The sequence below is a fragment of the Corella eumyota genome, chromosome 3 (genome assembly GCF_963082875.1).
Source record: "Corella eumyota chromosome 3, kaCorEumy4.1, whole genome shotgun sequence".
Lineage (NCBI taxonomy): Eukaryota > Metazoa > Chordata > Ascidiacea > Phlebobranchia > Corellidae > Corella > Corella eumyota.
Window position 1 is genome coordinate 9,318,885 of NC_137492.1, and position 57,974 is coordinate 9,376,858.

General features: G+C 27.6%; 6 protein-coding genes across 6 annotated transcripts; 4 read left to right on the forward strand and 2 right to left on the reverse strand.

Annotated features, from left to right (window-relative positions):
- Window positions 1-1,940: 1,940 nt before the first annotated feature.
- LOC145745938 (uncharacterized) lies at window positions 1,941-4,973 on the reverse strand. Its single transcript, XM_082564118.1, has 8 exons — window positions 4,923-4,973; window positions 4,297-4,551; window positions 4,109-4,219; window positions 3,858-4,040; window positions 3,066-3,765; window positions 2,772-3,004; window positions 2,491-2,681; window positions 1,941-2,379 (listed from the first exon to the last, which is right to left on the reverse strand). The coding sequence occupies exons 1-8, from the start codon at window positions 4,971-4,973 to the stop codon at window positions 1,941-1,943; spliced, it is 2,163 nt and encodes a 720-aa protein (XP_082420244.1).
- A 6,355-nt stretch (window positions 4,974-11,328) lies between these two features.
- On the forward strand, window positions 11,329-18,671 carry LOC145744775 (cilia- and flagella-associated protein 58-like). Its single transcript, XM_082562717.1, has 17 exons — window positions 11,329-11,471; window positions 12,645-12,798; window positions 13,035-13,207; window positions 13,508-13,664; window positions 13,806-14,000; window positions 14,255-14,392; window positions 14,521-14,680; window positions 14,891-14,985; window positions 15,145-15,324; window positions 15,549-15,710; window positions 15,921-16,067; window positions 16,195-16,335; window positions 16,647-16,870; window positions 17,090-17,243; window positions 17,538-17,720; window positions 17,848-17,981; window positions 18,431-18,671. The coding sequence occupies exons 1-17, from the start codon at window positions 11,368-11,370 to the stop codon at window positions 18,549-18,551; spliced, it is 2,622 nt and encodes an 873-aa protein (XP_082418843.1). The 5' UTR covers window positions 11,329-11,367; the 3' UTR covers window positions 18,552-18,671.
- Window positions 18,672-21,540: 2,869 nt separating this feature from the next.
- Window positions 21,541-23,007, forward strand: LOC145745779 (spastin-like). The gene has a single exon (XM_082563939.1). It carries the CDS (start codon window positions 21,586-21,588, stop codon window positions 23,005-23,007), a length of 1,422 nt encoding a protein of 473 aa, XP_082420065.1. The 5' UTR covers window positions 21,541-21,585.
- A 401-nt stretch (window positions 23,008-23,408) lies between these two features.
- On the forward strand, window positions 23,409-25,089 carry LOC145745780 (corepressor of RBPJ and splicing regulator-like). Its single transcript, XM_082563940.1, has one exon. It carries the CDS (start codon window positions 23,487-23,489, stop codon window positions 24,525-24,527), a length of 1,041 nt encoding a protein of 346 aa, XP_082420066.1. The 5' UTR covers window positions 23,409-23,486; the 3' UTR covers window positions 24,528-25,089.
- Window positions 25,052-33,998, forward strand: LOC145745778 (kelch-like protein 13). Its single transcript, XM_082563938.1, has 13 exons — window positions 25,052-25,324; window positions 25,452-25,642; window positions 28,780-28,968; window positions 29,405-29,548; window positions 29,679-29,823; window positions 30,503-30,602; window positions 30,882-31,055; window positions 31,308-31,444; window positions 31,602-31,707; window positions 31,821-31,906; window positions 32,438-32,575; window positions 32,933-33,151; window positions 33,266-33,998. The coding sequence occupies exons 1-13, from the start codon at window positions 25,153-25,155 to the stop codon at window positions 33,349-33,351; spliced, it is 1,887 nt and encodes a 628-aa protein (XP_082420064.1). The 5' UTR covers window positions 25,052-25,152; the 3' UTR covers window positions 33,352-33,998.
- An 11,792-nt stretch (window positions 33,999-45,790) lies between these two features.
- Window positions 45,791-47,428, reverse strand: LOC145744565 (histone chaperone ASF1A-like). The gene is made up of 4 exons (XM_082562441.1): window positions 47,201-47,428; window positions 46,999-47,114; window positions 46,718-46,894; window positions 45,791-46,539 (listed from the first exon to the last, which is right to left on the reverse strand). The coding sequence occupies exons 1-4, from the start codon at window positions 47,307-47,309 to the stop codon at window positions 46,180-46,182; spliced, it is 762 nt and encodes a 253-aa protein (XP_082418567.1). The 5' UTR covers window positions 47,310-47,428; the 3' UTR covers window positions 45,791-46,179.
- Between the last annotated feature and the right edge of the window lie 10,546 nt (window positions 47,429-57,974).

A 57,974-nucleotide genomic window follows, 5' to 3' on the forward strand; every position in this document is an offset into this window, starting at 1 on the left:
GTTCTCTGTAAAATATCTATATTAGACTTTTTTGTTTTTTTTAAAATATACAAATTACTTGCATTAGATTTTATTGGTAAAGCAAAAAAATGCTCATGATTATCTTTATTCATAGTTGTTTATTTAATATTGCCTAAAATATACTTTGCGGCAGAGATAATGCTGCGGGCATCCACTTTTTGGGCGCGCCTTCTTATTTTCGCCCCATTTCCCTTTCGGACACCACCTTTAATTATTTTTTTGTTGTTGCTGTTGTTGTTGTTTTTTTGGGAGGGGTTTGTGTTTCTGCTTAAATTGTATTTAATTTAAAGTAAATAAATTAACAAAATATTGTACATACGTTAAATACTAACATTGTTAATAAAACTTAGCAAGCAATTTTACATCTCAGTAAATATGAATGTTTACTTACCCGCTGTAGTAACTATTTGTGATTCCACCCCCACCTGTGTTGATTGTTATGTTGTTGCAATTCATTTTTTTTTTTTTTATATTATAATAAATAAATCTGCAAAACAAAAAATCAAAGTTAACAATAAACTTTTGACTTTATGAACAAAAAAAGGCATAGTTTACATCTTTTAACACTAAAAAAGTATGTGAAGAATGATGGTATAAATATCAAAACAGATAGACAATCAAAAAAAACATGATAAAACACAGCCAATAATATCAACATTTTAAAAACATTTTTGTGCCCAAAATAAAAAGTAAGTTATAATAACTTTAAAGGAAATACTTGACTAAGGCGAGTCACAATAACTTTAAGAAAAACTCGACTAAGGCGAGTCACAATAACTTTAAGAAAAACTCGACTAGGGCGAGTCATAATAACTTTAAGAAAAACTCGACTAAGGCGAGTCACAATAACTTTAAGAAAAACTCGACTAAGGCGAGTCACAATAACTTTAAGAAAAACTCAACTAAGGCGAGTCACAATAACTTTAAGAAAAACTCGACTAAGGCGAGTCACAATAACTTTAAGAAAAACTCGACTAGGGCGAGTCACAATAACTTTAAGAAAAACTCGACTAGGGCGAGTCACAATAACTTTAAGAAAAACTCGACTAAGGCGAGTCACAATAACTTTAAGAAAAACTCGACTAGGGCGAGTCACAATAACTTTAAGAAAAACTCGACTAGGGCGAGTCACAATAACTTTAAGAAAAACTCGACTAAGGCGAGTCACAATAACTTTAAGAAAAACTCGACTAGAGCGAGTCACAATAACTTTAAGAAAAACTCGACTAGGGCGAGTCACAATAACTTTAAGAAAAACTCGACTAAGGCGAGTCACAATAACTTTAAGAAAAACTCAGTTAAATAATTTATCATGTTTAAAGCAGTGTTCAGTTAAATAATTTATCATGTTTTGTTCAGTTAAATAATTTATCATGTTTAAAGCAGTGGTAACCTCCATTGTTGTTTTCTGCATAGGATCAAGGTAATATAAAACTCTTTATTCGATGTTTACAGCAAGCAACACCCAGTAAGCTCCAGATCTATTCCAGGGAACAAAAATGTATTTTTTACCAACCAAAGGGATGTCGGTTCACAGCCTTTTTATAGATGGCCTTTTCCCCAAGGTCATAGCTACTGAGGAGTCAACAAACAATACGTGACTATACTCTTTGCTTAACCACCAACGGTAACTATTTATTATTTCATCATACAGCCAACCTTCGGTAAAGCCCAAGTCATAATTCTTTAAAACATGTAATTCTTCTGTAGAAAGAAGGGGTTCTAAAGACTTAATATTTACTAGTGAAATATTATGAGGACCATTTTTTAAAGTGTTTTTTAACAAGCCATATTTTTTCAGTGTTTTGATTGAAGGAGTAATTTTATTCTCTTTATCTACTGACTTGCTTATATGACATTTTATTATTTTGTTTTTAAAACAAGGTTTTTTAGGAGGCGGAATTTGAAAATCAGTTCCATCATCGTGAAACTGGGATCCTTTCGGTAACAACGAAGTTACTCGGTACAGATTGCGCATTGAATCTGCATGTTTGCCATGTCTTGACAGAAATTTGTGAATTCAAATACCACGAAGGAAGACTGTCCCAGGACACTGTTGTGTATTTTTTTAACACAGCAAACATATGTTTGCATGGTAAAAAGTGTTTTTTAAAGTCCATACAAGTACATCTAGGAACAGAATGAAATATTATTTCATAGACAGTATTTGGAGACATGCTTTTAACAAAATAATTGTCTCCTATGTTAGTAACTGATTCCTTTACAACATCTGCAGCTGAGGTTATGTTACGCATACATTGTTTGATAATTTTGTGTGGTCTGTTTCGCAAATAGTTTGGAACAAAATCATTGTACTGTCTATAACTATTTGAAGCTGTGAGATTTTCATGTCTGTACCTAAACAAAAAATTTTTTGTGACCAATAGGACAACAAAACTCTTTGCAATCTTATCAACTAACAAGGTTAAGTAGACATGTAAAAAACATCAACACAAAACAGTAACCAACCTTTCATAGTTTGCCGGCAAAAATGATTGATGCAAAATTGTAATAACGCCAGATAAAGACTTATCTGTGCGAAATCGTACATAGCCATCTTTCAAGGTTCTATTTTGCCTTTCAACACCATTGTTCGTGTTAAGAGGAATATACAACTTTCCTACCCGGTATAGCTTTACCCACCGCTTTTTTAATTTTAAAATATATAATTGAAAAAATACATTGCTGTCAAAATTTTGTTACCAGGAGAAATTTAATAAACAATAAAAAAAAAACTCTTTAGCCGGCTCCCAAGTATTGTTGAAGTAATTTTGAAGCCTTTGATTTTTCTCCCATACTTCACTACAATGTAAATTGTTTATGGCAGCAATAAGCATAATTTCTGTATCTGCTGAAGCAATTGAGCGTAAGAGAGTCAATATAGCTTGTTGACCTTCTTTATCACCAACGCTGTTTTCATGTTTTTTAACCCACCGTCCCCAGGCTTGTTCTCGATGAAAGTCACAAATAAGGACGCGGCAATCTTATTGTTAGTTGTAAATATTGTTAATTTATTCAATAATCGCAATGCTTACATTACATACCTTTAAAGACATTTTCTATTGCATTGATTTCAGCATCACACTTGTCTGTCATAAAAAATGAAGGCCGCCAATTGGGACACCATTTTTGCAAAACCTTTAAAGCTTCTTCGATGTCATCCGCTGCTTCGTTTTGAATTATAAATGACCCAACAACCTGATAGTTGACGTTAGTCTTCACACAAAGAAAAAATAAAGGAAGGGCATATTTTGATGTTTTATAGGTAGCATCTAGAAGGCAGATTTCCTGACCATATCGTTCAAGCAATCGCTTTTGCCACGAAAATTGATGCACAAACAAAAGAGATTTCCTACACCTGATAGAAGGCGTGGTTTTGTCACAGTTGGTATCCTGCACTTTAGGACATTTCTTTTCACAGGCAACATACGGTCGATAAAATATATTGTCATTGGTCTTATAAGATTTTTTCCACTTATCAATTAAACACTGCACATTAGTTTGGTCAAATTTTGAAAGTTTTCTGTTAACAAAAGCATTATAAAAATGATTTGTTAAATCTTTAGTTGTTGGGAAAAACCTTCGATTTGTTAAATCTGGCAATTCTACGCCTGCATGAAGGTCATGCTTTACATACAATTGAATTGCTCTTTTAAGCTCTTTTATGTTACTGACACCGTCATCAACAAGATTGCCAATTTTAGCAACAATTCGTTTATCTACCATTTGCTGATGTCCAGATTCCTTGAAAACAATCAAAAATATAGTATTTATATAAAATAAAATCCTTAAAATTATTTTAATTATCTAAACCTAAACATAGCCAAAAAAACTACCTTCCCAACAAGATGCCCAACGTGCTCATCATTTGAGGGAAACTCTATTTTAAAAAGCACTATGCTTTTAATTTGTAATTGTGAGTTTAATTTTTTTTTTATTTCTGTGCTAGCAAGTCTTCTTTTATATTCAAGTTGGTCCGTTGAAAGTTTTAGGTCATTTTCCTTTTCATCTGGACCAATCTAAATGTATTTAAAATTAGTAAAAACCTAATGTATGTAAAAATATTTTTAACGTTATGTCTGTTAACCTTAAACTCTGGAAAGTGCATAACTTTACTTATGTAGAGTTTAGCAGGACAGTTAGTTTTTTTGGTTCCCTGCAAGCACATGTAGGTTTTTTTCACAAAGTGATCAGCCAACTGAAAAATGATCAGATTTAAAAAATATTAATTTGCAATGCACAAAGCCCTAAAATATATATACTTTTTTTTAGTACCTGGGGATTGATAAAGTATCTTTTTTGATTTTTGGCTTTATTTCGATCTTTTGCATGCTGACACTCCATTACAATATTATGCAAATATATAAACGGCATGTCGTTATGGTTCCAGTAAATCCTAACTTTTTTCCATTTACTTTCATGTTGTACGCTTGCAGCACATTTACGATCACTTAGTTTAAACAATTTTGAGGTGGTAGAAATTTCAAAGTGTGAAACTTCGTTATTTGCCTCCTCTAAAGTTTCTACAAACTGTTGAAATAAAATAAATATATATATAACTTTAACAAAACTTAAGAAATTTAAGTTGTTTGTAAATAAGTAAACAGCATCTAACACTAGGAACACAATCATAAAAACCTGATGTTAGGAATAAGGATTTTTAACGTTTAATTTCTAAAAAATTACAAAACTAAATTTTGGTGTAATAACACAGCAAAGTTAAAAAATTTTAGGTCTAAAACTGTTAAAAAATAACATCGTTTTTAAATAACTAAACAAAGGTATTGTTTATATGTTGTTAACATTAAGTTTGTTTTAACAAAATAAAATTTTAGTGAACCATGTTGACATTATGTTAAAGATTAAGTTTTAAAAAAACTATAATAAAAGTCTAAACTTACGATTGTAGGTACCCCAATAGTTGGTTTTACATCACAGGCAATCGCAGACATCCTCGTAGTAGCTTCTGTATTCTCTTCAAAATTTAAAAAAATAACTTTATGAAGTAATAATAAAATTTTAAAATAACGACAAAACAGTTCTAATTCAACCTTTTCAAACTTTTAAAATACAGTAAAAAGCCTAATTTTTTAAATTTTAAACCAAACTCTACAGATTATTAGCTTAGATTTATAAAAATAAAACGGTACAACCAAATAAAATTAATGGAACTTAAATAATAGGAGTTTTATTCGTATTTATAGGCTAAAACTGCAGATTAGTAAAAAAACGTAAATTTAGTCCTAAAAAGGACTGTTTGATAAAACAAGTTTTAAAACAAAATGCAAGAATGGTGGTTTCTCGTTTCTATTAACTAAATAAAGATTAAACAATCTGCAAAACAAGATACCAAATAATTTAATTTGCCCATAGTTTTAATTTTAAATATAACAATCAAGCCTACATTACTTTTTAAATTTTTTGATACATAACAATAAAGCCTACATTAACCAGCTTTCTTATGCCAAAAGACAAAGACGACTTTTTTAAATTTTTTGATACATAACAATAAAGCCTACATTAACCAGCTTTCTTATGCCAAAAGACAAAGACGATTTTTTGAAATTTTTTGAAAAATTATTGGCGGTAAAAATTATCACGTGAGAAATAGGTGCTGTTACGTAACACTACTGCTTATCGCATAACAGTAACCACCATTGTTGACGTAATTCCAATCAGACCCACGACATTCAGAGTATAGGTCAAAGTATTTACCCGAAAAATGTAAATAAATATAGTCGTCAGATCTAGTTTGGGGCTAAAATAGTTACAATTGTAACCCAAATTATGTATTTTTTAAACTTTACACAAAATTTAACGCTTTAAGAATTTAATTTCAAAACAAATGGTATGTGTTTAATAATTATTATTCGGAAATTAATTAAATTAGGCCGGTTCACGCGATTTAGGCTAAATATTGGCCCGTGCCCTAGCCTACAAAAAAAGATGTAAAAGTTAGTTAACAAACTAACTAGACTGCTCGACAGGTATACAATTTTGTTTGTTTAATATGAAAATAAAATTTTTAAAGGCTTTTTAATTAAATATTTTAAAGATCTTACTAACGATTATTTAAATATGCCCGCGCATCATTGTTGTATCCCCGGCTGTTCTTGGAACTACCGAAAAACTTATCCTTCGAGAAGTTTATTTTCAATCAAACGCCCTGATTTTGGGAAAAACCGTGAGGAAATCGAGCACAGACAACTTTTAACTAAAGTTGTTTTGTCAATGCGGGATGCCGAGAAAGGCGACAACATAAAAGATATGCTAAAGAGAAAAATAAATATCGTGATCAATTTTTTTTTTAATTTTATTTAAAATCATAAGATTTTCCAACAAAATATTGTTTACTAGAGCTTCGATTTGTGAAACACATTTTAAAACCGAAGACGTTATTGTTTTCAAAAACTGTAAAAAGCTAAAGGTTGGTGCAATACCATGCAAAGAATTGCCAAAATTAACTTCGTTAAATACAACTTCATCACTAAGAAACCCAGCTGAAAGGGTTTACAAAAATGCCATACGACACAAAACAGTTAATGATTTGAAAAAGGCGGCGAAATCTTTATCAAAAAAGCGTAAGTATGAAATAACGTCACTATAAGTTTACATTTTGAATCCAAGACTTCAAATTTATAAAAAAATGGATTTTTTGCATTTCTGAAAACGAATTTATATCAGAATATCATGAAAAAAACGTACTGGTGTCAAAAATTAGGTACTTTTTTCAATACATTTTTCTTAAAAAAATTAAGGCAAATAGAAATATTTTTTTAACTTTTAATCCAATTGACTAGGGTTGTGTTTTCTTGCTGTCCCGAAATTACTATATCTCAAGTGTTTTATTGGGGCTGGGTTTTATAAAGACGTGATTTGCCCAATCCAGCGATAGATACATTTTGCAGTATTCTAAGTGAGTTTATCATTACTTTAGTTAATTTGTTGTTTTCTTGATTAAATAAAATATTATTTTAGATTACTTCCAAAAATTTGAAATTTTGCGAAGGAATTGGAAAATGGTATCTATGTACCCCAATAAAAACAATTTAAAAGAACACCCAATACCCAAGTGGAGTGGAAATAAAATCATTTTAAAAAATATATTTCGAACGAAAGAATGCAATATTGTTGATATAGTTTTTATCACATTCATTAAAATTAACTTTAAAAATGTTTACCACTAGGAACTAATTAATTTTTATATTTGTTTTAATTTTTATATATTTATTAAGATGAAGGTGAATACAATAAGGAGGGGGAGTTTGTATGCGATAATTGCAATTCATATTTAGAACAAAATGAAAATATAGTTATTAACGACAATTCTCAAGAAGACCAAGTAAGTTTTTGCAAATAAAACTTTATTTTTTTGCAACATCAAATAAATTACGTAGTTTTAAAATTTAGCAAATAATTGCGCCTACTTTGAATATATTTAAATGCATTACTTTTTAACTGACCAAATATTTTTTTTAAGAATCATCGTGAAGAAAATCCTTGGCTTGGTATGTTTAAGTCAGCTCAATCGGACAATATTAAACGTTGTCCGCAAGGTAGACGATATCCACCGGATTTATAAGATGGGCAATAGAATTGTATTGTAGATCACCTCGTGCTTACGACCATGTAGGAGATAGTCAAGCTATTCTTTTGCAATCGCCGAGCATTCTTCGGGATTACAGGTACAGATTTAATTCTTTTAACATGTTTAGCGTTTACAACTTCTAAATTTATTTTTTTAAGAATTTGCATATCACCTTCGCCTGGGATTAACATTAACGTAATAAAAGAGATTGAACGGGTTATGGCTACCTATGCTACCTTACCAGCATACATCACCCTTGATGAAATGAAAAGTAAATTATTTTTTTTTGATTTTACACAGAATTTTGTCTTATGATATACAATATATATATTTTAGTAAGAGAGAATTTGATTTTACGAGTAGGAAAATTAATCGGTTTTGTAGATTTTGGAACTATTGACAAAAGTCAATGTGAACTAACGACTCACATTTTAGGTAATATGTTTTTAATGTATATTTTTGTTGTTGTCTTGATTTATTAAATTATTATCTAATTTTTTTAGTTGTATATTTGAAATCGGTAAAAAAAGAGGTTTCGTTGCCTATAGCATGGTATCCAACCAAAACAACCCCGCCATATAAATTGGCGTTTGTATTCTGGAGAAACGTTAAAAATTCACGCTGTGGTTGCTGATGGTTTTCCTGCATTCACCATTTGTTGCGAAAAATCCGTTTCGACTAAATCGACCTATCTATTTACTTTCTGATACTTCTCGTTTATTAAAGGTTAAAAAGGCGCTTTAGCTTTATGTATGGACATTTTCTTTAATATTAACTAAATACACTTTTTAGACAGCCAGAAATGCGCTTTACGCTTCTAAGCCCACAGGAAGTCTTTTTTTAAATAGAAATGGAAAAACAATATTCTGGACTGACATTTTAAATTTATACAACCAAGAAAAAGCTATGGCAATACTTCACCGAACACCACTTAGAGCAGCTCACATTCAGCTTAATCCTTTTTTAAAAGTATAAAAAAATTTTAAAATATTTTAGATTTTTTTAAAAATTATTTCTTATATTAGATGAAAGTTAATTTGGCAAGGAAAACGTTGAGTTGGAAGGTTGGACAGTGTTTAACAGAAAATAAAAGTGCAGAGGGAACTGCTTTGTATGTATTACTTTTTGCAAAGTACGTAAATTTCTTCAAAATTTTGTTTATTGTCCTTAGGCCATAGCAATTTATTTGGTTAAATTAAAATTAAGGTGGTTTGATATTGTAAATTGCGGACCAAGATCTCCCATAAGATCAATTACTGATTACCGTATCACTTGGTTAAAAGACGAGTTTCTAGAAGAGTTATTAAAATGGAAGGTAAAAAAATATCTTGTTATTAGTAAAATTTTTATTCATATGCCTTTGACTTTGCTATATTTGCTTTAACAATTTTTTAGAATGACACAGAACAAAACCATAGAAATGAAAAAAAAGATTGTTACCCCGACCTACTTTGGAAGGTCTAATTTTTACGTCCAGGAATCTTATTGAACTATGTAAAAGAATGCTTTCCGAATTCGATTTCGTTTGTTTAAATACATTTTCACAAGATGTTCTCGAAGCTTTTTTTGGAAATTTGGTCAGTTTACACGTTTGCATGTTGTTTATTTGTAAAATCGCAAAAAATAGTTAATTAACAAACAATATATATAAACATTTAGAGGGGATTGGGAAGAAGATCGACAAATCCAGATGTGGGGCAAGTGGCCTATGGAATAAATCACGTTATACAAAGAAAAATTATTAAAAAAATTAAAGGATCCAATACAATCTTTGGCAATAAAAACTCCTGGATCAAACTTTGTAATGAACCAATCATTAAAAGAAAAAAAAGCATTTAATTAGAAAAAATTTTGGGTAAAATTGATTTAATAAATTTATATGCATTTTTCTTTAAGCTTACAGTTTGTCGAGTTGATCAACAGTTTGTCGAGTTGATTTTTCGAATTTTATTTCGAAAAGTTTTTTTGGAAAACCAAAGGGTAAAACTTTCATGTACGTAATTATTTAATAATTTAAAATTTCTCTTATATTTTTTTTATTTTTAAAATTATTTTTTGCCACTAATTCATCCAAGAACGTGAAAAAATACGGATCCGATAAGATTTTTTGCGTTGGAAGAGAAAAATCAATTTCTTTGGGTTTTTTACTTGCTTCTTCAAGTATTTAAAAATACCGGGGTTGCAAAAGTACAATAAATTCTTGCAATGGATACTGTAGGACACCTATTTTAACTTCCATTATTTTTATTACAGTCGAACTGGTTGATGACGTAAAAAGGCATATGCCAGGTTCCAGTTTTGTAAATTTTTTAAGTGCCTTTTTTATCACATAACCCCCTATATATGTTATGATTTCTTTTTCTAACTTGTTAATAGTTATATTTTGTTGATTTTGGTCGATTTTAGTCGGCTGAGATATATATTCCAAAACATCTAACAATTTAATACAGGCATCACTTTTTTGTAAACTTTTAATGAACAATTCTGTTGCGAATTCACTATAACTTGGAAACTGTTTTATCACGATTTCTGGGTTACAGCCGTTTGTTTGAAAATCTTCAACCAGTTTATTTACTATCTTTTCACCCTTTTTACTTAACTTAAAGTCATCTAGTTTTAAATTGCGATCAGCGACAGACAAAAAACTAGTGGCTTCCTCATCGAAATCTGTAAAAAGAAGTTTCACACACAACTCTTCTGAAATATTTTCCATCTACCTGCTGTCTCTAGGTGCGCTAATCTAGCATCTAGGGAAATAACAAGGCGCACTAACATGTAATTTCATTAATTTCCAAATAATAATTATTAAACACATACCATTTGTTTTGAAATTAAATTCTTAAAGCGTTAAATTTTGTGTAAAGTTTAAAAAATACATAATTTGGGTTACAATTGTAACTATTTTAGCCCCAAACTAGATCTGACGACTATATTTATTTACATTTTTCGCCTAGGCGATAGTCATGTGATGCAGATCCATTGAGGCGTAGCGGAGACAATGGAATGAAAGAGTCGGCAATTATTAGTTTATCTATGTATAAACATTATTACTTTTGGCATGTTTTAAATCATTAAATTGATTTTGTCATTTTTGCCGTCGCATTGTTGTAATATTAGTTGTATATCATATTTATTATTAACTTTTATTGATGCGCGAAAAAACCAAAAAAAAAAAAATATTACACAAGAATAAAGGCCTGTTCACACGACAAGCTTGCGTTGCGTTGCGCTGCGTTGCGTTACGTAACTTTACGAGTTCTAGGGATTAACAAATACAAAATATCTAGTAAAAGTATACCGCTTACGAAATCTTGCGTAAATTTCGCTTCGGCTACAAAACTTTACGAAATCTCACGTAACCTACGCAAACTTTCGTACGTGTGAACTACTCTGTTCATTTTAAATGGTTGCGAAATCTTACACTACGTTACGTTGCGTTGCGTATGCCGTGTGAACGGGCCTTTAAAGCAAACGACCGAGGGTACGTCACGTCACGCCGAGGGTACGTCACGTCTTTTTGAATTTATGTAGTTTTTAGTTCGAAGTGATATTTTTTAAAACTATTTTTACATTTTTTAAATTTATTAATTATGAGAAAATGGTATATTTTTATGCCGCAGGCGCTCCAAGAATAAATAATTTTAATAATAAAATTTAGTTGGAATCATTGTTGCTATAGCAACATTTATAAAATCATATTTGTCAATTTAGATTTTTGAACTGAAGGTAAAAAATTATTTTGTATTTAAAGTTTAAAAATGTCGTTGGATAAACCTGCTTTTGAGGAGGATGCTTTTCAAGCATTAGAAAAAGATTTTCAAGATGTTGTTGGGGAACTTATGGGCGACAAAACGTTGGAAAGGTAATACATAACAATAGTTACAATGAATTGTGATATCACGTATTTTGCGAAATGGTCTTTCTAAACGATATTTAAAGAAAATAGATCATTAATTAATCATTTTTTACACTGAGGAATGTGCATAAATATGTCTTTAGTTATTGCCCGTGTTAATGTATATAAATTTATATACTAAAACACAAAGAATAAAACGTTTATAGAGTTGCCAGAAGATTTGTCCTGCAAAAAAACGGCGGGGAGTCGGCGATGAAATTCCCGTGTATAAAGTCAGCTTAAGACCATATTTTACCGATATTCAAAATAAAATTTGACAAAAAGTAAAATACATAAAAAAAAGTTATAAGTTGTTAAGATAAATATATGTTAGTTTTTAGAATATTAATTTTTTTTAAATTGTTATCTTAAAAATGTATTTTTAAAACGTATTGTACTTTTTTATTTTAAATATCGGAAAAATATGGTCTTACGCTGACACTAAACCCGGGCTTTACATTGCAGACTCCTCGCAGTTAAGTAAAAAATTTCGCAGGCCGAAAGCGATTAGTCGTAAAATTCTAAAGGCTAAAAGCACTTGTCTTTAATCCGTTTTAAAAAAAGGTTTTTGAAACAAAAATTTAAAAAAAAATAAATATTACAAAAACCAACATATGTCATTAACGTAACAACCAATAAAAACTTTTATATATACGGTACTTTATGCAAAATTTTATTTTGAATATCGGTAAAATATGGTCGTACGCTGACTTTATACACGGGAATTTTACCGCCGACTCCCCGCCGTTTTTTTTTCGACTTCCCGCATTTTTTTGCAGGCCGAACCTTCTGGCCGAAGCTTCTCACGGCCGAAGCTTCTAGCAACCTATTACATCATTAGTATATTTCTATAATTTCCAATGTTACTTATTTGCACTCTAAATTTTGTGCAAAACAACTTTAAAGCCAATTTTACTTTTTTATTCCAATTTTACTTTCTGGTTTGAAAAAACATGTCTGGATAGTTTCTTTTTAATTTATTTCTTTAGTGTTGGGTTTAAATTGTGATCACCACTCCTGTATGTAAAATGTAAATAAAAAACAACTAAATTTTTACCTATTTTAACTGAGCGTGTAACTCTAGCAATTATATAAAAAAAAAATGAATTTTTAGATATGTTTGTCAATATCTGTTTTTAGATTCCGAATTGAATATGAAAAACTTCACAAAGCATTAAAAAAGTCTCATGAAAGTGAAAAAAGGTTAATGAGCAAATGCCGAGAACTTAATTCGGAAATTGTAACGAATTCTTCCAAAGTTTCCCAAGCTCTAAAACTTTCCCAAGATGACCAGGTTTTAATTAAATTTTTTATTTTTTATGTCTAGTTTAATTTATTTGTTCTCTAAAGCTCTTAAAACCCATTCAAACTATCTTCTAATAAATTTACCAGCTTTATAGTAGCGTTTAAATACTTTTAATTAATCTTGACAAAAGCTTACAATATTAAACAAAGCAAGTCAAATTTAAAGTTTAGTATTTTCCAAAGTTTCTTTTAACACGTGCAAAAATTGTTTTTTTTTGTTATCAGGCCACTATTCTCCAACTTAAACAAGAACTGGAAAAGGCTTGGAAGATGGTGGATGCTGCAACAGAGAGAGAAACGCGAGCTCGTGAAACAATTCAGAGTTTAAAACTTGAGATTGCTAACCTTACTAAGCTTGTTGAACAAGGGGCTGGTCTGTCAATGGGGCAAGAGCACAGGTTTATTTTTTTAAATTTTTATTTTGGATTTTAGTTAGTTTACAATTTTGAATGACTTTGTCTTTTTTTAATTATTTAAAATTTTTGACATTATTTTATAAAATATTTGGAATAATATGTAATTTCACTAAAAAATTTTATGTAAGGTAAATGTATAAATAAAATTGTAAATGTATAAATAAAATTGTTTCGTTTTTTAAGTTTAAAAAATTGCTAAGTAATATCAATATTAAATTACAAAATAAGTATTTAAAGAGTTTAATCATAACTATTTTGTATTTTCTTAAATATTGTCCGTAGCGTGAATGAGTTGTTAAGGATTAAGGAAGATGTAACGAAAGAAAGAGATGAGCTTCTTACTGAAATTGTCTCCATGCGGGAAAAGCACACTGCTGCCACTGCTGCTCAGCAAAAGGCTGAGTCCGATCGAGAACAAGCAGAAGTTAAAATTGTTGAGGTAGAATTTCATTACTACAACTTATATGCCCAATGTTAAAGTGAAAAAATTAAAAAAATACATAATTTTTTTAATGTTAGATAATTATAGATGTAACAAGTAATTTTTTTTTATTTGCAATACTAAAATTTTTTTTATAAGCTTCAACAAGACATTCAGATGAAACAAAATGAAGTTCAGAGAGAAACAAGAAAAAAAGAAAAGATGGAAAGAGAGCTTTCATCTGAAAAAAAAGAGCTGGAGAGCAGAGCTGGAGAAATTAAGGGACTTCAGAGTCAACTTCAAAGATCAAAAGATGATAACGCTAGATTGGAGCAACAGCTAAAGGAACAACGAGTAGGATCATTTTTTAAATACAAAAAATTTAAATTTTTTACTTCATTTCTATTGCCACCTTGTTTTTTTTTGCCAAAAACAAAGCATGGGGTAGACTTTAAGATTATATTGTCATTTCAAAATAAACATTCATTTTTTAAGAACTTTATCATTATGTGTGTATTTACTTTAATATAAGTGTTTGTAGAGCAGAAAAGTTTTATTTATGATATAGATTTAAATTTGAACTTCTAAGAACTGGATTAAATTATTAGATTTTGCATGAAAAAGCAGTGAGAGATATGGATTTGTTGAATGCTCGGCTTACAAAACTTCAACAAGATTACCAGAACCAAATTGATGCAGCAGACAACCTTGCTAATGATAATCAAAGCAAGAATGCCGACCTCAAGGTTAACGTATTTTATTTGTCGTTTTTTATATGTCTTTTATATAACTATTACATATTAATTATTTTGGGTCATTTTTAAAATTTTGCATTTTTTTTTACAAAACTAAAATAAAAGTTAATTTTATTTAGGCTCGAGAGGATGAGATTAATCAGATGAAACAGGACACAACTCGTCTTACCAAGATGCGGGAAGCAATCCAGAGAAGGTTGCAACTTGTAGAGGAGAGCAAAGCCGAGGTGGAAGCTCAAAAAGAGACTTTAAGGGGACAAATAAGTGGATTAGAAAGAGGTAAAATTCAAAACCTTTTTTTTATAGAAGATCATTAACTTTTTTGTAATGTTATTTTATTAAAAAGTAAAAAATATTGTATTTGGAAAATATTTAAAGGGTTCAAAACAGAATTTATTCATAATAAGCTATAAAATTAATTTGCAAACACTCTTTTGTAAGTTTTCATGATACATTTGAACTGTGAAATTATTTACATTATTTTCATAGAGGTTGACGCAATGAGAAAACAAGCAGAAGTTGATCGCAAAACAATGGATGAACTTGTCCGTGAACGAGACATACTCAACAAAAATTGTCTTAAGGTAAACTTAGATACTTGTTTAAATTTTTTATTTAAATAAGGTTAACATAACAGAAGGTGTTAAAAAATATTTTTTCTAGTTTGTTTTATAAATAATGGATGAAATTGCATCTTTGGAAGATTAATGGTTAATTTAACTTTATTAATATATTTTTTCAAGGCTGCAAATGCAACTCAAAAACAATTTAACTTGGTTCGTCTTCATGAACAATCAAAGAAAAACTTAGAGCAAGAGATCCAAAACTATAAGGACGAGGCAACAAAACAGAGAAAAATTATTTATCAGCTCGAGAAGGAGAGAGATCGATACATAAATGAGGCATCTGACCTCACTCAAAAGGTAGGAAGTTTTTAGGTAAAATATAGACGTCATGGGGTAATAAAAACAGTAGGCATAAATGAACAATTACCAACAAAAATGGCATAAGTGAACTTCAAAGTAATCATAAGTCAAATGAAAGCTAAAATGTAATCAAATTACTTAGTAGGTGCAAAAACTAGAAAAATTTACTAATAAAACCAAACAATGTGTTACAAAATATAATTGTAATAATAATTTTTTAGGTCCTGCAACACATGGAAGAGGTCAAAGTAAGAGAGATGCAGATCTTCGACTATAAAAAAAAGATTGCTGAGTCAGAAACTAAGCTAAAACAACAACAAAATTTGTATGAAGCTGTCAGATCTGATCGCAACTTGTACAGCAAAAACTTGATTGAAGCACAAGTATAAACTTAATTTACTGTTTTTTTAGCTGAAGTTAATGTTAATTCGTGATAAGATAATTGGTTTTTACTTAAGTTATTAAGATTTATTTAGAAATAAAAAAATTCTAGAAAGTTGTTCTCAAAAAATTCAAGTTACAAAATAAGTTAAAATTTTGTTATATGTTACTATTCAAAAACAAATATATATAAAATTTAAATTTCATATTAGGATGAGATCACAGAGATGAAGAGAAAGTTGAAGATAATGAATCATCAGATTGATCAACTTAAGGAAGAGATTACAACTAAGGAGGCAGCTCTTGTTAAAGTTAACCTTGACCACACAAGGGTTGAAAAAGAAAAGGAGGCACTTAAGGTAATGATACTGGTCATGGAAATTTAGTTCATGAAAGTTATCTTATGATAAGCCTTTGAATTTAGCCAAATATATTCAAAATAAATAATCAAAACTTTAATGCACGTTAATACTTTTATTTGTTTAGACCGAGCTTCAAAGAATGAAGCAGCAAGCATCCGAAAGTAAAACTCAGTTAGAGCAAATGGAAAAGGAGGTTGCAAAACTTCAACAAGTAATAAGGGAATCAGATGCTGAAAGAAAGAGACAAATGAAAGAGTTGGACCAGGTTTGTAAACCAAAATATTTGACATCTAATAAAAAACTGTGTTGTTATATTAAATTTTTTAAAATAAAGATTTGCAGCGATACTACCTTAGGTGAGCACCAAACTGTTAGTCTTTTATTTGGTATTTAACGCAGTTAACTTTTGCATTAAAATTTAACTTTTAAATCAATATCGATTCTATTAACTTTTGTTATATTGGGATTTTGTTAATTCAAGTTCGTTGATTTTATTTTTTTATAAATAAACTGAAGTATTGAACGTTTTGTCCTACCACCAGTGTTTTTTTAGGTTTAGATGTTGTTTTTTTGTAGGTTATCAGTGAGAGAGACATTCTTGGTACTCAGTTGGTCAGGCGTAATGATGAATTAGCTCTACTTTACGAAAAGATCAAAATTCAACAATCCACACTGAACAAAGGTGAAATTCAATATCGACAAAGATTGGAAGATATTAGAATTTTAAAGTTGGAGATTAAAAAGTTAAGGAGGGAGAAAACCACCTTAACTAAAAGTGTGGCAAGTGTGGAAGACCTAAGGTAAGTTGGAAAAACCTTTTTAACTCAGGCTAATTTTTAATTTACTGGCAGATAATAATGTTATGCATTCCAAATTGGTAAATATATTACGACAATTCTTTTTAACTAGTTTGTATAGTATAAAAAATAATGATACTAAAAAGCAATGTCAAAATGTTATTTTTTATTGGGTATACGCCTTTTTTAAAATTTAATATTGATTTTATATATTTTTTACAGGAGAGAAGTGTACCATACTCAGCGAGAGCTTCTTCGTGAGCGTACAAGATGTAAGGCTTTAGAGGAAGAGCTTGAAAATCCAATGAACATTCATCGTTGGAGAAAATTAGAGGGATCAGATCCGAGTGCTTATGAGATGATTCAGAAAGTTCAGGTTAAATTAAATTTTCGATTTTAAATCAAAGCTAAATCATGTGAACGTAAAATGCACGTTTGCAATGTTTTTTGTTCTAGATTTAATTTTTTGCTGACAACAACCTCTTTTATTTTTAGGGCGGTTAGGTAAACTACATAACTTTAAGTGTACATGTTAGTAAGAAGTAGTTAGGTTAAAACCTATTTAGTAGAAAGCTCATTCTACTACTACGATAAATACTTTATTACTAAGATAAACTAAACCAGAACTGTATTAAGGACATAATAATATTTTACTTTTTAATTGTTTTAGGCTCTCCAAAAAAGGTTAATCCAGAAAACCGAGGAAGTTGTGGACAAGGAGCTCCTTATCCAAGAAAAAGAAAAGCTGTACATGGAACTAAAACACATTCTTGCAAGACAACCTGGTCCAGAAGTTGCAGAACAATTAAGAATATATCAGGAAACATTGAGAGGAAAAACTAAACAAATGAAGGTAGTGTTAAATAATTGCTTAAAAATGATTGAATTTGAAATATTCAGTACACAAATGTTTTATATGTTATCGTAATATGCATTGTAAACATTTACAATTAATACCTCATTAAAAAAATTTTAAACAGAGACTTGCATCAGAGCTAAATATGTATGAATCCCAATCTGCAGAGTACAAATATGAAATTGAAAGATTAGCTCGCGAGCTTCAAGATGTAAAGAAAAAATATTTCTTACACAAGAAAAAAGAACAACAACAAAAGTAAAATGATTTTGTTTTAGAATGTCTTCATAATTTATTTGGGATAAGCCTCTAAAGCAATTTTCAAAAATATTTTAGCTAGGGATTTTATTCGGTTGGGTCAGACAATTAAGTAAGGCTGGTTTCTATAGAAAAAGTGTTGTTTTTTTTTATATATGTTTATTTTAAATTTTTTTTATTTTTGTTTTATGCATAAATAATAGTAACCACTTTGGTAAAAACACCAAACTTTGGGCTGGATCTGGTATGTTAATCTAGTGTGAAGGTACCTTGAGTTAACTTTTCGACTTGTATGATTATTTGAAAAATCTTAGTTAAAACTTCCTTAGTTAAAATATTTGGTATTTTATTGTCGTAATTAAAAATTTGTGTTTTGCGTTGGTTAAGGGATAAAATTAAGCTTTAGGACCATCTAACAAAAAAATTCAGTTGTGTTTATTTCAAAACAGGGAACGTGAACGGGCAATAGCACAAGCCGGGGCTCCTACTATTCAGCCGCAACGAACAGATGGACCGCGTTTTACAGGAGGGGGATTCAATTTGAAATCACCACAAAAAGCTGTTGCATAATTATTAAAATTTTCAAGTATTCAAAGTAAACTTTGTACTAAAGTAAAACACTAGAAAAAAAATTAAATTAGCATTATATTTTATATTTGTATGTTTTTATGCATTTTTATGCACAATAAACCTATTAAGTAAAGACTGTGTTACCAAGAAGTTTAAAGTGAAATATAAGTGGCAGTCAATCCTAATTAAATGACAAACATTAGTAACTTTCCTTTAGTTTTATTGTATTTTTAGATATTAAAATTTTAAACAAATTTGCGCACAATAGTATGACAATATTTGTATATTGCAAAATTTATTGGTTTAAAATTGTGGTATTTTTTATTGGCTACTAGTAATGTAATCAGGATTTATTTTAATATCGCAAAAAATGGTTTTGTATGGTAATACCAATGTACTCCCAACTAATTATATATATTTTTTTATATATCTTTATCCTCGATGTGGGAAGGTCTAATGGACGACCTAAACATAGAGTAACAACTGTTACCCCAACCCAGTCTCCAGTAGCCTGTGACAGTTTGGAATATTATAGATTATAATTGCCCGATATAGTTATGATGCTGATTAAGTGCTGGCCTTTATATCGTCATACCTGAGAGCAAAAAAAATTCCACAGATTATTTATTATGCAAATATTATAATTATTATCTTAAACAGTAAAAGTTAACTCTTAAATCGAAGTAACGCTATTAAAACCGTGAAGTCTCCTATTCCGTATTGAGGATAAAAAAATACGAAAAAGTTTAAACAATTTGCTTTTCACAATCCGTTTTTTAACATATTTAAAGGCCAATGGCTTTTTGCAGCTCTATGTAACTAATTTGGGGACGCGGAATTTGAGGGAATGAAAAATGAAGGAACGGAAAATGAAGGAACCGGAAAATGAAGGAACGGAAAATGAAGGAACCGGAAAATGAAGGAACGGAAAATGAAGGAACCAGAAAATAAAGGAACGGAAATTGGAGGAAAGTGAAAAAGGGAGAGGCGGAATCTTAAAAAAATAAAACGCGGAAATTCCGTTGACTATTTATTTGTATTTAAGTCAATATTATTTTAGAAATAAACGGGCATTTTATAGAAGAGGGTTAGGGTATGCTGGGGTAATAAAAATTAACTCATTATCGCTCATCAGTTCTTGAATAAATAACAGTAATCCTAAATAAACACTCAATGGTATTTCCGTGTTTTAGTATTTAAGATTCCGCCCTCTCCTTTTTTGCTTTCCTTCATTTTCCGGTTCCTTCATTTTCCGTTTCCTTCATTTTCCGTTCCTTCATTTTCCGGTTCCTTCATTTTCCGTTCCTTCAACTTTCATTCCCTCATTTTCAGTCGACCCACCAATTTAATATAAAGCTGTATGCTAATGAGGTTATGACGTACGTATTGTGTTTCTCATCACGTGATCATAAGACATCTTAAGACAGGAGGAGGAATGTCCGTATGTTATGAAATGTAGTTATTAAAACGCTTTCAAACACTTAAATGTACGACGCCTGTTTATACCAGGCGGACGATGCTAATAGAGCTCTAAAAAAGCAACTAATGTAAAAGCCTTTTAAGTTAGGTCGTTCAAAGTTTATCAAGTATAGTCGAGCTGTTGGTAACCAGACACTTCGGTCCCCGGACACCTCGGCCAAGACACTTCGGCCAAAAAATTCTTTCGCATTTTAATTTCCGCGAAAAATTTTATTTTCGCGTATTTATATACAGTTTTTTAGACGGCATTTGAATTAAAATAAGCAGTAAATTAATAATTTCTTTAAAGAATAATGTGCAAGAACATGTCATCTTTCTTTTCCCGTGTCAATTTTTTAATTTTACAAACTAAAACCTATAAAAAAATAATTTTGAAAGCGCTCGCTTTTAGGTGACACAAGATAAAGCATTATGATATCAAGCACTTGTCTTTAATTCATTTTAAAATTAGTTTTTAAAACAAAAATCTTAAAAAAAAAATATTCTAAAAACTAACATATATGTCATTAATGTAACAACCAATTAAAACTTTTAATATACTCTACTTTTTGCAAAATTTTATTTTAAATATCGGTATAATATGGTCTTACATTGACTTTATACACAGGAATTTCGTGGCCGACTCCCCGCCGTTTTTTTGCTGGCCGAACCTTCTCACAGCTGAATCTTCTGGCCCCCCTACATTTAAACCCTTCAAGCGATCATATTAAGTTTATGTACTTTACTGCAGTATGAATGAAGTATTTACCCAATGGGCTGGGGGATGATGCTGAATTGACTTTAAAGGCCAAGAGATGATGCGAAATCAACTATAAAGCGCAAGAGAAGATTAGGGAAGGATAAAAAAAATTAGCTCTTTTCGCATTAAGCAATTTTTTGTTAACATTTATATACGGCCTTGGTATTTCTCGCACCCAGCAACTTCCCGCATCCCATATTTTAGTACTACCTCAATATGCTGATATGGTACATAATTTGTAAAACCACAAAATAAGTAATATGTATATAACTTTCATTAGAAAAATATTCAGTAAAAAAATTATTAATATGTAATTTTCTTAAAATATTGTTTTAAAAAAACGACTGAAAAAATTATTCATTTATTTATAGTTTTTTTTATTTTTTAATACTATCTGATAAACTGTCCATGAACACTCGGTAATGAAATTTCTTGCAGTAATTAAAATGCGAAAGCCCCACTGTTTAAAAAAAGTCTTGCGCAACTCTATATTACCATAGCTTGTCCTAATACAATCTATAGTAAAAATTTAGGCAATACAGTTTAATTGCCTAATGAAATAGGCGCTAAACTAAGGCATTTGCATTTTTAAATCCCTGTGTTTTTTTTTGAATGAATTGTGTTCATAAAATGTATCTTTTTAGGTATTATAATTTATATTTTTTGCAATAAAAATTGGTTAATTTTCCACACTTAATAGAAAGTAATCATGTTGAATAAAAATATACTAATTTTTTTATTGCATAATATTTTCATCTTTTTTAGTAAATATTTTGTTGATTTTATAATGTAGACTGATTTAAACTAAACACGAAAATGTCTGTATCGGAACCTCAAGAAACCTTGTATCAACAAGTTAAAGGTTATCATAAGTCTTCGTTTGAGTTTATATCAAAAGCTTTGTTAGCAGATGAAAACTCAGATGGCAATAAAGATGAAGCTGTGCTCTATTACACTAAAGGAATATCAGTTCTGGAGCGGGGCATTGGGATTAAGACTCTGGGAGCATCAACAGAAGATAAAGAGAAAATGATTCGACTTCAAACAAAAATGAAAGCAAATTTAAAAATGTCAAAAGAGCGGCTTCAAGTTTTAGCTAAAAATGATGTCTTCACAAGGGTATCAAGCCCGATTCTGAAACCTAAAGTGAAAAATGAAGTCAAAAGAAAACCATGGAACTCAAGCACAAATGGACACTTAAACCATAGTCCTGCTAGAAATACTTCATCTTCATCCTCTGGATTAAACTCCAATATTTTTCCAAAGAAAGCAATTAGCGCCGATAAATATCATAACAATACAGATGGAAAAAGAGTTTTAAATAAAGCAATAAAATCAATTCCTAAGGAACTTGCGACTCGAATAATGGATACTGCATTAGATCCTAGCACAAACTCTGTAACATTTCAAGATATAGCTGGACAACAAGCAGCAAAACAAGCACTTAAAGAAATTGTTATTTTACCAGCTCTTCGTCCTGATTTGTTTTCAGGATTGCGTTCACCAGCAAAAGGCCTTTTACTTTTTGGCCCTCCTGGCAATGGTAAAACTTTGCTTGCAAAGGCAGTGGCGACAGAAGCGAAATCTGTATTTTTTAACATCAGTGCAGCAGCCCTGACATCCAAATGGGTCGGTGAAAGTGAAAAAATGGTTAAAGCATTGTTTGCTGTTGCAAGAGAAGTACAGCCCAGCATTATCTTTATTGATGAGATTGATTCTTTGTTAAGGGAACGGCAAGAAAATGAAAGTGACTCAACAAGAAAATTACAGACCGAATTTCTACTTCAGTTCGACGGTGTGGGAACAAATTCAAATGATAAGATTTTGGTCATGGGTGCAACTAATCGACCTCATGAGTTAGATGATGCTGCACTGCGAAGGTTTCCAAAGAGAATTTACATAAAATTACCAGATGAAAACACAAGGGCTGAACTTTTAAACATGCTGCTTTCTAAACATAATTGTCCCTTAAAAGGCAATGAAATACAACGACTAGCAAAAATGTGCAATGATTATTCATTTAGTGACTTAACTGATTTAGCCAAGGACGCCGCTCTTGGGCCAATAAGAGATATACCAACCGATCAGTTTCAGACAATTGATGCTACTAAAATGCGTAAAATAAAGCTACAGGATTTTGTAAAATCAATAAAACGAATTCGACCAAGTGTTTCACATGAGCTATTGCATACATATGAGCGATGGAATAATGACTATGGTGATATGTCTGGAATATAAATAAGAGAATTCTTTAAAGAATTTGCCTTTTATTCAATGCATTAAAAACAGTAAAACTATAAACATAATTCAGATTTTGTTCTAGTTTTTTGACAATGTATGGTAAATAAAGGGAAAATATTTTTTTGTTTTTTATTCTATAATGCACTTACTCATGTAGAGAACAAAATAAAAAATGGTATTGGCCACTATATAATACTTGTTGTAAAAATAAAATTAATAACTGTACTGTTTTTTAAAATTTTATTAGTTAAAAAGATTTGAATGCATTTCATTTTTAAGCCTAAGTTTTCATTTAATTTATTTTTGTTTGATGTAAATTTGTTTTCCTTTGTGCAATTGCTGGATTTGTTAGCCCTGTTATTTTGTGTCACAATTTATTTAATTTTTTGTTAAACACTTGTGGTAATTTAACTTTGCATTGTTTCAACTCTAGGCTATTTTAATTAAAGTAAATTAGGAAAACATAACGAAGCATAATGGGGAAATCTTACAATAACTACATGTGCAAGAAAGACTTTCATCCAGCATCAAGAGACAACATAAAAAGAGTCTGGATGCGGCAGCAAAAACTGGAGCACGAACAAAAACAACAGGAGGAAATGATGGATCAGTACCGACGAGAACAAGACATGCATGAAACTAGAGTTTTGATGGGAGACAGCAAAGCTAAAGTTGGTCTTAGTTTTATGTATGATGCACCACCGGGACTAAAAAAGAAGGAAGAGGAGGAAGGAGAAGAGAGTTACAAGTTTGAGTGGCAACGAAATGCTCCTAGGGAGTCATGGATGAAAGGAGACACTGGGACTCTTCAAGATCAACCCTTTGGAGTTTGTGTTCGAAATGTACGTTGTATTAAGTGTCATCAATGGGGCCACATTAACACAGATCGGGAGTGTCCGTTGTTTAATAAAACTTCTTCTTTTGATCCAAGCACTTCGATTAAAACTTCACATAACCAAAATGAAGAGGAAAATCAATCGAAACTCTCACTTAAACCCCATGTTATGAAAGCTATGGTTAATAAAACTCTTGACAATCAAAAGATTATTAATAATGATGAAGAAGAGCTTGAGGTTTCGTTTTTGAAAAACTTAACGAAAAAACAGAAAAAAAAATTGCTAAGGAGGTTAAACAGAATGGAAGCTGGAACGAGCAGAAATGAAAGGGTCACGAAATCGAAGAAAAAAAGAAAAGGAGCTAACCAAAAAAGTAGTTCAGATTCCTCTTCTGGTGAAAACAATTTTTCATCTCCAAGAAACTTAAAGAAACTGCATGGGTCAAGCAAAAAAGAGAAAAAAACTAAAAGGAATTCTATTTCAAGTAAATCTAAAAATAAGAATCAACACAGTTACAACAAAAAGGAAACAAGTGATAAAAATTTTAACAAAGAAAGAAGAGTTGACCAGTACCATAACAAAGAGTTGGAAAATGGTCATCATTATAAAAAAAAAGAATATAGAAGCCACAAATCTTCCTCTAATTGTCACAGCAATGAAAGAAAATCTGAAAGAAAATAATTACCTGATAAAAACATAGTTAAATCTATAATAAAACTAAAAAAGTAAGTTGATGCTTTTAAGGGAAGATAACTTTTTGTTTGGGGCATTGTTTAAAAACTTTAACATAGTTAAGAAAATGACTATTTGTAATTTACAGATAAAATAATGATAAGTAATTTTAAAATTGGTTTTTAAAGTAGCTTGTATTTGACATGTTATTTTTTATACATTTGTGTAGTTACGAGATGTAATCTTCCAAGTTTTTAATACTACATTTTTATAAATCTAAGAATATTTCAAAAATGTTACATATGTTTGATACATTTTTGCTTTTATTGTTTTTGGAATTATTAATTTTTTTAAATTGTGTTACTGTTATGTAAACATTTAGTTTTTTAGTTGTAAAAAAACATTTATTATTATATTTTTGTTAATATAAATTTAACGCAAATAATAAAGCCAAAAACAGCTACGTATGCATATAACACAGGAACTAAAGTTTTTATTTTTTAATTTAATTAAATATTAACCCTGTAGTAAAAAGTGTTAAAATAAATTTATTGTTTATCTGATTTTTAGATTTGTAAATAAATTAGTATTGCCTGTAGTTAAAAAGAACTTTAACTTACTTATTAATCATAAAATGGCATCAACTGGTAAGTTATATTCCTCCAAGTCGTATAGCACAACAATATTAAATGGATTCATGAAACTAAGAAATCATGGAAATTTGTGTGATGTGACACTGACTGCGGAAGATCGATCTTTTAAAGCACACCGAGGGCTTCTTGCTTCAGCATCTGATTACTTTCGAGGTAAAAACCAAAAACCCAAAGTATTTTTATTGCCCCAACTTTGTGTGGTTAAAGTTACAAATATTTTATATCCCGCTTAAAATTTTTTTTTTGTTTTTAAATTAACTTGCAGGTAATATTTTTTTAGCAATGTTTACTTCAGTAATGAAAGAAAAGTCTGCCGAGAAGATTGAGCTTCACGGTGTTTCAGCAACAGGGTTGGATCGAGTTCTAGAGTTTGTCTACTCTGGAGAAATTCTCCTTTCTCTTGACAATATACAAGACATTCTTGCTGCTGCTTCCCACCTTCAAGTCACATCAATCATGGATTTTTGCAAGGTCAAAAAAAGTAGAATTTAGAATTTATTTTTTTATTTTGTATATCAATTGGATGTTATGGACATTAAAAAAACTCTTGTTTTTTGTGTGTGGATAGAAAAGGTAAAATACCTAACAATTAAGTTTTGTAAAGATGTTGTGCAGTTTTAGCTTCGGTATTAATTTGTTTAAAAACAAAGAATTTTAGTTTATTATAAATACAAAGTATTATTTTTTTTCTTTAAATAAATTTAAATCTATTAAATTTAAGTATGCTGGTGCTAAGTATCCTGATGAAAATGAACGCTGCATGTTAAGTTTGTATTTTATGTGGTGTGTATTTGTTAGGGATGGGCCAATTGAATCCGAGTCCAAGTACTCGGCCCGAGTATTAAGAATATTTTAATACTCGTGCTCGTCGAGCATTTTTTAGTACTCGGACGCCGAGTAATAATTTGTCATTTAAGATCGTATACGATTTACTAAACATACAAAAAACACGAGGTTTGCCTTTTTCCAATAATTTATAATCCACTCTCAATTATATCACGTTATTTAAGCACAATTGCGCAACAAATACACTTTTCGGATTTGACGGATTCGACGAGCCCGAGTATTTTGTCGCGATAAGCGGCCGATTCCGAGTGCTCGGTTATGACGTCATTTGAGCGTATATAACTTTTCATGAGAATCTTTTCCGCATAATTTAAAAACTGCAAAATTTCCAAAAAAACACGTATTTATGGATTATAAAGTGTTTAACGTTGCCAAACTACTTACCGCTGATAGCAATATCATTTTAAGTCCAAACGAAAATGTAAAAGTCTCCAAACCCTATTATGCGTAAAATTTTACCAAGTAAAAAGTGTATTTGTTGCGCAATCGTTGCTTAAATAACGCAATATAATTGACAGTAGATTATAAATTAATAGAAAAAGGCAAACCTCGTGTTTTTTTATGTTTAGTAAATCGTATACGATCTTAAATGACAAATTATCACTCGGCGTCCGAGTACTAAAAAATACTCGACGAGCACGAGCATTAAAATATTCTTAATACTCGGGCCGAGTACTCGGACTCGGATTCGATTAGCCCATCATCCCTAACAGTATAGCAGTGGAATTCTGTTCCAGGACCTCAGGTAATAAACCTGAACTGTCTAACCAATACATTTAGTTACAAAGAATAAATATGTACTTCTGGTAAAAGCTACTTGCAATGACATATGCCTATAACAGTTAAAATATATTTGTGTGGTTACAACACACGACATAGATAATCTACCCACGTCAAAACAAATATTCTGTTACAGGCCAAATTGTGATTAAGCATTTGAAATTTTATAACTAAACCACATTGGTTTTATTGTAAGAGGTTTAGATAAAAGGATTTGAAAATAAAGCAGTTCGGAACAAAGGGGTTTAAATGCAAGGGAATTTCAACGTCTTGAAACCATTATAATGCTTTTAAATAGAAAAAAAAACATAATTGGGCAATTCTTATTGGGAAAGTGTTTTTTTAAAAAAAATTAACTTAAACTATTTGTTTAATTAACTTACCTGTTTCTTTGGTTTTGATATTTAAAGTTTAAATTTTAAAAAATTTAGGCAAATTATTTTTTTATAAGTGATTTTTTTTTTAAATTTAAAATGTACAAATTTTTTTGCACTTTTATGGCTATTTAAGCAATAATATTAAGTTAATATAAAAGTTACAAAACAGATCACAACAGATTTGTAATGTGTTAGTATAGGAGGTTTAAACATATCCTTAACATAAGTTCAACAACAAATTCTATATTACAATTTAAAATTCAGCAATTTTTAAGTTTTTAACTTGTAAAAATATAGGTAATTCCGTTACCGAAATTACATAAAAAGTATTATAACTTAAATTTTAATCCAATACGAATTTTAATATTTTTAATTCTCTGATTTTAGTTATTAAGTTCTTTAAATAAAAACTAAACTTTAAAATTCCTTATCAATTTTATTTATAACAATGGTAACGGAATTACGGGTAACGGAATTACAACATCAGGAATTTTGTAGAAATGCTTATTCTGCCTGGTTTAAATGATTTAAAATAATATAATTATTTTTATTAGTAAAAAAATAAAATGGCGTTGTAATATAATATTCATTTTTTAAATTTTGTGAGAAGGTAGTTTTGAAATTTATAATTTGTTTTATGGGTACATATATTACTAAATAAAATTAAAAAAAAATATTCATAGCTAACAAGTTGATTTTTAACTGATATTTGGCATATTCACACAATATTTTAAGCTATTTTACCCACTAGACTTATTGTTTTTGCATAATTATTCGTTTTATTTAGGTGTAACAAATTGTTTCTGCGACATCAATTTTATTACTAATTTAGAATTTAGTCATTTAGAATTTTAAACATGTTATGTTTGTTTGTTAATTTTGTTTTTTCAGTTATGTTTATAGTTTTTGTTAAAATGGTAGTTAGAGTTTTTAAAATTTGGTTTGTTTTGTTCTGTTTAAGAGTTTATTTAAAAAAAACCTAGTAGTTTTTAGTTTTGTAATTCTGTTACCAGGATTTTTTTTAAAAGTTTATAGTTAGGTTTGTTTCTTATTTTAACAGTACCTAAATTTATTTTTTTTAAATTTTATCTGAAATTGAGTAAATTTAAGACTAAAGTTACATGCTAAAATTAGACCGTGTCATTCTGTTACTTAAAATGTAATTCCGTTACCAGGTTTTTTTAAGTTAATTTGTCAATAAATAAATATTTTTTAAACCTCAACTAAAAAAATTTGGTATCTTTTTGTTGCTTTTAATAAGGACAATTATTTACACATGTTTAATTTAAGTTAATTTTTATAAAATTCAGAAGAATTGGGATTAAGTATTAGACAACTTTTTATATCTAATTTATTGGCGTAATTCCGTTACCAAACATTTTTCAATTTTTAAGAAGCATAGATGTTCGAATTGGACTTCTATGCTTTTAAAAATTTAGAATGGCAATATATGGGTTGTTTTAACTTAAAAAATAATTTCAATTATATTAAAAATAATAATTATAAGTTTGTAAACCACAGTAATTGTAATTCTGTTACCGAAGAATTGCCCAATTACCTTTTTTTGTATACACATTCTATAATAAATAGATTTAAATTTTTTAGACATTTTTAATATCCGAAGTGACCCTTGAAAATTGTGTTGATATTGGTCACATAGCAAATCAATACAACCTGGCATCAGTTGACCACCATGTTAATGTGTATATGTTAAAAAATTTCAATCAAGTAAATGACTTCAACAAGGTTCCTTTTCAAAGACTTGTTTTTTTGCTATCTAGCAATACTTTAAAGGTGAACAATTTTTTGAATTTATTTATAGTAAACTATAAGGTATTCGCCTATGTTGCCGATAACTACTTAACCAAATAAATGTTTCCCTTTAAAACCATAGTTTAAAGCGCTACGTTTTGCCAAAATATAGAATTTTGGTAAAAAAGGATTAAAAACAGAAAAATTGTTTTATTGTTAGTAAAATACTGTTTTGTGGCATATATGATGTACTGTATGTGAAATGATTTGTCAGGAAAAATAGTTTTTCGTAATATAACAGTAATTCAAACAACAGTTTTTTTTTAAAATTACTCGTATTTTTTAATACTAATTTCATAAACAAAAGCAAATAAACTTTTTAATAATAAAATTTAATAATTATTGTAAGACTACTATCTAGGCTGTAAATTAGACTTTTTGGTTGATAAGTTGTAATAAACTGTGGTCTAATCTATAGGGTTGCAGTGAACTCCAGTTATTTAATGCTGCTAAGAGATGGTTACAAAGTGACCTGCCAAACAGAATGCACAATGCTTCAGCTTTAATGGAAAATATTCGATTTCCACTCGTAAACCCAAATGACCTAATTACACATATTCAAGTACTTTGGTCATTTTTTGTATTTCTTTTGTGTCATAAAGTTTAAGAAAAGCTGCAAATGAAACTACATGCATACTCTTATGTAACCAATGCCGTAAATCAAATTTGTTTAATTTATAATTATTGTTTAGACTGTAGACTTTATGAGAACAGACAATTCATGTATGAGTTTACTGTTAGAAGCATCAAATTACCAGATGGTGCCATACATGCAACCAATTTTACAAACCCCGAGGACTAGAATAAGAAGTGATGCTACGCATCTTGTTACTCTGGGTAAACATTGAATATTTTTTGTGCTTTCATTATTTAACTAAATAAGCAAAGATTTCATACCAATTGTGCTGCTAGTATAAATTAAAATTTATTTTTGTGTTTTATTGTAAATTTTTAAATAAATAAATAACAGTTTATTTTATTACTGCGAATATTGATTAATCTGTCGTTATTAGGATTTTTTTTCTGTTTTTCTTAATTATAATTTTAATTTTGGTAACTTTTTTTCAAGGTTATATATTATTAGGACACAGTATTTTTTGTAAACATTTGTAAACACAGACCCCAACAGAAGGTGGTCTTGCATAAATAATTCTTAAAATGTTACATGGACCTCTTTTCCATCGGCCAAATATTATGCACAGAAAAATTCTGCTTAGTAACAGGTTAACCTCTGGTTAGTTAACCCAGTGTTAAATTTCGTTCTGCTTATCAACAAAAGTTTTAACCTGAGATTCGTTTACATGAAGATTACAATTTATCTGGGATTAATTTAACTTAACTTTTTGCATTTGAGCATTTAAAAGTGATTTCGTTTACAAATGTAATTTTTTAATAACCTATTTTTCAAGATACTGTTTGTTTTGAATTTTTTTTCAAATTAAAATTTTTGTTTAACCCATAAAAAATATTATTAATTAAATATTCTTTTTTATAAATGAAATGTTTTTTTAAAAAGGCGGGGTGTTAAGACATCAACTCGATGTCTCAAAAGACTTAAGAGTGTATGACGAAAAGCTTTCATCTTGGATTAACCTTGCTCCTATGGAAAACTCAAGGTGATCTGTTTTTTTATAATTTGATCATTTTTTTTGTTTTGTTGTCCAACTATAAACATGGAAACAACATATTAAATTTAAAAAAACTCGCTTATTAATGGCATACCATGAACAGTTATATTAGTTTAAAAGTTTGGTGTTGTTACTGTTTGCTTTTTAACATTTATGGAATGCATTAGCAATGTATGGGAACCTAACATCTCAAAAATTAAAAAAAACTACAGTAAAAGTTGTACTTTTTTAGGCTGTAAACTATTTTTAAATTTTTACGTTTTTTAGATACCAGCATGGGATTGCTGTAATTGGAAACTTCTTGTTTGTGGTTGGTGGCCAAAGTAATTATGACACAAAAGGAAAAACAGCAGTTGACACAGTTTTTAGATACGATCCAAGATATAACAAATGGATTCGTGTGCGTCACCTTATCGAAAAGCGAACCTTTTTTCATTTAAGGTGTGTTTGAAATTTAACTTGTTTTATTTTTTACTTGTATTAGCTTAGGTAATAAGGCATATAAAGTGTTGGTTGAAATTGTTTTTATATGTTTAATAGCAAAAGCTAATTAAACTTTAAACTCACTGCTTTGGTTAGAAATAATATTTATCATATCCTATGCAATTTTTAGTTGCTTATAAAAGTAATAAGCTAATAAACCGAAAAAAAAAATTTAATAACGACTATATTCAATACTTAATATTGTTGTAGTGCAATTGAGGGGAAGTTGTATGCAGTAGGAGGTAGAAATGCTGCTGGTGAGTTGTCTACTGTTGAATCTTACAGTCCAAAAACTAATGAATGGGTTTTTGTGGAAAAAATGCAAGAACCACATTATGGACATGCCGGTAATCTTTAATATTTTAATTATAAAATCTTACAGTATTTATATATATATATATATATTCTTGAACTATTATCATATATATATTCAGGTAAAACCAATTGTATATCATTAAAAAAATTAAATATGTGGTTAATAAACAATCAATTTTCTTTACCAAGGAACTGTTTTTGATGGACAAATGTACATTTCTGGGGGAATTACTCACGACTCATTTCAAAAGAAACTTTTGTGTTACAACCCTTCCTCCAACAAATGGGAACAAAAGTCAGTGTTACAATTTATTACCACATCTAAAAAAATTTAGAGAAAAACTTGTTTAATGTTTTTTGTTAAATGTTTATGTTGTAGTAAATATTAAATCATTTTTTTTACTATAGAACACCAATGTCAACGGTAAGGGGATTACACTGCATGACGACTGTACGAGATCGACTCTTTGTTATTGGTGGAAACCATTTCAAAGGTAAGAAATGGATTATAGTTTTTTTTTAGTAAAATTGTTTATGGGCTAAAAATATATGGTAAGAATATTTAGTGGGGTGTTGAGGCTTTACACTCAAAGTGAAAGCCTTGAATGAAAATTTGCCTATTTTACTATGAGCATGGTATACACAATTTATTTTGTAAAATTATAAAAAATATTAGTAGTTTAAGTAAAAAAAGATTTTTTTATTAAGAGGACGTTGGCTTGTTAGCTCTTCAAAGGTCTTTTTAATACTAAAAAAAAAATCTTCACATTTCGCAACCACTTATTTTTTAAAGATACCACAAACTAATTAATAAAATGTAACTTTTTTGAAATCTGTTTAATTTAAAAAGTTATAATTTAGTAATAATAGACACATTTAAGTAAAATAGCCAACAGGATTATAAACAGATTGACTTATTTATTATAATGAAGAGCTTTTAGATTAAATTGGGATTGCCTATAATTAATAATAAAATCAAGTTTATTTAATAAAAAAAGTAAAATATGTGTTGTTTTTTTTACCAGGAACCACAGACTATGATGATGTGCTGGAATGTGAATATTACACAACCGCAACTGATCAGTGGACATCAGTTGCTCCGATGCTGACTGGTCAAAGTGATGTTGGAGTTGCTGTGTTTAGGGAAAAAATTTTTGTCACTGGTTGGCTAATTTTAATTTTTACTAAAATGGTTTTCAATATGCTTTTTAGATAGAAAAACATAGGTAGTTAACATAGGCCTATGCAAGTTGTAGGGTATTAATCTGCATACAGTTTTTTGGTCTCTTTTTTTTGGTCTAAGGAGTTGTTGTCATTTATGGATTCTTTTTTAAGAAACCTTCAACATTGACAATCACATATATGAACAACATAGGACTTCTTGTGTTTTTAACCATCACACTTTATCAAGGTTCAGTTATCTTTGGACAAATAATATACCTTTGGTGGACATGAATCTGAGTCCTTATAAACCATGTCCGTAACTACACACCATAAATATTTATTGTTGACATTTTTAGGTGGATATTCATGGAACAACCGCTGTATGGTGGACATTGTCCAGTGCTATGACCCCCACTTAGACCAGTGGGAAAAAACTTTCTCATTACCTGCTGCACTAGGTGGCATCAGAGCTTGCACCCTTACTGTTTTACCAAGTTTTTCCGCGGACTGCATTGACAAAAGCAATATGTCACTGTCGAATGGAGGCTCGATCTTGTTGCAAGAGGATGCTGGAGGTTTTTTTTTTATAATAATATTTAGAGATAAATATATTACCAACTGTAAAACATTATTTTTCTTGGTAATTTAATTTTTAATTTACTTTAATTGTATTTATGTTCAATTTGAAGGTGATAACAGTGAAGAACGACCTGTTGCATCTGCAAGATTGTCCAGACCTAATCCTGGAATGTTACCACATGATGGCGAAATTTAAATTTACTACTTAGTTCCATACTTTAAAATGTTTTTTATTTATTAAATATATATATTTAACTACACAATCAAATATTTTAAAATAAATATTTAAGTACACAATCATATTTTTTAAAAGGGGAAAATTATTTTTTACAAATTTTTTTAAAAGTTTTTTTCATGTTTTAAGTTGTAATGTCAGTAGTAATTAAAATACCTTTCATGATATTTTTTTTTAAACTGAAATCGGAAACCAAAAAGACCACAAACTTAGATCACCTTTTTTAAAATTTAAGATTATTTTTAGAAAAGGGTAAGGGCTACAGGGGTTAAAAGAAAATGTCCAGTTGTCAGTAAAATAATTTTTGGGCATATGGTTTGCTGGCAAATGTCTAATCAAAAAATGTTTTTTGGCCTATGACAATTTTATTAGAATATTTACCAAAAATAAAATTAATAACTGGTTTTAAATTTTATTTATGGTTCTATTATTAAAGTTTGGTGTCCTAAGATGTATAAAGCCTAGCTGTATATGTTTAGTTTTGTTGCAATTTTTTGTATGTTATGTTTTTTAACATGGAACTAACGTAAGTAAATATGGTAAAATATAACATTTTATAAATAACTCTACTGTTTCTGTACCTACAAATTTGTAAACAACTAACAAAAGAACAGTTCTTAAAAATTAAAATTAATAATATTTGCTACACAGCTTATTTAACTATAAAAAATGTTTAAAAATAGGGAAATAAAAATATCACAGCATTTATGATTAAAAAATATTTTTTTGATAATACCTGCGTGAGAGATTAAAAAGTGGTTAAAGTATAAATTTGTTTGCCCAGTTTATTTTTAACCGCGGTTAGATCCAACTTAAAACTAGATTTATTTGAAATATAAAATATGGTTCGAAATTATTTGATTATTTTTAACATAAAGTTTTATAAATAAAAAATATATGCATAAATATTAACTAAGAATATTACATACCTTTAATTTTTAATTAACAAACCAGCATTTAAATATAACAAACAAACAAAAATTATTTTTTAATTATCTTCAAATTATACATATTATAAGATATAACCGACCAAAATTTAAAAACCTAACAACAATCTTTGAATTTGAATAAACAAACACCCATTAATTAGTGATAAAAATTTTAATTTGAATTCATTTTTGAGTTAGTAATATCATGATATAAATTGACCAAGATTTAAAAAATTAACAACAACCTTTAAATTTTAATAAACAAACACCTTCAACCTTTAAATTTTAATGAACAAACAAATATTAATTAGTAATTAGTGATAAAAATTAAAATTTTAATTCATTTTTGAGATACTAATATCATGATATACAATTGACCAAGATTTGACAAATTAATAACAACCTTTAAATTTTAATGAACAAACATCTATTAATTAGTAATTAGTGATAAAAATTAAAAATTTTAATTCATTTTTAAAATACTAATATCATGATATACTATTGACCAAGATTTGAAAAATTAATAACAACCTTTAAATTTTAATAAAAAAACACTTATTAATTAGTAATTAGTGATTAAAATTCTATTTTATTTTTGATTACTAATATCATGATATACAATTGACCAAGATTTAAAAAATTAACAACAACCTTTAAATTTTAATAAACAAACACCTATTAATAAGTAATTAGTAATAAAAATTTAAATTTTAATTCATTTTTGAGTTAGTAATATCATAATATACATTTGACAAAGATTAAAAAAATTAATAACAACCTTTAAATTTTAATGAACAAACATCTATTAATTAGTAATTAGTGATAAAAATTAAAAATTTTAATTCATTTTTGAGATACTAATATCATGATACACTATTGACCAAGATTTGAAAAATTAATAACAACCTTTAAATTTTATTGAACAAACATCTATTAATTAGTAATTAGTGATTAAAATTTCAATTCATTTTTGAGTTACTAATATCATGATATACAATTGACAAAGATTTGAAAAATTAATAACAACCTTTAAATTTTAATAAATAAACACTTATTAATTAGTAATTAGTGATAATTAAATGTTGTAAATAGGAGAATAAAAACATAATCTGATAATAAACAACATACTAAAATTTCAGATTTTTAAATTCTAAGGAACTAAAGATATCTTCTTTCAAAATTGGGACTAGAAAGAATAAAAATAATAATAATAAAAATAATAATAACTAGATTTATTTGATAAATAAAATATGGTTCGAAATTAATTGATTATGTTTAGCATAAATTTTTATTAATAAAAAAAAAGATGCATACACCTTAACTAAGAATAGTACATATCTTTGATTTTTAATGAACAAACAAGCATTTAAATATATTATACAAATAAAATTAATTTTTCAACTCAGTTTTATGTTGTTAATATCAGGATATACATTATACTAAATTTTAAATTCCTAAAATTGATTTTTGATTTTTAATAAATAAACAAGCATTTAAATAAAATAAACAACTAAAAATTATTTTTTAAACAAGTATTTTAATTACAAATATTATAAAATACATTTTATTAAATTTTAAATGCCTAATATCAAACTTTTATTTTTATTAAACAAACAAGAATTTAAATACAATAAACAAACAAAAATTAAATTTTTAATCCATTTTCGAGTTATTAATATTATGATATATAACTGACCAAAATTTGAAAACTTAATAACGATCTCTAAATTTTAATAAACAAACACCTATTAATTACTAATTAATAATATTTAATTTATCAAAATAGGAAGATTGAAACACAATATTATAATAAACAACATACTAAAATTTTAAAAATTTATATACACAAAATCAAAAGTTATTCGATTTTAAAATTCGGATTAGTAAGAATAAAAATAATAATAAATATACGGACAATAACAATATGTTTCGAAATCTAAGATTTCGAACCATAATAATAAGTGTAATGACAATAACAATATGTTTCAAAATCTAAGATTTCGAACCATAATAATAAGTATAATGACAATAACAATATGTTTTGAAATCTAAGATTTCGAACCATAATAATAATAATAATAAGTATAATGACAATAACAATATGTTTCGAAATCTAAGATTTCGAACCATAATAACTAGATTTATTTGATAAATAAAATATGGTTCGAAATTATTTGATTATGTTTAGCATAAATTTTTATAAATAAAAAAAAATATGCATACACCTTAACTAAGAATATTACATATCTTTGATTTTTAATAAACAAACAAGCATTTAAATATATTATACAAATAAAATTAATTTTTCAACCCAGTTTTATATTGTTAATATCAGGATATACATTATACTCAATTTTAAATTTCTAAAATTGATTTTTGATTTTTAATAAATAAACAAGCATTTAAATAAAATAAACAACCAAAAATCATTTTTTAACAAGTATTTTATTACAAATATTATAAAATAAATTATATTAAATTTTAAATGCCTAATATCAAACTTTTATTTTTATTAACCAAACAAGAATTTAAATATAATAAACAAACAAAAATTAAATTTTTAATTTTTTTGTCTTATAAATAAAAAAGGTATACGTAATATTTGATTAATTAGTTCAGTTAATATTTTTATTTAAGTAATGTTTTTGTATAAATTTAATAAAGATTAATTTTAAAAATAATCAAATAATTTCGAACCATTTTTTATTTATCAAATAAATCTAGTTTTTATTATGGTTCGAAATCTTAGATTTCGAAACAAATTGTTATTGTCATTATTATTATTATGGTTTGAAATCTTAGATTTCGAAACATATTGTCCGTATATTTATTATTATGGTTCGAAATCTTAGATTTCGAAACATATTGTTATTGTCCGTATATTTATTATTATTATGGTTCGAAATCTTAGATTTCGAAACATATTGTTATTGTCCGTATATTTATTATTATTATGGTTAGAAATCTTAGATTTCGAAACATATTGTTATTGTCCGTATATTTATTATTATTTTTATTTTTATTTTTATTCTTACTAATCCGAATTTGGAAATCGAATAACTTTTGATTTTGTGTATATAATTTTTTTAAATTTTAGTATGTTGTTTATTATCATATTGTGTTTCAATCCTCCTATTTTGATAATTTAAATATTATTAATTAGTAATTAATAGGTGTTTGTTTATTAAAATTTAGAGATCGTTATTAAGTTTTCAAATTTTGGTCAGTTATATATCATAATATTAATAACTCGAAAATGGATTAAAAATTTAATTTTTGTTTGTTTATTATATTTAAATTCTTGTTTGTTTATTAAAAATTAAAGTTTGATATTAAGCATTTAAAATTTAATATAATGTATTTTATGATATTAGTAATTAAAATACATGTTTAAAAAATAATTTTTGTTTGTTTATTTTATTTAAATGCTTGTTTATTTATTAAAAATCAAAAATCAATTTTGGGAATTTAAAATTTAGTAAAATGTATATCTTGATATTAACAACATAAAACTGAGTTGAAAAATTAATTTTATTTGTATAATATATTTAAATGCTTGTTTGTTTATTAAAAATCAAAGATATGTAATATTCTTAGTTAAGGTGTATGCATATTTTTTTTATTTATAAAAATTTATGCTAAACATAATCAAATAATTTCGAACCATATTTTATTTATCAAATAAATCTAGTTTTTATTTTTATTCTTACTAATTCGAATTTTGAAATCGAATAACTTTTGATTTTGTGTATATAAATTTTAAAATTTTAGTATGTTGTTTATTATCATATTGTGTTTCAATTCCCTATTTTGATAATTTAAGTATTGTTAATTAGTAATTAATAGGTGTTTGTTTATTAAAATTTAGGGATCGTTATTAAGTTTTTAAATTTTGGTCAGTTATATATCATAATATTAATAACTCGAAAATGGATTAAAAATTTAATTTTTGTTTGTTTATTATATTTAAATTCTTGTTTGTTTATTAAAAATAAAAGTTTGATATTAGGCATTTAAAATTTAATATAATGTATTTTATAATATTTGTAATTAAAATACATGTTTAAAAAATAATTTTTGGTTGTTTATTTTATTTAAATGCTTGTTTATTTATTAAAAATCAAAAATTAATTTTTGGAATTTAAAATTTAGTATAATGTATATCCTGATATTAACAACATAAAACTGGGTTGAAAAATTAATTTTATTTGTATAATATATTTATATGCTTGTTTGTTTGTTAAAAATCAAAGATATGTAATATTCTTAGTTAAGGTGTATGCATATTTTTTTTATTTATAAAAATTTATGCTAAACATAATCAAATAATTTCGAACCATATTTTATTTATTAAATAAATCTAGTTATTTTTATTTTTATTCTTACTAATCCAAATTTTGAAATCGAATAACTTATGTTTTTGTGTATATAAATTTTTAAAATTTTAGTATGTTGTTTATTATCATATCGTGTTTCAATCCTCCTATTTTGATAAATTAAATATTATTAATTAGTAATTAATAGGTGTTTGTTTATTAAAATTTAGAGATCGTTATTAAGTTTTCAAATTTTGGTCAGTTATATATCATAATATTAATAACTCGAAAATGGATTAAAAATTTAATTTTTGTTTGTTTATTGTATTTAAATTCTTGTTTGTTTATTAAAAATAAAAGTTTGATAATAGGCATTTAAAATTTAATAAAATGTATTTTATAATATTTGTAATAAAATACTTGTTTAAAAAATAATTTTTGGTTTTTTATTTTATTTAAATGCTTGTTTATTTATTAAAAATCAAAAATCAATTTTAGGAATTTAAAATTTAGTATAATGTATATCCTGATATTAACAACATAAAACTGGGTTAAAAAATTAATTTTATTTGTATAATATATTTAAATGCTTGTTTGTTTATTAAAAATCAAAGATATGTAATATTCTCATTTAAGGTGTATGCATATTTATTTTTATTTATAAAAATTTATTCCAAACATAATCAAATAATTTCGAACCATATTTTATTTATCAAATAAATCTAGTTATTACTAATCTTTCCAGTGTCTTATAAGCTGTAAATTTTGAGTTAACATAACTTTTGTTTGTGAACATTTACAGTTTTGAAATTTTAGTATGTTGTTTATTATCAGATTGTGTTTTCATTCTTCTATTTACAACATTTAATTATCACTAATTACTAATTAATAGGTGTTTAGTTATTAAAATTTAAAGTTTGTTATTTATTTTTTAAATCTTAGCCATTTGTATATCATGATATTGGTAACTTAAAAATGAATTAAAATTTTAATTTTTATTACTAATTACTAATTAATAGGTGTTTATTTATTAAAATTTAAAGTTTGTTATTTATTTTTTAAATCTTGGCCATTTGTATATCATGATATTGGTAACTGAAAAATGAATTAAAATTTTAATTTTTATCACTAATTACTAATTAATAGGTGTTTATTTAATAAAATTTAAAGTTTGTTATTTATTTTTTAAATCTTGGCCATTTGTATATCATGATATTGGTAACTCAAAAATAATTTCAAATTTTAATTTTTACCACTAATTACTAATTAATAGGTGTTTATTTAATAAAACTTAAAGATTGTTATTTATTTTTTAAATGTTGGCCATTTGTATATCATAATATTAGTAACTCGAAAATGAATTAAAATTTTAATTTTTTTTTACTAATTAATAGGTGTTTGTTTATTAAAATTTAAAGGTTGTTGTTAATTTTTTAAATCTCATAAAACTTATAGTTCGAAATAAATTAAAAAATAATTCTTGTTTGTTTGTTATATTTAAATTCTGGTATGTCCATTAAAAATTAAAGTTTGATATTAAGCATTAAATATTTGTTATGATGTATTTTATAATATAGGTAGTTAAAAACATATTTTGAAAATAACTTTTGTTTATTTATCATATTTAAATGCTTGTTTATTTAATAAAAATCAATTTTAGGAATTTAAAATTTACTATAATTTATATCCTAATATTACCGACTTAAAACTGGGTTAATTATTAGTTTTTGTTTGTATAATATATATAAATGCTAGTTTGTTTATTAAAATTTAAAAATCGTTATTAATTTTTCAAATCTTAGTCAATTGTATATCATAATATTAGTAACAGAAAAATAAATTTTTATTTTTATTAATAGATAATAGGTGTTTGTTTATTAAAATTTAAAGATTGTTATTAATTTTTTTAATTTTGGTCAATTGTATATCATAATATTAGTAACTGAAAAATAATTTAAAATTTTTATTTTTATCACTAATTACTAATTAATAGGTGTTTGTTTATTAAAATTTAAAAATCGTTATTCATTTTTTAAATCTTGTTTAATTGTATTTCATAATATTAGTAACTTAAAAATGAATTAAAATTTTAATTTCTATCTTTAATAACTAATTAATAGGTGTTTGTTTATTAGAATTTAAAAATTGTTATTATTTTTTCAAATCTTGGTCAATCGTATATTATGATAAAAGTTACATAAAAACGAGTTAAAAAATTAATTTTTGAATGTTTATCATATTTAAATGCTTGTTTATTTAATAAAAATTAAGAATTGTTATTTAAGCGCAAAACAAAAGTCTTAATTAAGAAAAGGTATACGTAATATTTGATTAATTAGTTCATTTAATATCTTTAATTAAGTAATGTTTATGTATAAATCTATTTACAATAAAGATTAATTTTAAAAATAATTAAAAATTTCGAACCATTTTTTATTTATCAAATAAATCTAGTTATTATTTTTATTCTTTCTAATCCCAATTTTGAAAGAAGATATCTTTAGTTCCTTAGAATTTAAAAATCTGAAATTTTGGTATGTTGTTTATTATCAGATTATGTTTTCATTCTCCTATTTACAACATTTAATTATCACTAATTACTAATTAATAGGTGTTTATTTATTAAAATTTAAAGTTTGTTATTTATTTTTTAAATCTTGGCCATTTGTATATCATGATATCGGTAACTCAAAAATAAAATAAAATTTTAATTTTTATCACTAATTACTAATTAATAGGTGTTTATTTATTAAAATTTAAAGATTGTTATTTATTTTTTAAATCTTGGCCAATTTGTATATCATGATATTGGTAACTCAAAAATAAATTAAAATTTTAATTTTTATCACTAATTACTAATTAATAGGTGTTTATTTAATAAAATTTAAAGATTGTTATTTATTTTTTAAATGTTGGCCATTTGTATATCATAATATTAGTAACTCGAAAATGAATTAAAATTTTAATTTTTTTTACTAATTACTAATTAATAGGTGTTTGTTTATTAAAATTTAAAGGTTGTTGTTAATTTTTTAAATCTCATAAAACTTATAGTTCAAAATAAATTAAAAAATAATTCTTGTTTGTTTGTTATATTTAAATTCTGGTTTGTTCATTAAAAATTAAAGTTTGATATTAAGCAATAAATATTTGTTATGATGTATTTTATAATATAGGTAGTTAAAAAACATATTTTGAAAATAACTTTTGTTTATTTATCATATTTAAATGAAAAGGTGGGCACTAAACCGTTAATGCGTTAATCGTTAATTAACGAAGTTAAATTTTTCGAAAAAATTTAACTTTTAAGTTAACTTTAAAAATCGTTAACGGACCTGTTAACTTTCGTTAAATTGTACTTTCGTTAAATTAAGTCCGTTAATTTAATATTTTTACAAGTTTACCATGGTAATATAAAAGTATGTATGTTTTATTTTGCCGTTTATTGGGTTTAATCGTTTTAATTTTAGAGGATGTATTGACGATATATTGACTGACGTATAAACGATATATTGACGACGATGACGATGTATTGAAATTTTAAACAATGCAGTTTTGAAAACGTCATTTAAACTTACGTTCGTGTAGTTAAAATATCAACTAAGATAAAAACTGCTGTTTTTTTTAAATAGGGTCGTTTCTTTGTTTGTTTTATTTAAATTTTAACGTTAATGTACTATGTAACGAATTACCACTTAACGAAGTTACTTTCTGGGTTAACTGTGCCCACCTTTGTTTAAATGCTTGTTTATTTAATAAAAATCAATTTTAGGAATTTAAAATTTACTATAATTTATACCCTAATATTACCGACTTAAAACTGGGTTAATTATTAGTTTTTGTTTGTATAATATATATAAATGCTTGTTTGTTTATTAAAATTTAAAAATCGTTATTAATTTTTCAAATCTTGGTCAATTGTATATCATAATATTAGTAACAGAAAAATAAATTTTTATTTTTATTAATAGATAATAGGTGTTTGTTTATTAAAATTTAAAAATTGTCATTAATTTTTTTAATTTTGGTCAATTGTATATCATAATATTAGTAACTGAAAAATAATTTAAAATTTTTATTTCTATCACTAATTACTAATTAACAGGTGTTTGTTTATTAAAATTTAAAAATCGTTATTCATTTTTCAAATCTTGTTTAATTGTATTTCATAATATTAGTAACTTAAAAATGAATTAAAATTTTAATTTCTATCTTTAATAACTATAATTAATAGGTGTTTGTTTATTAGAATTTAAAAATTGTTATTATTTTTTCAAATCTTGGTCAATCGTATATTATGATAAAAGTTACATAAAAATGAGTTAAAAAATTAATTTTTGAATGTTTATCATATTTAAATGCTTGTTTATTTAATAAAAATTAAGAATTGTTATTTAAGCGCAAAACAAAAGTCTTAATTAAGAAAAGGTATACGTAATATTTGATTAATTAGTTCAGTTAATATCTTTAATTAAGTAATGTTTATGTATAAATTTATTTACAATAAAAATTAATTTTAAAAATAATTGATTTAGACACAATACATGATCCAGTGCGGTCCCGTGCGGTAAATAGACACTATATATGAAACCCTGTTTCAAACCACCAAGTGTGGTCTAGTGCGGGAATTACACACGCTATATAAAATCCCGTGCGGTAATTAGGCACTATATGTGATCCCGTGCGGTAATAAGACACTTTATACATGATCCGGTGCGGTCCAGTGCCGTAATTAGTAGGACCGTGTAAAAGGTTTTACTAACTTTTGAAAATTTTATGACGTTGTTTCATAAACTCGGCGGTTGAGCGGACAATTTCCACATTTTCTTCAAGAGCTTCAACGCTTCGTCTGCTGCGGTGCGAGCGACCAGATCTAATCGACCGTCCGGCAACAGAACCTGCTCTTGAAGAAGTTTCTCGGACACAGGTCTCCAAATATGCCTGGTATCGATTGTCAGCTACAATTTTCCGCTGTTTTACTTCCTTTAATTTTGAAGTAGCGGAGGTTCTTACATCTCCCTCTGACTGGGAAATATAATTCTTGCACGCGCCTACAACTCTTTCGTAGGCCGTATCAAAGTCACCCTTTAACTTTGTGACTTCTTTACAATCAGAACACTTAACTTCCGTTTCTTTGCAAAGTTTGTTCTTACATCGGGTAAATGCCGATAGAGCATATGTACGCTCTTTCTTTGACCCTAAAGGTCCCGACTTAGTAACAGTTTTACTAGTGGAAATGTCTACAGTGGTGGACGAAATAATAACCATGCCTTGCGTTGTTACGGCAGGAAAAGTGACATTTCCTTCCTCCATTTTCACAAAAATTAATTAACAACGTAATTAACAAAACCTTATGTATATTATTAACCACACACACACAAGTTACTGAATCTTATATTCAACAACTTCACAGCTAACAACTCGAATTAGCACACAAAAATACTTCTAACTACGCACAAGTAATACCTAACAACTTTCTCAATCTTACTAAGGTAAAACTCATAAATCTCGCAATGTAGGATCTAATACACTCCTACTATGGCTTAAACAATTAATAAACCCCAATAACGTACGCTGTAAAGATGAGCATCGATAAGAAGGCCACACTTAATAAAAATACACAAAATAGTCGTGTTAAATCAAACTCGCTAACTTATTACCAAAACCTGCCCAAGGATTCAATCTACCCAATGTAATCTGTACAAGCGGCTTTTAATAAGAATTGAAACTACAGGAAATGCAAAATAAATGCGACACAAAAATATGACATGAAACACAAACTACAAAGTATATATAATCAACAAATTAAGTATAAAAGCGAAAGTCTAATTGTGTGTTAAACCTTACTTCGGCCTTACTTATTTACGAGTTTTTACGTCCAGCGAACTGACCAAAAAGCTATATTGCCAGTTATTTAAAGCGAAATAAAATAGGAGAAAACGCATACAAACAATAAAGAAAATACAAAGCATTATCGATAAACAGAACAACAAATGCGTCATAAATGACGATGGGGAGTGAAAAATCTCCCGTAGCTGGAATCAAGCCGAATGATTCAGCATGAAACTCCGAAGCTCACTAAAAGTGACCTCCCGCTAATAAATCATTTCAAAATTTTATTAAAATCGATAATGGACATAACAACTATGTCACAAAAGATCGCGCGTTCTTATCTCCTGATTGACTTATTAAAGTCATGTCGTTTTTATTTAATTTATTCTGCGTCCAAAGCAATTTTTAGCGACTATAAGACACATGTTTATTTATACAATCACAGTCTTATTTAAAACCTGTTCAAATAAAGAAAAACAAAAGATTATTAGAATATGCATTTAACAGTCAAAAGGAACTAGTTCCAAAACTTACATAGAAAATAACCTGACTCACAAACAATAAAGATAAAGATAGCAGTAGACGCAGAGGTGTAAACACGTGACTAAAAAAGTAGATAACAATAGTCAAATTTGTTACACTATTTCTAAAATTTAATTATTACTAATTGCTTGTTTATTTATTGAAATTTAAAAATCGTTATTAGGCTTTCAAATTTTGATCAGTTATATATCATAATATTAATAACTCAAAAATAAATAAAAATTAAATTTTTGTTTGTTTATTTATTGTATATAAATTCTTGTTTGTTTATTAAAAGTTAAATGTTGATATTAAGCATTAAAACTTTAGTACAATGTATTTCATAATATTAGTAATTAAAAAACATTTAAAATATAATTTTGTTTGTTGAATATAATTAAATGCTTGTTTATTTATTTATTAAAAATCAATTTTAAGCAAACAAAACTTAGTCTTTTATATATCCTGATATTAATAACTTGAAACCGGGTTAAAAAATTAATTTTTGTTTGTTTAATATTTTTGAATGCTTGTTGTTAATCAAATTAAAGATCAACTTTAAGCATTAAACTATTAGTGTAATGCATATAAATACCATAAAGAGAAAATGTATTAAAAACACAATTTGTTTATTGCAATTTAATTCCAAATTGTTTATTAAAATTTAAAGATATTTTAAAACTTATAAATTAATTTTGTTCCAAAATTTTTTTTTTAATAATAAATACGTTTTTAGTGTAATACATAAATACGTAATATTTAATTTATTTATTTAAGTAAAATTCTTAATTAAGCAATGTTTATTAATAAAGATTAATTTTGAAGATGATCAAATGATTTCGAACCATATTTTATTTATCTAATAAATTTATTATTTATTTTGTTTTTTTTATTCTGTGTACAAACTGAATCTGCAACAAAAGTACAATTTTCACAGATACTCCTTTTAATTTACTTTACCCCCTTTAATCAGATACCTCCTTTAATTTACAAAAATTAGGGTTTAATAAACGTTTTGTATTTATACGTAGGGCTTATCTGATGTTTGGACAATTAAACAATGTAATGAAAAAAATAATGCTTTTGCCGGAAATAAAAATATTTAAAAAAAACATTATTTTCTATAACTTCAGACTCATGGTAATAACATAAACAAAATATCAAAAGGACACAATAACATAAAACTATTTTTATTCCACTAACATTTGGGCTTCCATTGCATCAATGGAATTTTCCAAACAAGGTGCATAAACATTTGATGTCGATGGCAAATTTTTTTGAATATTTTCACAATTTGTGACTGATGAGCACAGAGGTCCATTAGAATCATGTCCAAATGAGTTATCTTTTGATGCACCTTCTGACAGTGCATATTGCATGTTTTCAAGCATCAATTCGTTGTAATTTACCCCAGGGGGTAACAACGGTGGGACATTTTCTTCAGAATGTACATTACTGGCTTCATTGTTTGCAGGGTTTGTATTGTTGTCATCCCAATTAATTTTAAACCTTGTGACTCTGGGTGCACTGCTTAATATGTTTCTTGATAGCTTAAAAAAGTTATAAAATAAAATAAGAAAAAAGGGTGGATTAAAAATTTTAATTTTGTCTAACAACTTTTAAAATATACTCATAATTTATATATGTTATTTAGTGTGTCAACACTGTATAAAAAAACAGTTTTACAAAGTGCTTTAAAGTGTAACTTTCTAGTTTAAAATAAAATACCTTATAAAAGTCTGGTTTATCTGGTGGATTTTCCCGCATTTCTGGGTCTGAGTATTCATTGTTAACATAATAGCCAACTCGCACAAACTCATTACTGTGGTATGTACATGTTATTATAACAATTGTTACTCCAACTGCATCCTGCACAGGAATCCCATCTGGCTTTGGTGAGTTAGCCTATATATATGGTAAAAGCAACACTAATTAAAAGGCTACTTTTAATTTTTTTCTGTTTTTTTTTGTCCTACTATTTAGTGTAATTATTTATTTCAGTAAAATACCTGAAACACAAACTTGTGTCTTCCAGCAGGTATTGGTCCAACAAGCACAGAATCTAAAACTTGGTCATAATCCTCACTCTCAGCACACCCAACATAAATAATTTTCCATTCAAGATCTTAAAAAGTTTTTTTGGCAATTTTAAAAATACTTTTTAGCAATTTTAATTAAAAAAAAAAAGATAAAATAATTCAAAACACTTACCATCTCTTAAATTTTCCAAACAATCAAATGTGATTTGAAATTGAAAAGGGTTGAAAAAATTGGAAGGATTGTCTAATACTTCCACATCTACAATTTGTACTTTAGCCATTACTTTTTTTATCTACAAAGAATATATTTAATGCTAAAGTGTTTTATTAGAGAATTTTGCAATTTTGTAAGTGTAAGTACGTTAGTATGGTTGACACTGAATCACAAGGTGCCTTTAGAACCTCTAAAAAATGTTTGTGGTAATTAGAATTTAACTTTCAAAAAGCATGGGAAATAATGAACATCAAAAACCAATTTAACATATTTTTTGTGTGACGTAAAAAGTACTTAGTTAGCGTAGTGACCCTTAACAAGGTAGTAATTTCTACGTCATCACAAACAGGGCTTTCCTTTTCTTTTTTTAAATAATTTTTTTTTTTAAAGTTGTATACTTAAAAAGTAAGTAAAATTATTTAAAGTTTCAAGCAGTTTTGTTTTTAGTGACACCAACTTTATCAATTTTTGAGTAAAAAACGCCAACATAGGACATTAACAATTTGCAGTTTTACTAATCGCTGGTGAGTGGTGAATGTGATTGCTCTAAAACTTTTAAACAAGTCCTTAAATCGATTCCTACTACTTCCATTGTTGTAGCAGCCTTAAGAAACCCACTATAAATAATATAAACCGTTATTGAGCCCTAAAACAATTGGAAGGGGACTTATTGATAAGGGCCAAATAATATACCAAACTGCCAAAAACAACTCGAAACACAATCGCTCTGAAACTGTACTAAAAAATTTGAACAATACAAAGAGTAGCATGTAAAACGTATGACATATTATTAAACTAAGATTATATATATACCCAACACCTATCTGGCACACACATGCTCTAAATTGAATCAAGGCAAGGTTTACACATTGACACAATTCATAATCTGATAAATAGCACTATAACCACAATTATCGTTATTTCCATTATTTCAAGGATTATCACTATTTCTACTATTAATAAAAGTTGGGTAGGTAAGGGTCTATTTAACTGTTTAAAGTTAAAAGTGATAAACGAATAATGTTTGCCAGGAGTTTTGGCCTGCAAAAAAAAATGCTAGGAGTCAACGATGAAATAGCTGTGTATATCGTCAGCGTAAGACCATATTTTACCGATATTACAAATAAAATTTTGCAAAAAGTACAATACATAAAAAAATTCTATTCAAAGGTTACAATAAATATGTAATATATGTATATGTTAGTTTTTAGAATATTAATTTTTTTTATTTTTGTCTTAAAAACATAATTTTAAAACAGATCAAAAACCAAATTTTATTTTAAATATCGGTAGAATAAGCTCTTACAGTGACATTATAAGCGGCAATTTCATCGTCGACTCCCCGCGTTTTTTTCGCATCGACCTGAGTACGAATCGACTGGCAACCATACATCTGTACATATTAGGCAGTCATATACGCACAAATATTACAGCAGGGGTTGCTAGTCGACCCGTATGTAAATAAGTTACAAGTTTATCTAATTATTTATGGATGCTGTCTGGCTGTTATGTAACAATAAAATCGCGCAACAATCAGACAATAAAAATTAACAACAAACAGACAAATCTGGCGCGAACTCAATACGAGTTATAACCAAGGTAGGGCACAAAAATATTTTTTGCATAACTTTATTTTCTATTTTCTGTGAACCCCTATTGGAAACAGGCTTGTGGCTTAAATTGACACATTTGCCAAAAATATGTCAAACAAAGTGTGCCAATATAACCTGCTGAAGTCAATAGAGGTTGCAGACTTGTTTGGCACATGTGCCAAAAATGTGCCAAACAAAATGTGCCAAAAAATTGGCACATTATTTTAAAGATTGGTTTAAAAAAAATTGGCACAATATTCTATAGATTGTTTTATTTTGTAGATTGTTTTAAAGAAGGTGTTTTTAAAGTAATATGCTGTTATAAACAAATTATAAGCTAAGTTTTGAGTTTTACATTCGTTATTTGCAAAAGTTGTAGAGGGCCGAAAAAACATTAAAGAAACACAGATTTGCTCGGCCGTTATTCAAAATACTTTCCGATGATAGGAGTTAAAAAAAATTCAACATAAAAAGTGTACCAATTTATAAATTGTGTTTAAAAATACTCTTGTGAAAATCCGATAATTCAATAAAAGTTTAACAAATATATTAATAATTTACAAACGAGAAAATGTTACAAACTGGAAACTATATTTAAATTTAAACAATTAAAATACTTAAAAATTGTGACAAAAAATAAAACTGTCTTAACAAATTAAAAATGTGAAAATCTATATTTTCCAACAACAATTTTAATATATAAGAAAATATTACAAAAATTGTGCCAACAAGATATAAATGTAAAAAAAATGTGCAAATGCTCAAAATCTAATAATAGTTTTTAAAAATGTGTCAAAAAGATAAAAATGATAATTTGAATCAAATGTAAATGTAATATTAAAAAAAAGTCCAATTTAATGAAAACAGGCAAATGAAAAGTGATAAATAAAGTTAAAACATATATATTATGCTTTAATACATCTTTAAAGGTATCAATATAAAACGTGTTAAAATTGATTTCTTGTTTTTTGTTTTATTTATATATTTAAAATATATGTGATTAATATTTAAAGTTTAATTGGTTGTATGATATATTAGCAATACAGTAAACCATGGATTAAAAATATTTTTTTGATTTTTACAATTTAAAGGCTAGTGTGAGGAGTTTTATAAATACAATAGTTTAGATATCGAAAGTTTAACAATAAAATCACGCCTAAAAAATTACATTTATTAACTTAAACCCGCGTTTGTTGTTTTTGATAACATGATTTATCTATAGCGATTCAAAAAAGTTTAAATAAAAGTTGTTGTTATGGTTGGAATATTTAGATTGTTCACCAAAATTACAAATTTGGTATTTATATTTTAAAATTAAAAAAAATCTGAAATCGCTATTAAAGAGGTGTAATAATTGAAAAAAGCGCAACTAATATTTATAGTCTATATGGAATAATTTAAGTCAAATAAAAAACTTTTTAAAAACTAGATTAAATTATAATAAATAAAAACTAACTTTTAAACACTTTTTAAAATTTATATATTTTGATATACCAAAAGACTAATAAACAAATTTCAAAGCAAAATAATGAACTTAAAACTTTTAATAAATAAAGAGTCTTTCTTAAAAAACAACTTCTTAACACAGATTAACTGTGTCGATCTAAATTTAATTAAACTATAATTAGCTATAATGTTATTTTTAATTTTTTTACAAAATATAAAGACTTACAACATAGCTTGACTGAAATTTTATTGTCCTGAAAAAGGGTAAAAAGTTGTTGAACAATACAAAAAGGTAAATAAATAGATTTATTTAATAAATAACTATAGTTTGAAATTGCAATGTTAAAAAAATATATCTCACATACCTTGTATTTACAAAAAAAAAAAAAAATTATACAACTTATATCTCGTTGATCAGTTGTTATTGCATATGAATAAAGAATTTTTTTTATATTACATTACAGCCATGTAAAGGCACTGTTAGAATTTTTGTACTAGACTGACTCTGTATTTGTGAAAAATATTTTTTACCGATTTTTTCAAATTAAGAAATGAATGTAGTTTAATTTTTTATTTCATTAAAGGAAACGAAAAGACGAAAACGAACGTCATGGAAATTTTAGAAGTTCTCACTACCTAATAAATACTGAGTTGAATATTACAAAATATTAGTGGTTTAAGTGAAAAATTTCGTATGCGATCAAATACAAATATTAAACAATTATAATATGGTCTTTGTTTTATATATGTATAACCTTTATATATTTATGATTTAGGATTGTAGGTGCATGATGTTCTTTTCCGAACTTTGCGCAACAATTAAGGCGAACGTACTGTGTTTTATTATCCTCGCCGATATCTTTCTGGTCTGACGTCTTCACCCTTACGTCACTTCCCCTTACCGCCACTTCTTATGTTAGCTTACCGCCACTTCTTATGTTAGTTTAAGTGTTGACTTGAGATTTGAGGCTGCTTTAGATTAATTATAATATTGTTTATGTAAATATTATTGGATTCTATTTGAATAAGGGTTTACCGCTATTAAACTGTTGAATATTGTGCATTAATATTAAGAACTTAGAACTTGGTTATTACATTACGCCCGTTTCTGTCAAAAGCGTTAAAAATGACCAAAAAAGCGCTAGCGGCCGGTTTAAAATATTTTTAACTTTAAGGTTTCGTCGGTATGTTAACAAGGAATTTAAAAGTTTTTGTTAAGCTGCAGTAAATTATTTATGTTTAAAGTTATATTTTTGTTTTGTAAATCAGAAAAAAATGTTTAAATTTGAAGAAACTTGCATAAATAAAGTTTTAATTTACTGTTAAACTCTATTTTCAGTCTAGTTACCTTTTGTGAAACTTAAATTAAGATTTTTTATTAATCGGCTTTGCCAGGGGGCGTGGCAGAAGACTAGTCAATGCAGTGATATTTTAATTTAACAATTTTGATTTTACATCAGCGTTATTGAAGAAATAACCTAAAATGTTTAAAATTACAATGCTAAAACTGCTATTAAATGTTAGCATAGCTACATTTGTAATTAATTAAGGTAAATGATTGTCGCTAGTTCATTAAAATCAATGTGCATGTGTACTTTCTAGCAATGAAGTCTCTGTTTAACAGTTACATGTTAGCTAGAACGAACACGCTGGCTACAATATGCTAGCCACAACGATCATATCTAAATGCATTTATATCTTTTATAATTTTTTTTTGTAAAATTTGTTAAAAATTTAATAATACAAGGTTAACGGAGACTGTTCATGGCGAGTAATTATTTTCTTAACATAACTACTCTACTTCTAATACCAGTATGATGTAACAGCCTAGAATTGTAGGCATCATACAATTTTTATTATTTTTTTAAATATAGAACACTATTTTAATAAAATAAAAAGTATTGGATAGTGTTGTGTTTTATTTAAAACATTGTTTACCTGAAGGCTATATAGACTTTAGGCTATAGACTAGATTTTAAACATATTAATACCAAGGAAGTGCCATGCAGAAGGAAGAAGGGGGACGCGTAGGAATCTCATGCAAGTAATATGACCACAAAAGGACTAAGCTCAAATTACCAGATTAAAGTGTTTTTAGGAATATTACACATGACGTAAAGTGACCCTTTACTTAACATAACCTACTAGATAATATAATATACCGATTTTGATGATTTGACAAATAGATGTATGAAGAACAAATACCATATCGGAATAAAATCTGGTTTTCAGTAATAATTTTAAAAGATTAAGATCGTAATCGACAGAATAGAATCACAACCGACGAAATAAGATCACAACCGATAGAATAAGATAGCAATCGACGGAATAAGATCACGACCGACGGAATAAGATCACAATCGACGGAATAAGATCACAACCGACAGAATAAGATCGCAATCAACGGAATAAGATCACAACCGACAGAATAAGATCGCAATCAACGGAATAAGATCACAACCGAGGGAATAAGATCGCAGTCGACGGAATAGGATCACAACCGAAGGAATAAGATCACAGCCGACGGAAAAAGATCACGAACGACGGAATAAGATTAAAACCGACGGAATAAGATCACAGCTGACGGAATAAGATCACGAACGACGGAATAAGATCACAATCGACGGAATAAGATCTCGACCGACAGAATAAGATCACAATCGACGGATTAGGATCACAACCGCCGGAATAAGATCACAACCGACGGAATAAGGTCACAGCCGACGATTAATATTACTTTTGAAATTGAAGGGCGTTTCCCAGAAGAGGGTTTGGGTGAGGGGTTAATAAAAATTGTCTTTTCCGTCGATTGTGATCTTATTCCGTCGATTATGATCTTATTCTCTTAGTTGCGATCTTATTCCGTTGATTGTGATATTATTTCGTCGGTTGCAATCTTATTCCGTCAGTTGCAATCTTATTCCCTCAGTTGTGATCCTTTTCCGTCGGTTGTGATCTTATTCCGTTGGTTGTAATCTTATTCCGTCGGTTGCGATCTCATTCCGTCGGTTGCAATCTTATTCCGTCGGTTGTGATTTTACGGCCAACTTGAAATAAGTCTGATAGGAAAATCTTATAGCAGTTTATATTTAAATAAGTTTAATATTATTTTCACCATGGAAGCAGTTACTACTGTGATGTTATTCTGTCAAAGTTTTTATTCATTTGAGTTGATATAAATACGTTAGTTGTTCAATTCTTAAGTGATACTATTCTTGTAATGATTTTGTTACTGGCTTTATCTAATTACGGTAAATGAAATTTTATTCCTAAAATATCTAAATCCGTTTATGATCTTATTGATGGCATCCTCGATACAAGCTCTACACGCTAAACAAAAAAAGTTTGATTAGCTTATAATTTCTTAAAGATAACATAACATGTTTTTACTTCAAGGAATAAATGGGATATTTTTTGCTAATCGCAAGAAAAATGCTTAACCTGACGATGAGACGGCGGAGATCTTGGTGCAAAGATTTCTAAAAAGAAAAAAATTATAAAACGTTTGACCAAAGCTAAAATTTATCTTAAAATGTTGCATTAACAAATACGAAAATTGTTAAGTTAATAAATACCTCGTGAGTGGTGTGAATGTAAAGCTGTTTTGTACGGCTGCTCATACAGTAATGCATATACTTCCTATTACAAAATTTGCATCGTAAAACTTGATTTCTGTGTACTTGCTCTTGGTAATAACTAAATTTAGATAAATTAGAAAATTTCCTGTAACAAATGTAACAATTTATTTTCTTACAATGAACAAAGACTAAATAACTAGCTTATTTTATATTGCTACGAAGTCTTGTTTGTATATAAAAGCGATATACCTTCTTCTGTATAGCTATGTCTTGAAGTTAAATGCAAGATAATTGTTATTCGATAATGATAAACTAGACTCTCTTGTCACATAGTTTACGACTAAACTGTTATTTTCCACTGACATGACTTCCATATCTATGCGAAAAAGTTTGATCAAGCTATGCTTGTTTTCTTGTCATCTATTCAGCTAAATCGCAAAAAGATATCTGTTCTTACACCACAGAACAGATTCACAACACAAATCCAAGCAACTTCCCATGAATTAAAGTCAAATTACCTCCAAATACATATTATTTCCACACTACGAAAAATTTGTTAAAAATATATGCTGACTGTAACAGAACCTGCCTTAGGTTTATTAAAAATTGTTTTTTGTTCGCACACTGCGCAATAAGATTAAAATCATCTGCTTAACTCAAGTGCGTTTACAGCTACTATAACAAATCAAAAAATACATTACGTTACTAGCTGAAAAAATTAAATATAGAAAAGTTAAAATCGGGTATTTCAATGTAAAAGTTCAAATTCTGCATGCTTTGAAGCGTTGCTTATGTATGTTTAATTCATAAATGGTAAAACAAATCTTAGTTAACAGTGCACAGCGCACGCTTACCACTATAAAGAAGTCAGTTGTCGAAAAACGTTATTATTTTAAAATAATATAAAAAAGGTTGCCAGAAGGTTCGGCCGTAGGAAGATTTAGACTGAAAAAAAAACGTAGGGAGTCAGCGACAAAATTGGCGCGAAAATGTCAGCGTTAGACCATATTTTACATATATTTAAAATAAAATTTGACAATAAATACAATACATTTAAAAAAATTGATCAGTTGTTACGATAAATATATATGTTAGTTTTTGGAATTTTATTTTAAAGATTTTTGTCTCAAAAACGTATTAAAGACAGGCGCTTTTTTGGCCTACAAAATTTACTTTCGGCCTGCAAAATTTTTCACTTAGCTGCATAAAGTCGGCGGCTTAAAGCCCGCGTATATTGTCGACGTAATATCATGTTAATATATATTTTGCCGATATCAATTTAAAATTTGACAAAAAGCACAAGACATAAAAAAGTTTAATTTATTTGTTACGATAAGAATATATGCAGTGATGATGACTCTTTATGATTCTGCTAGACTTTTTCGCGAGATACATAGTTTTCAAAATGAAAATATACAAACTATGCATAAATTTAATTATATTACAACTGTTGACAATATTTTTTAAATATTTTGTATTAACAACAGACTTATCGTTTTTGTCATCTAAGTACACCTAAATAGACTGATCAAAATGCTTTTTTAAATGTTTAATAAATTTAGTATCTTGAGTGGTGTTAAAAACTTTTAGGCAATGGGGACAGTCACCTGTTTTTATGGTAAAAATAATTTCTTTAAAAGAATCAGAGGAATAGTATATTTGGCAGTTTCATTTTTATATTTAAATAAGCTTTCTAGACATGCTTAAAACAAAGTAAAAATAAAATTAAAAGGCTAAGAAAGGTGAAAAAGCGACAAAAATAAAATACCAACAAATGAAAAGGGCTGACAAAAAATGTGGAAAAATTCTACAATTAACCATGTTGCCAAATCTTGCCTATAAGTATGTCCAGTCCGCTTAAAAAATAGTCCAGTCTCCCAAATAAAGTTCTATCTTATAAAAAAATGACCTGTAGCCCTCCAAAAATGTCCTATCCACTGAAAATATTATCCTGTGAAGCGGTTGGAATATTAATGCCTAACTATTGGCCTGTAAAATAAGTTATTAATCCAGAAGGCTATTTATCGGGATAAAACCAGCGGTAAGGTATTTTAAAATCATGACGAAATTAAAGTAAAGCATCTGTGTATTAATATTAACTACACAAAAAGGTTATAAAACAAAATTACATTAAACACTTGCACATTAACTACGATATAAGACTACACTATAAGCGAACAAATTAACGATTTTAAGCTACTATCCTACGACTATATTTTAAAATTACCCGTTTTAACTAAATAACAAACAAACAATATTATAAAAACTTTATATCTGCCGGAAGTCAGTTTGTGTTGTTCACCTCAAATTTAAAGTCTATATTGCATGGTCAAAATAGCATGCGGCTTAAAATTCCCAGCTAGATTTTCAAAGTAATTTTTTACTCGTATTTGTGCAAACTGGTACATCGGCTGCTTTGAGGTTACGAAAGTCTTGCATTGGAAAGTATTGCAAGTTCTTTTCTAGTGCCGAATTATTGGAACTGGATTTTAAATTTGTTTAATGTAAAAAAGTTAAATGTTTAGAAAATAAATTATAAGTATGGTGAAGTGTGACTATTAAAAAACATTACATAAAAAATAGACGTTAGAATATGTTACACTTCAAATATTTCAATCATAGTAAAAAAAAAAATATACTTTTAGTAAGTAGAAAACACTATTAATTTAAATATTATTAATATATTGCGAAAATAACATAAACGTATACTAACACTTTTATTTTTTTATATCTATATTTTGTGCATTAGAAATGCCGTTAACTTACCCTCATAAATTTGCGCGAGCGTTGTTGTTGTTTATTTGTTGGTAAAACTATTCAGATTGAGGTCGTACAAAATAGAAATGTAGTTCAAGTAAAGCAATCGAGGCAAAAATTACGTTTCCCGATGCAAAAAAAATGTACACCAAAAGTGATCTTTTTTTGTTGGTTGATAATTGGTCATTAAATTCAACGATAAGTTTTGGTACTAATATTTTGGTTTTGTGTTTTAGTTATGTTTGTACGTTGAACTATTGGGAAGTGATTTGAAATGCCAACGACAATAACAGCACTTTTAATTATGAATTTGTGGTTATTGGTCCAAACATGATCTAAAACAGTTTGGGTTAAATCAGTTATTCTGGTTGGTTTGGCCTCTAATGAACAAACCAACATCATTAAATTCAACAATAAGTTTTAGTACTAATATTTTGGTTTTGTGTTTTAGTTATGTTTGTACGTTGAACTATTGGGAAGTGATTTGAAATGCCATCGACAATAACAGCACTTTTAATTATGAATTTGTGGTTATTGGTCTAAACATGATCTAAAACAGTTTGGGTTAAATCAGTTATTCTGGTTGGTTTGTTTATTAGAGGCCAAACCAAGCAGAATAACAGATTGTATAGCCAGATAATTTCGTGTGTTGTCAATTTGATTTAGATAAAGCTAAGTTTCATTTATTGCTATTATGTCAAGGTGTTAATTTTTATAGAGTCAATTAGACTTTGCACCTTGGAGTTTGGTAAAATGGTTTGGCTTTGAGATTGATCTGATATTAATACACATGGTGACAAAACTGGTGTTTGTGGTAGTTTTTATCTCATGTATATTCTGGGTAAACAAATTAGTCATCAATAAAGTTGATTTTCATGCTATCACTTTGGTCTAAGGATCTAAGTTGTTATTATTTAAGGGTACAAAAAGTTGGGGATAGGGGGGTTTAGGTTGAATTGCTGAGTAAATTCATTAGGGTTACAATTTAAAAAGGGCAGGGCAGAATTATAACAATGTGGATATCATTACTTTGAAGCTCACTTTAAAATAATTATATTTCCAAAATGTTTAATTTTAGACATTTAAAATAGATCCAGTGACTTTCCCATTGAAGAATGCCATCACTCTGCCCTTGACTGTCTCTACAGATTTGGCTCCAAGCCTGATTTTCGCCTGGTGGAAAAGATGCAGCCGGCGCTTCTTCAGTGATCGCAATACGGTGCTCACATCCTCTTCTTCTTTAAGATCGTTGGTTTTTGAATTTGATTTAAGTTGTTGTGGATGAAATTATTGCAGCTTTTATTATTTATTAGTATAAAAATTTCTACTAGATTAAAAAAATTTCTATTTCGTTCAAAT

Bases quoted from the DNA above. Each gene is read 5' to 3' on its own strand.
- LOC145744565 (XM_082562441.1), bottom strand. From the start codon at position 47,309: ATGGCTAAAGTACAAATTGTAGATGTGGAAGTATTAGACAATCCTTCC. The intron at 46,895-46,998 runs GTATTTTACTGA...CCATATATATAG, and splicing joins GACACAAGTTTGTGTTTCAG to GCTAACTCACCAAAGCCAGA. The intron at 46,540-46,717 runs GTATTTTATTTT...AACTTTTTTAAG, and splicing joins ATAAACCAGACTTTTATAAG to CTATCAAGAAACATATTAAG.
- LOC145744775 (XM_082562717.1), top strand. From the start codon at position 11,368: ATGTCGTTGGATAAACCTGCTTTTGAGGAGGATGCTTTTCAAGCATTA. The intron at 13,208-13,507 runs GTTTATTTTTTT...TATTGTCCGTAG, and splicing joins TCAATGGGGCAAGAGCACAG to CGTGAATGAGTTGTTAAGGA. The intron at 15,325-15,548 runs GTAGGAAGTTTT...ATAATTTTTTAG, and splicing joins CATCTGACCTCACTCAAAAG to GTCCTGCAACACATGGAAGA.
- LOC145745778 (XM_082563938.1), top strand. From the start codon at position 25,153: ATGGCATCAACTGGTAAGTTATATTCCTCCAAGTCGTATAGCACAACA. The intron at 25,325-25,451 runs GTAAAAACCAAA...ATATTTTTTTAG, and splicing joins AGCATCTGATTACTTTCGAG to CAATGTTTACTTCAGTAATG. The intron at 31,056-31,307 runs GTGTGTTTGAAA...ATATTGTTGTAG, and splicing joins CGAACCTTTTTTCATTTAAG to TGCAATTGAGGGGAAGTTGT.
- LOC145745780 (XM_082563940.1), top strand. From the start codon at position 23,487: ATGGGGAAATCTTACAATAACTACATGTGCAAGAAAGACTTTCATCCA.
- LOC145745938 (XM_082564118.1), bottom strand. From the start codon at position 4,973: ATGTCTGCGATTGCCTGTGATGTAAAACCAACTATTGGGGTACCTACA. The intron at 2,682-2,771 runs GAGCCGGCTAAA...CAATTATATATT, and splicing joins ATTACTTCAACAATACTTGG to TTAAAATTAAAAAAGCGGTG. The intron at 2,380-2,490 runs GTTGGTTACTGT...TTTTTTGTTTAG, and splicing joins TTGCCGGCAAACTATGAAAG to GTACAGACATGAAAATCTCA.
- LOC145745779 (XM_082563939.1), top strand. From the start codon at position 21,586: ATGTCTGTATCGGAACCTCAAGAAACCTTGTATCAACAAGTTAAAGGT.